Raw genomic sequence first — 72,089 nt, 5'->3', positions numbered from 1 at the left:
GTGAGTCAGCTCAGCAGGGGGCAAAGGGAAAGGCACACCTGGCAGCAAAGTTCTGGGGGACTCGGGTATGTGGTTGCTCCCCAAGTACGTGCTCTCAAAGCGGGGCCTGGCCAACAGTTTGTTTTGAGGGGATGAGCTGACATGCCGTTTGCTAAGGATGCAAGAAAGGAGTTAGGGAAGACAGTAGGTTTTATATCTGCTTATTTTGCCACCAATCCACAATGAAAACTCCATATCCCAGCCTTGTCTGCCCCTAGACTTGCTCCCCCAGATGGCTGAACGGGACTAGGTGTCCCTCCCCCACCTGTGTTCTAACATCCAGCAGAAGACCCCCACCTCACGGCGAGCTCCACAGCTGTACTTGGAAACTCAACTCCTCTGAGCCAAAGCTGAGCGTTTCCTCCTTGGCCTTGACACCCCACCCCCTGCAAGGACACTGCATCTGTCTCCATTTCTAAAACTCCTTGAATAGCAGTTTTAGAAATGGTGGCCCCCCTGTTGATCACCTAGTATGAGCTGGGGGTATCACGTGCATAACCTCAAATGTTCATAAACACAAAATCATTAGCTCCATTTTGCAGATGGCAAAAGTGAGGCACAGGATAATTAAGTGACTTGCCCAGGTCTGGGTGACTTGAAATTCTGCAACTATTTGGGTTGAAAGGGACAATCACAGTGAATAATAATAACAGTGGAACAGAACTCCTGAATATGAATCAGAGTTCTGGCTCTTCCTTGTTATCTGGGTGAGTTTAACCCCTTTATGCCTTAGTTTTTCTCTGTGTGAAATGGAGATAATCATAATTATTATCATATCTACTTCTTTGTATTTGTGGTAGGCAGATATTGGTCCCCCAAAGATGTTGACATGGAGAGATTATTCTCGATTGTCCAGGTGGGCTCAATACAATCATAAGGTCCTCATAGAAGGGAGGCAGGAGTGTTAGAGAGAGTGGGAGAACCCTCTCTAGAGAGAGAGAGAGAGATTTAAAGATGCTAAGGTACTGGTTTTGAACATGGAAGGGTCCACGAGCCAAGGAATGCAGGCAGTCTCTAGAAACTGGGAAAGACAAGGAAACAAGTTCTCTCCTAAAGCCTCCAGAAGGAATACAGCCCTGCTGACACCTTGATTTTAGTTCAGTGAAGCCTGTTTCCAACATCCAGAACTGTACTGTGCATTTTATTTTCTTTTAATTTTTAAATTTTTAAAAATATTTTTATTTATTTATCTGAGAGAGAGAGAGAGTGAGCATGAGCTCATGGGGAGAGGGGCAGGGGAGAGAATCTTCAAGCAGACTCCGCATTGAGCACAGAGCCCAACGTGGGGCTCGATCTCACAACCCATGAGATCATGACCTGAGCCGAAACCAAGAGTTAGAAGCTTGACAGACTGAGTCACCCATGCGCCCCTAGATTGTGTGTGTGTGTGTGTGTGTGTGTGTGTGTTTTAAGATTTTATTTATTTATTTGATAGACACAGATCACAAGTAGGCAGAGAGGCAGGCGCAGAGAGAGGGGGAAGCAGGCACCCTGCTGAGCAGAGAGCCCCCATGCATGGCTCTATTCCAGGACCCTGAGATCATGACCTGAGCCAAAGGCAGAGGCTTTAACCCACTGAGCCACCCAGGCGCCCCTAGATTGTGTGTTTTAAACCACCAAATTTGTAGTAGTTTGTTACCACAGCAACAGGAAACTAATACAGGGTTGTGACTTTAAAAAAATCAGTTAAAAAAAATTCGGTAAAACAGCGGGCACATGGAGTTGGTTATACAAAAGTTCACTATGAATGCTGCCTCCTGGTTTTACCACAAGGTACTTAATATCTTAGATATCTCTGTTTTCCAAACATAATTTGTTATAACACTTGGCACATAGTAGATGTTTTTAATATTTAGTGGATGAATGATAATTTCTTCACTAAAAAGGGGAGAGGAGGCAACCCTGGAAATGGTGGTTAAAATTAGAGGTGTGCATACAGAATAGAAGAGTTGATTTCATTTTCTTCTACTTAAGGCATTGATGGCTCTGGTTAAGACCTTAATGGTTTATACTCTGTATAGAGTGACATATTAAATAATTAACAGTCTTTACCAAGGACCTTACTAGGTATGCCTTAATACAGAAAAGAGTGCAGTCAAGGTTTACCTTCTATAGGAAGTCCTCTGTCCCCAGTCCAGTGCTTTGTGATGGATGTTTGTTGGAATTCTTGGTTATAGGTGGTAGCAGTCCAAGTCAAATGTATCTGAGAGATACATATGAAACTGACAAACTGTAGCTATAGGTCTAACTTCAGGTACTACTGGATCCAGGCATTTGAATGATGTCATCAGGATTTGCTCTCACCACCTCTTAGGTTTGCTTTCCTCTGTGTTGATGTCATTTTAAGGCAGGCTCTGCCCATGTGGTAGACCCCAGAAAATCTAGGCTTTCCTGTTACCAGCACAGCAATCTCTGGGAAAAGAGCATCTCTTTCTTAACAAGTGTAGCAAAAGTCTAGGGCTGGACTCTGATTGGTCCATCTTGAATCAGACGCCCGTTCCTGAACCAATCAATGAGGCCAGGGAATTGGAACACCCACCTCATGGTTGGACTTGGGTCATGGGCTGAACATGGAAGCGAGACAATCTCAGTAGAGCCGCACAGACTGAGAATAGGGGACAATGGAAATGGAGGAAGTGTTACCAGAGAGAGGGAGTTGGTGCTGGGCAGGCATAAACTACAGAATTTTCTTTCCCCAGATCACATAGAGAGTAAGATTTAGAAATACTACTAGAATTCAGCCTCTCGAATCACCCAAAAGTCTGGTTCTTTAGTCAAATTGGCTGGAGTGTGGGGGCTGGATCTGCAAGTAAAACTCTCAAGCCTCATGGGATTTCCTGGAAAAATAATGAGGCGTATGAGGGCGGAGGGCTGGCAGAAATAGACACTTCCTGTTCATACGAGAAACTCAGACTCTCGGAATTGGAAGGCCACCAAGTCTGACTTCTCCATTCCCTTTACAACATCCTCTCCAGGTGGCTGGCAGCCTCTGCGTGTGTTCTGCCAGGGACAGGAAACACACTCCTTTTCTGAGACAGTCATTTTTTGATACCTCTGACCATTAAAAATAAATATCCCTATTTTGAGTCCAAATCTGTCTTCCTGTAGCTTCCACCTCCTTGTCCTGGGAATCACAGAGAATAAGTTAAACTCCTTTGGAATGGCCCAGAATAAAAGTACACAGAGACTGAGAGTCAGAAGACTATGGTTCTGATGTAGGTCCTTTGCTAGGAGGGCAAGGAAAATGAGATGAAATGCAAACACGAATGTGAAAGTGCTTTGTATGTCACAGACCATCATCATCATCACCATCACCATCATCATCATCAGTTAGGCACTTAAATGTCAGACATTGTTTGAAATTATTATCTAAATTTTTTCTTTCTTTTTCCTTTCTTTCTTCTTTCTTCTTTTTCTCTTTCTTCTTTCTTTCAAGAGAGCATGAGCGCATGCACAAGTGAGGATGGAGAGGGGTAGAGAGAGAGGCAGAGAGAGAATCTTAAACAGGTTCCATGATCAGCGCAGAGCCTGGTGTGGGACTTGATCTCACGACCCTGAGATCATGACCTGAGCTGAAATCACCAGTCAGATGTTTAACCAACTGAACCACCGAGGTTCCTGCCTAAATTTATTCTTATCATAAGCATTTGAGATAAATTCCATTATTATTCCCATTACACAGATGAGAAAACTGATGGCACTAGAGCTTAAATCACATGGCTAATTTAAGTGGCAGAGTTGGGACTGGAACCCATCTGGCTTGATTACCACATGTGTGTCCTTATCCTACATAGAACCTATAAAAAAGATACAACAGTGGGCATTGCTTTGACTGGTTCAGCCTAATGGCCCTTGATTTGGTGGGGACATTTGGTTCTTCAATCTTTTCCAAGGTTGCTGAGTGGTTCTTGGCTTCCCTGATCTCTTTGTAGGACAGGGAGAGCAACGGAAGGTGCCAGAATCAGCCAGGAGTTGGCCCTCCAGCCAAGGGCAAGTTTCCTGCAGATGATTTTTTCCCAAACAAGTCCTTCCCTCTTCCCTGGTCCAGAGATTAAATAACCCACAGGCAGCTCTCCAGACAGAGAGAAAAATGAAAGAGAAGGCAGTGCGTATTACAAGAACATAAAAAGGACCAGGCTCTGTTTACTCAGATTGGGAAAAAGATTCCAGGAACAATGTGTCTGCTTCAGTGTAATTATCTTGAAAGTGGTCGGCATTTTACTCAGCTCTAAAACTCATAAAGAGGCTTCAAAGAGATGGGTACTCTGGGGACTGTTTTATCAAAAGGGACTTAAGAGGTAAGGTTTCTAGATCAAACTCAGCTCTTAATTGAATCAGCAAAACTGGAAAAAAGAATTAAAAAGGGAGTTTTATGAAACAGCAGGAAAACATTTTGGATATGCAGATTGAAAAGAACGGTAGCAACTGACCCAGATACCCAGCAGAATATCTCTGCACGGCCGGCTGGTGTTAGTGAGAGTGGAAAGAAAGGAAGCTATTGCGATCATAAACCCCTAGCTCGGAAGAAACATGGAGCGTCCATCTGTTCTATCTTTTTCGCTTAATTCACTCACATTTAAGTCAACTTATCCATTCATTCATTTATCAGTAAATAACAATTCTGCACCTACTGTGTGGCAGGGAGTGTTAAGGGCTGGAGATGCAACAGAGAACACACAGGGTCCTTCCTTCAAGTAGCTGACCATCCCCAAATATGTCCCAGGGCAGGAGGCTCAAGCCCCTGCAAACCCTGCTGAGCGGTATGTGTCTATTTCCCTAGCATCCTCCCGCCCCCGCCCCCCTAGCCCCGATACTGCCATTTGTTCTTCTGGGAAATCTCATGGGGCTTGATAGTTTGGGTAACAGTAAGTCTTCACATTCCAGTGTATTTGACTTTAGAACTGGATTACTTGAGGGTTCAGGAGGCTGGATTCTTGTTCTGTTTCTGCATCCTGTTCTGTATGTGATTTTTGGAAAGAAAAATCTTTTCATATGGGACGGGAAGAAAATTGAGCCTCCAGGAAGGCTTTTCCCATCCTGCTCCCCCAATCCCTACGTTCTGTTTAAATCTTGGCTCTCCCGCGCACAGACTCTGTGCCCGTGAGCAAGATGTCTAATCACGCTGTTCCTCAGCTTTTTTGTATGTAAAGTAGGATTGTGGAAGTTTTTGTTAAGAAAAATGTATGTGAGATTCTTGCAATTGTCCCCCTTATTTAATAAACACTCAATAGACCTTAACTATTATTATGCTTATTATCATTATTAATCAGAGCACTGATTAATAGTATTGATCACCGTTTGTTATTATATATTTAAGTGGCTATTAGATTTATGTCTGCCTTCCCCATTAGACTGTAAACTCCCTAAGGGCCGTTTTATCTACTGCTGTATTTCCAATGTCCACCCCAGCGACTGGCATATAGTAGAAGCTCAATAAATATTTGTTTAATGAGTTAATGAATGAATGAATTTCTCCCCAAATCCATCTCAGCTTGCAGAGTAAAAAAGAATCAGAGCTACTGGCAGAGCGTCTGTTCCCAGAGGTTTTCTCAAAGACGCTCCAACAGCTGTTTGTGCTAGAAGCCACCATAAAAAGCATTTTTAAAACAGAGAGGGAGAGAAGAGTGATAAAGAGGAGCCCTATGGCCCAGCTGGGATCCTGGACCTCTGGCTGCAGTGAGACTCAGGGGAAGGAAGGGGAGAAGCCCGGGAAGGAAGATTTGGGGCTGCAGAAAGGAAGACAGAGGCGTAATTTTAATCAGAGGCAGAGAGATACTCAGAGAGAAAGACACTCACTGAGGTAGAGACAGTCCTGGAGAAAGGTGCTCTGTGGTTGACAGAGACAAAGGCAGAGTGAGAGAAGGAAAGGAGGGAAGACAAGTGTTTGAACTGGCAACTAATTCCCCAAATCCTTGAGGGTTTTTGAGAGCTACAGAGTAATGCAGGCTTCAGCCTTGGCTGGTTGATTTATGACCAGTGAGAGTTGAACCACACTGGAGCTAAGCACATTAGGCAGCTGTGTGGCTTGGAGCTTCTCGAAGCCACGCCTGGGACTTCCCCGGAGAGCAGGATGGTGAGCAGATCAAAGGGTAGAGAGGCTGTCTGCTCTAATGGGATGTGAACTCCCAGTCAAGGAAATATGGTATGGCAGACTTAGAATGCTTTTGTCTTCTCTCTCACTTCTAATCAGGAACCACACAAGAAGTTTTGATTCAAGAGAGGGATCCTTCCTCCCTCCCACACCCCCGTCCTTCTTCCCCCACCTTCCCTCCTTCTCTCTCTCCCTCCCCCTCCTTCTCCACATTCCCTCCCTCCCTGCCTTTCCTCCCTTCCCTCCTGATTCATTGAGCATTCAGAACTCACTAGACCACCAGGATTAAGTAAGACATGATTCTCAACTTTTAAAGAGTGATATAGCCTAAAGAAAAGAAAAGCAGGGAATGGAATGATAGGTACAGTATGGTACCATTCATACATATTCAATGTTTAATTTTTATTTGTTCATAATACATGTACTTAACACATACTTATAGGTATAAATACAAAACGGGTTAGGCAGAAATAATCTAAATTTATGACCAGGGTGCTGGGGGATGAGGTGGGAAGGAAATGAAATCTAGAATGGCAAACCAAGGGGGTTTCGTCTCTGGATGAGCAACATGTTGCTTATTTTAGTTTTAAGAGACTGAAAACGTTTGACAAATGGTTTTTGAATGGTCATTTTTTTGATGGTGGATATTTGGCTATTGGATAGATGTTGTCTTTTTAAAATTTCCCAGAATTAAGAGAAAAGCTCAGGAAATTGAAAAAGTGATCATAATTCAGGGAGACAAGTCACTTTGATGCCTCTCTTTTTCCACATTAGCCCAGGAGATGGGAGCAGCAGGGATTCTAGGAGACATCCTCTCCCCCCTCCCCCAACCCCACCCAGTCCATTTATCCTGCAGTCCGTATTTGCAGGAATGAATTCCCCAGGATTGAATCAAATAAGCTACTGCATGCTAAGTACAATAAAATAATCCCCTTTCCACAAAATACATGCACCTTCCAGAGTGTTCCAAGAGTCTAGAACATGGTAGTTCAGGCAGGGTAGGTGCGACACTTGGGAGACAAAGTGAGCAGAATCCTTCGGGTATCTGTGGGAAAGAGGCACTGGCCATTGATGGTCTCTGTCTTCAAAGAAACCCTAATTTGTGGGTTAGAGCCCAGGCTTCGGAGCCAGACAGATCCAGGTTAGGGGCCCCTTGCAAGCTGTGTGACCTCAAGGGAATTATTAAGTCTCTGAGCTTGAGTTCCCTCATGTAACACAGAGGAGATAGTGCTGCCCAAGGCAGTTGTGATATTTAAATGACCTCATAGAAGTGAGGTGTCTAGCAAGCCCAGCACGGTACCTGGAAAACAATAGATTCTTTGTGCATATTAATCTTTTCTTTCTGTAGGGTGGGATTTCTTTAGTGTGATACCTGGAATATGGCTACAAGAGCCAACTTCATAAATGGCTGCAATTGCCAGGACTTCCTGTGTCTTAAAATCTTTCCTCACGGAGAAAACAGCATTGTAAGTGGAAAAGATGATGGAGACCCTGAGCCTAAAGGAGTCCTGGGCCCAGGAGGAGAGCAACAGAACTGGAAGGGACCTTGCTGGATCCCAGGCCACCAGTCCCCCCAAACTTACCTCCCATCTCCTGGGAAAGTGGTCAGTCACGCAGAGTCTCGAGTCTCAGTTCAGAATGGCTGAGATTGGGACCAGGAGTCTCTTTTTCTGAGAAAGCTCCCCACAAAATGCAAATTAAAACAATGCCATGCCATTTTTAATTCAACAGATGGCAAAACAAAGTTTGATGATGTGAAATGTCAGGGAGGGCGTGAGGAAGCGTGTGTTTTCAACCGCTGCTGGTGGGTGCAGCCACTTTGGAGAGCACTTAAAATTGTGTGGGTTCCCAGGGGTGGAGGAAGCACAGAGCAGGCTGACCGAGTGCCGGTCCCAATGGCACTTCCCAGTGACCTTGAAGATATTCTCTGAGCCTGAAGTTCTTCCCTTGTCAACTGGAGCTACTGTGACTTGCAAAGAGGCTATGAACTTGAAAGCTGACCTTTAAACTGCTCTGCAGGGGTAAGAGGAGTATATCTGAGATGTGTTTGAATGAACCTGCATATGTTGTGTGATACGGCTTGTATGTGTACGTAGATATGAATGTGTGTGTGTGTGTGTGTGTGTGTGTGTGTGTGTGTGTGTAGGAGGTAGATGTGTAGGGTGTGTGTGTTTATATACATATGTGTTATGACTGTTAGTTAATGTGTGTGAGGGGAGGTAGGACAAATGGAGGTAAGAAGGGAGGGAGGGAGGGACAAAGGAAGGAAGGAAGGATGGAAGGGAGGGAGGGGTGAAGGAAGGAAGGAAGGAAGGAAGGAGGGAAGGATAAGGAACTAATAAGAAAGGAAAGGCTGGAGGAAGGAAAGAGGGAAAGAGGGAAATGAGACAGCACTAGCCCAGATCTGGCTGTTCTTTCCAGAAGCCGCTGCCAGCTCCAGGAATGCAGACAGGAGTTGGTTCATAAACTTCAGGGACTCTCTCCGGAGGCAGTCCATCTGCTGGCCTCTCTGTCCCAGAATCCCCTCTCAGCACATGGGGACATTTTCCAGGAGGCTGGGACCAAGGACAGGTATGCTCAGAGTGGCCAGGTGTGTTTTATTGGCTGTCCCATGGGTAAGGGACTGCTTGGTCTCTGGGTGCTCCCCCTCTTCTGCACCTGAGCCCCTGAGCCACTGTCAGAGCCAGGCCCACCTCCACTTGCTCCCCCACAATTTCCACAGCAGCAGCCTCTTGCCACCTGTTTTCCTCCAGGCCCCCCTGCACACTGCCAGGCCTGTGTTCATGAGCTGTAGGGTGCCCATCGCCTCTGTCTGGAAGGTTGTACATGGCTCCAGGCATGGCTGGCCCCTCTGACTATTCAAGCTGGGCTCAGATATCCCCTCCCCAGAGAAGTCTCTTCTGGCCCTCCAATCCACAGCAACACTGTTCTCCTCCCCATATTGTTCCATTAACATTTTTACTTCGCTTTCAGTTGTGAAAAATAACACATGCTCAGCAAAGCACATAGAACAGGTGTGCAGCCAGGTGGGGGAGGATAAACCAAACAGCCACGTAGCCCCCACTCCACATTAAGAAATAAAATATTGCCTGCACCCTAGAAAGCGGCTCTCCTCCGTCCCTAAATGGTTCCCCCCAGTGCACCCCTCCCTTCGTCCTCAAGGCAAATTTGACCTTCAGTAATCACTTCACAAGCGAGGGTCATTCTGCCCTCACCTCACCTTGTTAACCTCTGCCAAGCCCGGGACCCTGCAAGCCCCTTTTATCTTCTAGAGCTAGCTTCCTCCTGGATGCTGCCCACAGGAGGCCCTGTGGGGAGACAGCAGAGCCCAGAAGAGGGAGAAATGACTCTCTTTGTCCTGTTAGCTTTCTGGACATGGCAGCTTCACGACAGCAAGGCACTGTACCTCCGGAGCAGCGGTAGATCCCGACTCAGTTTTCCGGGCTCTCACAGAAACAGTCGCATGGTGGCCCTTGAGAGACATTGGTGCCTGCCAGCCGGCCAGCCAACCCCCCCACAACCCCCACCCCTCCCCCCTCCCGCAGAGGAGTCAGTCCAGCTCTAAGACACAAAGTTTCCAGTCAGTCCTGCCTCCTTTCTCCATTGGCCCAGAGGCTTCTTCCCACAGTTCCCACCTCTGTGAACTACTTTTGCCCTTTCAGTTTTTGACTATGGATGATGCTTGACCTTCTCTCTGTTAAAATACATTGTGTGATGACATCTTTCTCATGAATGGACTGAGTGACACAATTTCTTTGCATTAAAATAAAGTACTTTTCCTACCTAAGGATGCATCCCTAAACACTAAAATGCATTTTGTCTAATACTAAACGTTGGCTACATGGGATGATTCCGTGCCCCTCATGGTTGGCCCACGTCTTCATTCCACACGGGGTGTGCTGCAACCTACCAGCTTCCATGGCTGTGTAATACTCCATCGTATGAACATGCCACAGCTTGCTTATCCACTCTTCTCTTGAGAGACGTTGGATTGTCTCTACACTTCTGGCTCTTATAAATAATAAATACTACAATAAACATGCTTGTTTAGATTTATTGGTGCAACTGCATACAAATTTCTATTGCACATATATTTGGGACAGAAACAGCCAGACTTGCATTTTCTGGTGAATAATGAAGGTGGAAAGTTTTCTTATGTTCCTTGGTCATTCTGATAATCTTTCTTGTGTGTGTGAGATTCCCATTCAAGTCTCAGGTCTTCTTTTCTACTGAGTTGTCTTTTATTTATTGATTGGTAGCATCTCTTTATATATTCAGATTATGACCCATTGGTCAGTTACAGTTTTTGAACATATCTTATCGTTTTATGCAGAGCTTGGTTTTTCACTTCCTTAAAGATATGATTATAATAAACAGAGATTCTAAATTTTAGTGTAGTCAAATTTGTACCTTTTTACCCCATTTACGATTAGTGCTTTTTGAATGCTATTAAAAAAAAAATTCTCCTTCACAGGAAAATGTATCTGTTATCTTTTCAAAGCTCTGTTGTTTTGTTTTTCAGATTCATGTCTATAACCCATCGGATACTGATTTTTATGTATAAGTGATTTATCAACAGATTCTCATGAATTCTTTCTCTGTATAATCAGATCAAGTATAAAATATGATAATTTTACTTTTTGCTGTCCAGTCCTTATGCCTTAAATTTTTTTGTTACCTTACCACCCTGGCCAAAATGTTCACTATAATGTTGAATAGAAGTGGGGATAGCACGCATCCTTGACACACTCCACATCTCCAAGAAAAGCTCTTAGCTTTTCAACATCACGTAGGATGTTTGCACTAAGATGTTTTTCAAGATACTTTTATTTAAATAAATTCCCTTTTTAGTACTGCTTTTCTAAAAGTTTTATGTCAGGACTAGATATTGAATTTTATTATACGCATTTTATGAACCTATTGAGATTATCATTTGATTTTTCTCCTTTTTTCAATTAACATAGTGAATTATATTGACTACTTTTTAAAAAACATATTTAAAAAACACAACCTTGCCTGTAGGAACAAACCTAATTTGGTTGGTAAGTATATCCTAATTATGTATTGCTAGAATCATTTTCCTAATATTTTAATGAGTGTTTTTGCATTTATGTTCATGAATGAGATTGGTCTGTAATTCTCCTTTCTTATATTATCCTTGTCAATGTTTGGTATCAAAAATTTTATATCATAAAATGAATTGAAAGGTATTTTATTTCAGAAAATTAGTTGAGAAGTATTTCCTTTCCTTTTTTTTCCATTTCCTAGAAGAGCTGGTATAATACATATAATAGCATTTCCCTATGCAGGCATCTATGCCTAAAATTTTCTTTGAGAGACAGTTTTATTTTATTTTATTTTATTTAAGATTTTATTTATTTATTTGACAGACAGAGATCACAAGTAGGCAGAGAGGCAGGCAGAGAGAGAGGAGGAACCAGGCTCCCTGCCGAGCAGAGAGACTGATGTGGGACTCAATCCCAGGACCCTGAGATCATGACCTGAGCTGAAGGCAGAGGCTTAACCCACTGAGCCACCCAGGTGCCCCTAAGAGACAGTTTTAAATATGAATTATAAGTAGCCCTATTCAGATTTTTTATTTCTTCTTGTGTCTATTTTAATAATTTGTGCTTTGCCAGAAATGCTCATTTTACTTAATTTATTTCAAATGTATTGGTGTAAAATAGTTTATACTATTTATACTATTTTATTATGTTTTAAATTCAGTAGAATATGTAGTGACAGCCCTCTTTTTGTTTTGTTTTCTTTTATTTTGATCAGACTTTCCAGCTCTTTATCAATGTTATTAGTCTCTTCACAGGACAAACTTCTGGCTTTATTGATCCTGCCTATTATATGGCTGTTTTCTTATTTTATTAATTTCTGTTCTTATTTTAATTTTTAAAAATTGATTTGGGATTTAGTCTGTTGGGGTTTTTTTTATTGTTTTGAGATGAATAATTAATTTTCAGCCTTTCCTATTTTCTAACATGTGTAGTTAAAGCTATATATTTCTAAATACATTTTAACTGTATCTCAATGTTCTAAACATGTCATTTTAATTAAAATTGCAGACAAAATATATCCTAATTTACATTGTTATTACTTTTTGTTTCTATAGAATATTTAACAATGTATTTGTTATTTTCAAAATATATGGAGATTCCTACTTATACATTTATTATTGATTTTCAGCTTAATTGCCATTTAAAAAAAAATATTTTTATTTATTTATTTGACAGACAGATCACAAGCAGGCAGAGAGGCAGGGAGAGAGAGAGGAGGAAGCAGGCTCCCTGCTGAGCAGAGAGCCCAATGCTCAATCCCAGGACCCTGGGATCAGGGCCTGAGCCGAAGGCAGAGGCTTTAACCCTTTGAGCCACCCAGGTGCCCCTTAATTGCCATTTTCACCAGAGAATATGCTCTATATAATTTCTTACCTTCAAGCCTAGCTGAGACTTGCCTTATAGCCCAAATATGGCCTATTTTTGTAATTGTGTGCTTGAAAAGAGGCTTGTTCTGTAGTTTTGAATTTTACCTCTAGATGGATATTGTTAATTGTCTTGTTAAGTCTTTTGTATGCATGCTTTTTTGGCCTGCTTTTTAAAAAATCATTTACTGATAAAATCTTCCACTATAATTACGGCTTGCCTAGTAAAAGAATAAATAATATATATATGTATATATATATATATATATATATATATATATATATATATATACATCTTAAATATATATATTTAAGGCCATGTAATCAGGTACATATGAATTTAAATTTATTATCCATTTCTCTGATTGTTTTATCATTAAGGAAAGTGGCTCTTTATCTCTATACTACTTTTTTAAAAAAGATTTTAGTTTTAAACCATCTCCACACCCACTGTGGGGCTCGAACCCACAACCCCAAGATCAAGAGCTTCACATTCCAGTGATGGAGCCAGCTCGGTGCCTCTACAGTGGTTTTTTTGTTTTGGAGTCTACTTGCTATTAACATGTTAAGTTATGCCAGCTTCCTTTTGATTAGTATTTGCATGGTATATCTTTACTAGTATTTTTCTATCCCTTTACTCTCAGCCTTTTTGTATTCTTAAGTTTTGGACATGTCTCTTCTAAACCTTTGTTGCTGGTTTTTCAACCCAGGCTGATAATCTTTGTTTTAACTGGAGCATTTAAACTATTTATATCTGATGCCTGTATCAATATCTCTATCTTTTTAAAAAAGATTTTATTATATTTATTTATTTGACAGAGAGAGAGATAGCAAGAGAGGGAACACAAGCAGGGGGAGTGGGAGAGGGAGAAGCAGGTTTTCTGCCAAGCAGGGACCCTGATGCAGGGCTCGATCCCAGGACCCTGGGATCATGACCTGAGCCAAAGGCAGATGTTCAACGACTGAGCCACCCAGGTACCCTTCAATATCTATATCAAAATTTATGACATGCTTATTCCTGATACTGCAAGAAGCTCGGGATGCTTTAACTCTTTCCAGTTTACATGTTATTACTCTCCTGTATTTTACTTCTAAGTGTATTTTAAACACCATAGGAATATCTCTGTTTTAAACAGCTGTATTAAGATATAATTCATAAACCATGTAATTTGCCCATTAAAGTGTACAATTCAATGGCTGTTACTACATTCAGGGATATGTACAACTCTCACCACAGCTAATTTTAGAACATGTCCATCGCTTAAAAAGACACCCCACACCCTGTAGCTGTTCCTGGTCTCTGTCCCGCGTCTCCACCCCCAGCCCTAAGAATCCATTAATCTCCTTTCCGTCTATAGATGTCCCTGTCGTGGACTTCCATATGCATGGAAGTCTCCTTTACCTTTGTAAAGTAATTAACCACTTAGATTTATTCACACATTTACCATGTTCTTCCCGTCTGACTTCTCTTCCTTTCTATGTGGAATATCTTCCTTCTGCCCAAGAAAACACCAGTTACTATTTCCTTTAGTGTGTAAGTCTGCCAGTGATAAGTTCTCTCAGACAAAATATAGTTTGTATGAAATGCCTTCATTTCATATTTATGTCTGAAGGATATTCTTGCTACATTTAGAATTTTACTGGAGGTGTTTTCTTTTGTTGGTTTAAAGATATTATCCCATTGTTTTTTGTCTTCCATTGTTTCTCTTGAGAAGTGAGCTGTTGGTCTAATTTCTGCTCCTTTGAAAGTAATGTGTCATTTAGGCTGCTGTTAGCTGGAGGGTTGGTTTGCTCTTGGTTTACCTTTATTTATACTGTAATATGGCTATTTTGAGTTTCTGCTCAGACACAGTGGGTCGTGGACATTAATTTTTGTCCTCTCAGCCCTGAGAGACTGTCAGAGGAGCACTTTTCAGACTCTAAGCTGACTCATTTGGATGAGCAGAGTCCTCCAGGACAAAATTCTGGACTCACATCTCTAATTCCTCCTGAGTTTTGGTTCAGTGATTCTTCACTGCCCTCATTAGTTCTATGATACACTCAAATCGATTTTTTAAAAATTGTCCACCTTTTCTCATTGTTCTCAGCTGGAGGGCTGGCGAGATTGTCTGAGTTACTTAGTTCAACATTACCAACTTTATCATATCACCTCAGTTTACTTTTTCAGAGCTTTGCACTGCCATTTGGAAAGCTCTTGTTTAATCATTTGTCTGTGTTCTAATTATCCTGCTAGGTTGTAAGCCCCATAAAAGCAGGGGCCTCATCTTAGCTTCTACCCCTGACCAAGCAGAGATCAGACTTTTCTCTTCATTGCCATCTGATACCGCATTCTTCTCTCCTGCTTCGCTTTTTGCCCTCAAGGTCTTTCTCTCACCCTTGTACTTTCCTCATACCTTCTCACCACAGGGCTTTTGCACATGCTGCACATGCTTGGAAAGTCCTTGCTTTCCTATTTTACCTAGTTAACTCCTCAACTCAAACATAATTTCTCAGGAATCCATCTTTAACTGCCTTTTCTTAGTCAATTTTCACTATTACATACTTTTATACTACTATATGCATACCATTCATGGCACTTTTTATAGTTTAAACATTACACATATTTGTGTAATAATTTCACTTGTAAGCTCCATGAAAGAAGATACTTGTCTGTTTTTTTCCACTATGGAGTCTCTAGCACTTAGAACAGTGTCTAGATCTCCATAAATATTTCCTGCATGATAAATGAATGTACCGATCCTTATACCTTGTATTATTCTTATCTTATAGATGAGGACATTGGAGAATTGGGGAGTTTTAAGTTAGATATAGACATACAGAGACCCCAAAGTGTCCTGACATGAAGCAAAGCTTTAACCCGAGGTCCAATTTCCTTGACTGTAAAACAGGAATGAGCTATTCTCTTTACTGTCATGAGTATTAAGTGAAATCATGTGCACAAGGAGCCTAGCACACTGTACATGGTAAGTGATCATTTCATGGGAACTCCTGTTACTTGTCCTGTTGTTGTGGGTTCTGCCCCACAGAAAAACTCCTTCAGCAGCAGCTGTCACAAGGAAGGAGCGCATCACTTGGACCCGTAGCCTCAGAGCACTGATGAATGGGTGGGTAGGGGCAATGATTGGTCTAAGCCATAATCAGATGCAGATGAGAATTAGGAAGAAGCAGAGTAAGAGGAAGACAGGCCCAGAAGCTCTCTCTGCCCCAGGCTCCACCACACACTACCTACCCAGCCCCAGCCACAAAAGTTCTCTAAGAAAGTCCCTCCACACTTTCCCTGAGACCCTCCAACACGCTTTCAGCAGGGTCCCTAGAGTCCTTTAGCTAACTCTCAAGGCCTAGTCACAATCAATGTACTAGAACTTTATCAGAGTACCAGCCAGCTGTGTTCTTGGTAAGCAGAAGCCAGTGAGGTCTTGCTTTGTGATCCTGTGTCACTCTCTATTGGTGACTCCAGGTGACCTTGGAACATCTGATAACATCATAGAGCCACTCCTGAGTCTGCAGAGTACCTGTCAAAACCCTGTGGAGACTGGCCAGAGCAGCATGAGAAGTTTCTGCTGTCGTTCAGACCACAAAAGAGCCACAGTAAATACCCAGGCAGGACTGAACCTTATGGCAGTCTGCTTTGATTGACTGACATGAGCATACCTAAAAGCCAAGACTGTGTGGGAGACTCCAGGTGTGGGCTGTGACTAAAGGCCAGTGTCACCCAAAGGCAACCCATGGTGATCAGTGGCATCCTCTGTGTCTTTGGAATGATTTTGGATCAATAAATCCATGATTATTCCCTCACCTGGATCACTGCACTGCATTTACTGGGTAGAGGAAATTGTCTATTAATAATGACAACAGTTTATACTCAGCAAACAGTTATTTAGCCACATGTTGATTTCATTAAGCTAAATCACAGTTATCATTATAATAACAGTGTGTACATCCCACTTTTCCTCCTAAGAGTGAACGGTTTGAGAGTACCATCCTTGCTTGATGGGCTGAGACTGACATTGAATTTTGAGCAATCAGCTTGTCCTTAGGAGAAAGAAAGGGAAAATAATTGGGCAAGTGTTGGATTCAAAGGACTTAATGTCATTATACTGATTAATTAATTAAATCATGTATTTGCCAAATACTTTTCAGCACCTCTGATGTGTCCTGTACTGTAGTAGATGCCAAGAATGAAATAAGCCAGTTTATTTATCTGTTGCCATGTAATAATATCACCACAAACTTAGCAGCTTATAACAAGACACAATTGTGATCTCAGAGTTTCTCTGGATCAGAATCCCAGGCACAGCTTAGCTGGGTCTTCTACAAGTTTGCAATCAAAGTGTCAGCCAGGGCTGGGTTCTCATCTGAAGGTTTGGTTGGGGAAAGACCCACTTCCCAGCTCATATAGTTGTTAGCAGGGCTCAGATGCTTGCAAGCTAAGACTAAGAGCCTTAATTCCCAGCTAGTTGTTGGCTGGAGGTCACCCTCAGTTCCTTGCCCTATGACCCTCCCCCAAACAGCGATTTGCTTCATCAAAGCCAGTAAGAGAAGGAGTTTCCTAGCACTATAGATATTACAATTTTATGTCACTTAATCAGAATTGACATCCCATCACCTTTGTCATATTGCCTGGATTAGAAGCAAGTCATGGTCCTTCCCACACTCAAGGTGGCAGGGGTGGGGAGGCGAACCACACGTGGGTGTTGATATAGGAGATGGAGGTAATTGGGGCAATCTTCGAGTCTGTGCACTATTTTAAGTCTCTGCTGTGACTCAGTTTACAGGGAAGATAGCCAGAAAATATAATTACCATGTCATGTGATTCAGGCTATGAAAAGTAAGAGCTCAAGTAATGTCTTCCTCTCTTAGTCTAATGAGGGTATATTTAAACTAGAACTTGAAGTATGAGAAGGAATTGCTCAGATCAGTTGTGGGGTAGGTGTGTGTGTGGAGGGCATGGGACTGTGTGAGGTACAGAGGGTTCCAAGTAGAGAAATTCTAAACTCATAAAGTGTTAGAGCAAAAGAGAGTCTTAGTGATTATCTACTCTACTGGTTCTCACTCCTGGATGCACATTGGAACCACCTGAAGAGTTTTATAAAACACTCATCCCAGGCTCACTCCCGGGGCTCTGATGAATTGGTGTCAGGTAAGCCTAAGACACTGGGATTTTGAAAAGCTCCCCAGATGTTTTGAGTGTGTGGTGAAGGTTGAGACCACTGCTCTAGACCAGCCTTTTCAATGATATTGAACAGGAATTTGAAGCTCAGAGAAAGAATGAATTTAGTCAATGTTACACAGCTACCAGCTGGCACAGCCAGGGTGATGAGTGGAAAGGGCACTGAGCTGGGAGGAAGGAGACCTGGGTCCCTTCTACTGACAGGTCTCTTTCCATGCCTCTCTCTAGTCCTCAGTTTCCCCTCTTTCGTGGGCCAGATGATCTCCAGAGCCCCTTCAAATGCCGATGATGCTGATTCTATCTGGCTAAGCATCAGCCCATATCAGCTGCTGGTTAGAGACCACATCCAGCTGTTTCCACTCTGAGCTATGTGTTTGGAAGCCTGGAGTCAGTGACATTGGGGGCCATGGCCAAGGCCCTTCTCTGAGTGAGGATGCCTGATGGACAGGATGTTCCCAAACAAGCCCTTTTGCTGGAGACAATTTTGTTTAGTGAAGCATGTGAGAAGTTCACCCAGCAGGAAGCTGCTCTGGCTGGGTTTAATCTATGGTGTGTTTATTAGGATTAGGGTTTTAATTAAATTTGGCATTTCCAAAGACTACTGTTGAGGGAGCACTGCTTTAATGAAAAGCACATCATGGTGGCATAGGTGACCCTCCCAGGATCCCAGGGGGTCATGCAGGTGTCTGTGGAATTCAGGTAGAAGCAGCAAGTTCTCTCCTCCTCTGCTACCTTACTCACTATCTGCTGGTGTTGGTGGCCCCATCCATGTTGAGTCATTGGTGATGGGGGCAACAGAGTGCTGGTCTGGCCTTCTAGGGACCAGACCTCCCCCTCCAGCTCTGGATGAGTGTGTTAACCCTTTGGGGCTTAGTTTCCTCATGTGTAAAGTAGGCTGCTTGATTATCTGCCTTTTCAGAAAAAATTTGCTGAGGGACGCCTGGGGGGCTCAGTGGGTTAAGCCTCTGCCTTTGGCTCAGGTCATGATCTCAAGGTCCTGGAATCGAGCCCCACATCAGGCTCTCTGCTCGGGGAGTCTGCTTCCCCCTCTCTCTCTGCCTGCCTCTCTGCCTACTTGTGATCTCTCTCTCTCTCTCTGTCAAATAAATAAATAAAATCTTTAAAAAAAATTTGCCGAACGCAAATATGAGTTAGCACAACTGCTGTTACTTCTTGAGGAATTCACAAGGTGAGGGAAGCAGAGGCAAGAAAATCAATGTAGGATAAGGCCCTCAGCTTTGGTGCCTGGCTCACAGGAAGGTCTTGCAATAATTCTTGTGTCCAGGTGCTGTGGGCTAGTTCTAGAAATCACATGGCAGGGAGAATAAGCCATGCTTCCAAGAAATATGATTATTAATTGATTCTCCAAATATTTATTGAGCATTGACAATATGCCAGCCACTGTCCTAGGTGATGAAGACAGAATGGTGAACAAGGCAGACAGTGACCTTGTCCTCACAGGGCTTACATTCTTATGGAGATTGTAATGACAATCAATAGCAATAATAGCAATGACTTCTATCTGAAGAGCACTTATTTTGGTACTTTATTTACACGTCTTGGTACTTTATTTACATGTCTTATTTCATTTAATCCTCACCAACAACCTTATCATGCAGGTACTATTATTTTCCCCTTTTCCAGATGAAGAACCTGAAACTCATGGAGGGTTGAGAATCTTTTCCAAGGTTGCTGGGGCAGAACTGGGATTCCTACCCTGGGGCCAGATCACTTAGGGCCTAAACTCTTCCCCACTATCTTATTCTGCTTTAGGATCAAGGTCATGCACAATTGGTGGAAGTTAACCAATTGAATGAATGTGTGTGTGTGTGTGTGTGTGTGTGTGTGTGTGTGTGTATGTGTATGTGTGAGACAGAGAGAGAGATTGTGAAAGAGAGAGAGAGAAATAAAGACAAGGAGGGAGAAAGTACACTGAGGAGTGACAGGGCTGTTCTTGACCTCCTCTCCCTCCCTGAAGCCCCAGAAGACATCTTCTTCTCACTTCACTTGCTCTCACTTCTCGTGGCTCTTGTTGGTGACATGAGGGAAGCAATCTCCTGAAACACTTGAAGGGAAAGCCACCATCTTCTCTTATTTGAGGAACCCCAAAAGTTAATGATAGCTTATTAAAGTGAAATCCAAAAACAGAGAGGGATTAAGAGGGTTCCTTTTTTTAAGTCCTTTCTCTGGAAATATTTATCCCCTTGGGTCCAGTGGTCAGCGTCACCATCCCCACTTAGCCTTGAGGTGGAAATGGGAAGAATCAGCCTTCAGCAGTTTCCTCCAGAGGGACCTTCCAGCCCTGGGGCAGAAGACCCTGTTCCATCTGTAGGCTGGATGAAAACTCCTGGATCACCAACACTGGTACCCAGAGTCCCCAACACTGGTACCCAGAGTCAAGAGACTCAGCCCAGGTGGGATTAGCAGCTGGACAGCCAGAGGTAGGACCCAGTCTTTAAGGGTGAGTCCAGTTACGCCAGCTTTGGGAACCGGTCCTCAGGTAAGTCTGGGAGGACATGTTATGACTCAGATAGTAGGCACGAAGAACAGAGATGAGAAGTTCCTGAAGTCCCACAGTCAAAGAATTCTGGAACTAGGATTCAAATCCAGAAACTAGTATGCCCAGGAAAATGAATAAAAACTCTCTGAGGTCAGAGAGGTTAAAGTTGTTCCAGGTCACACAGCTTTGGCATAGCTCCAGAGGTCATACTCTTTCTATGGTGCAAGACCCATGGAAAGTTCTAGAGGTTCTGTGGGACTGCTGATGGCAAAGGAAGGAAAGGGCTTGGAGCTCATCAAGAAGCCCAGAGTCTTGGTAGCCTTCCTCAGTCCTCAGTCACTTGTCTAGAAAAGAGGCAAAGCTGGATTGGGTGTGGCCTAGAGGAAGCCAAAGAGTTGGGCATCCACAGACTCATAGTCTGTGAGTGACAGAACTGGAGCCAAGGGCCACTCGATCCCCTAATCCAGAGTCAGGGATTTTCCCATAGTTCTAGGCTGCCATGTTCCCCTAGGGGGTGAGCATTTATCAGGACTATCAGGGGTCACCCAGTGAGACATTAGGGCTGATATCATTGAACTTTCCCCCAAACTTAATACAATAATTCACTCACTAAATGTTCATTGTTCATCAGACACTCTGCTAAGCTTTCTTCCTGACATTATTCATTCAGTTTACAGACAAGCCCCAGATGCAGCATGTACAGCCGAGTACAAGACAGACAAGGCCCTCACCACACAACCATCCCCACAGGGGGTTATGATTCTTCCCGTTTTGTAGGTGAGGAAACTGAGGCCCAGAAGGGGTAAGGAACTCCCCAGAGTCACAGAGCTGGTCTGCATTAGAGCTGACGTGTGAACCCAACTCCGTCTTCACCACATCAGTGTCTGGCCTCTCCCTGCAGCCTACTGAATTTATTCAGACAGTGGTTTGGTTTGGCTCTTTATTCCCCAAGCCAGACTCCCCAGTGGGCTCTGCCCATGTTTCCATTACCAGCCAAATGTCACCTCCCTGCCACCACTGCAGCCTCCAGGCAAATTTTCCAGATCTTCTTTTCCTCCTGCCAGAATATCTCTGCATTTCGCTCCAGTCGCTGTGAAAAAAAAAAAAAAAAGTGCCTTTTCACTGTTCCTGTTAACACCTGTTTCTCCTGCTGAAGTCCCCTTCCCTTCTTTTTCCGCAACTCAGAATGTCTGGTCATCCTTCAAAACCAGGGCAGCTGTCCCTCCTCTGCGAGGCCTCCTGCCCTGACCCCCTGAGGAGAGAATGTCCTCCCTGCTCCCCAACACCCACCCCCATCGGAGTGTTTTCGTGGGCGTCTTGTCTGTCTCTCCCACTGGCCTGTGAATTCTCTGGGGTCAGGACTACCCGTCTGGTTCCAGGAACCATTACTAACCATTCCTAAGCGCTCAGTAAATGTTTGTGAAATGAATGCCTGAGGACAGCATGGCCTCTGTCTCCTCCAGTCGGCATCTGAGCTACAGACTCCCTTCAGCCCAGCTCTGTCCTCATTCTTTATCCCAGCTGCTGACTGTGGGCTTAGGCCTTAGATGCTTCATTAACTAATAATAATGAGTCACTGTACTAGCCTCAGGAGCATTGTAAATGATACAGTGTCAGGAGAAGGCAGTGAGATGTGGAATTTCAATGAGGCTGGCATGGTTCTTGAAACAGAGAAAAGGCCACGTGCAATCTTTTCCTCCCTTACAGCTCCCATATGCCAGGCCTCACACACAAACTTAGAATTATTCCATTATTCCATTCCAGTTCTAATTCTAGGCTGACGGTAGGGACTGCAAATTAGTGCCAGGTGGCAGGTGGGGCAGGCAGAATAATGGGTCCCCAAAAGATAGCATGTCCTAATGCCCACAGCCAGTGGCTGTGTTTCCTTATATGGGACAAGGGACTCTGCAGATGCCAGTAAGCTAGGAATCTGGAGATGGAGGGCCAATCCTGGATTACCCGGGTGGTGGGCCTTAATGTCATCACAGGGGTCTTTATAAGAGGCAGACAGAGATTTAACTACGGGGAGAAGATGATTTGATGGTGGAGACAAAGTTTGGTGTAGTGTGCTTTGAAGATGGGGGAAGGGGCCACAGGCCAAGAAAAACACAGGTGGGCCACCGGAAGCTGAAAAAGGCAAGGGAAGAGATTCCCTTTTTGAAGACTCCATCAGGAACCAGCCCTTCCAATCCTTGAGGTCAACCCAGTGAAACTGATTTCAGACTTCTGACCTCAACTATGAGAGAATACATTTGTGTTGTTTTAAGCCATAAGGTGTAGGTCATTTGTTACAGCGGCAACAGAGCACTAATACTTGAGGCTACTCCTGTTTTGGGGGAATCTGATAGAATGCTGTCCTCTTTTCTAGCAGTAGCCTCAGAGTCCTTCGACCACCACTAACAACTGATGGGAGATGGAAAGGGGAGATGGAACCCACCTGTTATTTGTTACTTTGTATCTGAACTGGTCCAAATCCCTCCTTCCAAGGTGAGAGAAATGGAAGTCCAGAGAGATCACATCTTTTCCAGAGACATGCAGCCCATTAGCCACAGGACAATCTTCTGCACGCCAAGATTCTCTGCCCTATGTCAAGCCTGTAAGAGCCCAGCTTGGCAGCTAATATATCAAGGTGATAAAAAAAAACATTCTGGTTTGAACTGCGTGCTCCTGCGGGAGCTGGGGGCTTCCCCCCACAGCCAGGGCTGGGTAAAAAGATGGTCCTGGGGCGACGGGTGGGGGGGGGCGGGCTTTCTCTGGCTGCAAGCTAGGTCCATTCCTGGAAGGTCAGGCTCTGTGGCACAAACTGGGAGAGACCCCTGGAACCTTGTGACTGACAGGCTTTGCCAAGGACTGGTCTCTTAGCGCAGATTTATTAATCAAAGCCCTCCATAGAGATCTCAGCCACCCCACTAATGATTTACCCGTGGAATCTGTGCTTTGCTCAAAATCTGTCCTCAGGAAATCCGAGCCTGTGAAATGAGAGTCATTAGGGGAGGTAACTGTCACCAGAGAGGTAGAGCTGCTGGGACATTAGTCTCCCCAGCAGGTGGCTAAGGTTACAACCTCATAAGCAATGATCACTTCTCTGCCCAGGTTTATTAGCCAAATGTTCCCTATGGGCTCAGCTGCGGGCGAGTAGGCCCTCTACTGCTCAAAGACCCTTTGAGGCTCCCCACGTCTTTCAAAACAAAGTTTCCCTCACCCAGACATTCCCAACTCTCCTTGATTGGGCCGCACCCTTTCTTTCCAGCCTTATTTCCCACTATTCTTTCTCTAAAGCTGCAGTCAGATTCACTGTTCTCTACGGAGAGCAGTGGGGAAATGGCTTGCTTATTAGTGCAGGGCTGAGGCCAGAGTGTGAATGCCCATGTCCTCCCCCAGCTTTTTATCTTGTTCCCAAACACAACAGGACAGGAGACATAACGTTAATGACATACAAACCCCTCATCTCAAGATGTCATCTTGATTTTTAGGATTGTAAAATCCCATCCAAACAAGTCTCATTATTTGGCTTGGTATATAACATGGGCTAAATGCAGAGAAAAGATTTTGGATGTCAAGTTGAGAATCCTGGGTTTTGTTCCAGTCCCTGCTCTAAACGGACTGACCCTGGATAGTCTCCCTGACCCGTAACCCAGTTCACTTCAGTTCTGTACAATCCAAGGTCTGGACTACATGATCTTTAAGTCTCTTCTGGGGAGATATTTCTTTTTCCCCACCAAGAGCCTGGATAAACCGTGTGAGTTTGCAAGGAAGACGTTTCCCAGGCTCTGTAGAAACTGGCCTGTCCTGGTGAGGAAGAGTCAAATCCAGGAGCTTGGCTCAGCAGGAGGAAGGGATTGTTAATAGGGTTGCGGACGGGACTGGAAAGAGAAAGCAGAACAGTAGTAGGACCTGGTAGAATGTTAGTCAATTAAGAGAGCAGAGCATTCTCTCAAGTGTCACTGAGCCCTACTCTTGGGCTAGACTCAGTGAGGTGTGGGAGAAATGGAAAACATTCTTGCTCTTTTTTTTTTTTTTTTTTTTTTGAGAGAGGGAGGGAGAGACAGGGAGAAGGGGCAGAGGGAGAGGGAGATTCTTAAACAGGCTCCATGTCCAATGTGGAGCCTAATGTGGGGCTCAGTCTCATGACACTGAGGTCATGACCTGAGCCCAAATCAAGATTTGGATGCCCAACCAACTGAGCCACCAGGTACTCCAAAATGTTCTTGGTCTTAAATAAGATCTTTGAGTCGGCATGGGGGAGGAGGGGAGGCAGGCAGTCAAGCAGGCAATGACAACACAGAGTGATGGTGGGGTGGACGTCCAGAGCCACAGGAACAGAAGGAAGGCCCTGTCATGGTGCACGAAGGTTCAGAGAAGTACACCTGGAGGATGTACTTCTAGATATCTCACCGGAGATATCTAATCATTTACAAGCCAAGGAAGCGGGGTGTTCCAAGCAAAGGTTCAGTCTAGGCAGAAAAGGGGCAAGTCTTATTAGTCAGTGACTAACTAGACTGGTGGGTAGAGGAGACTGCAGTGAGGGCTGGAGCAGAGTCAACTGCTTTGTAGCCGCTGAGAGGGATGGAACAGGAGAAATGGGCATCCATGTCTGGCCCCTACACTTCCCTATTTAAATGTGAGTATAGGCTGCACTCTGCAGCCTGAGCAGAGGGCCTGAGGCTAGGATGCTCAAGGGACGAGACCCAGGCTGCTATTGCTTAAGAGCAGAGGGTTGAGAGAGAGGGAGACAGAGCCAGCAACAGAGGAGAGGGAGAAGGGACCATATGTCAAGGGAGGGAAGGGAATAAACCCTCATTGAAAACTTGCTTCGAAGCTTGGGGCTTGGCCTCAGTGTTTCTATCTGGCGGGGAGGGGAGGGGGTGGTGGAGGAGCTAGCAGGACTATGGTAAGGATTAAATAAGAAATGCATGTAAGTGTTTAGCATGCAGCCTGCCACATAGGCTGCTTAATAAAGCATAGCCACCATGATTACTACTACCCGTTGTTCATTCAACAGCTATTTACGGAGTGCCTACTTTGTGTCAGGCACTGTTTTAGGGGCTAGGATACATCCTTGAACAAAACAGACAGGAACCACGGTTCTCATGGGCTCACATTTGGGTGCTCACTCCTTTTGCGTTCACAGCCTACAAGGAGGGTCTGATTACCCTTATTCTATAGATGAGGACCGGATGCTGAGAGCTTAAGCAACTTGTTGAAGGCCATGAAGCTAGCAAGTGGCAGAGGCAAGATTTGAACCCAAGTCTGTGCGATGGCATGCCCAAGGCCCTCTCCACTGCCCCACTTCACCTCTCTATAAAAAGCAACACAGAGTTAACTATTGCTTGTGTGGTGTCAGTTGTCTTTTCAATGTGGATTTTCTGCGATGGTCCAGATTTTAAGCCCTCTGTCTCATCGTTCCTATAAATCATGAATACCCACCAGAGCATGTCTGGGGTTTGGGCTTGTGAAACTGTGATTGCTTTACTCATTGCAGCTGTAAGAGCTGCAGGGAGAAGAGAGGCCACCGTAGCCAGAGTAGTGGGGAAGGAGGAGGCTGGACCGGGAGCCACAAGGTCGGAAAAGGAAAGAGGAGGGAGTAGAAATGGGTAAACAATAATCCAGAAGAAAGGAATGCACAGTGTGTTTCTGTGTGGAGGAATCACATATACGTGTGCACGTACTGATGGCTTCAACAAATATTTATTGAACACCTAACATGTCAGGTGCCGCTCTAGGCACTGGATCCCAGCAAAGGAGGTGTGCTAGGTTCCTGCCCTCATTAGAGCTTGCAGTGTGTGTCGGTGCGTGCATACACACGCATGTGTGTGTATGGGTGTGTGCGTGTGTGTATGTGTGTGCATGTGTGCGCGTTGGGGAGGGTAAGGTCAAGGACAGGGATGGGAGGCACAGGGAGAAGGTACATGCAGTTAAGAGCATTCATCCCGATGGAGGCTCCTTCCCCTGAATTTTGCTCCCCTAGCTTTGCTTCTGAATTTGCCTGCTCCCTCCCACCCCACCCATACTTTTGCCGAGAGAGGGAAAAGCACAGACTCCTGGAAGCTGCTCAGGAGGCCCCGGATGCCAGAGTGGAGGCGGCTCTGAGAGTGTGGTGCGGTGGCTCCAACCTTGCCCGCTGATGTTCCCTTTGGTGTGGTTCTTTTATCTAGAAGCTCCAGGCAGACAATCGATGCTAATCCAATCTTCGGGGACCAAATGAAACAGCCGGCATTTAAAGGGCTCGAGCTCTCGTTATGATTACGGAGCGACCTACATAATCGCTCTCGCCCCAGCCTGCCTGGGAGGGCACTGCCATTGACAAAGCCCAAGCAGACACTCTTTCTGCTGGGAACTGACTATGATTTCTTTAGAGCTTGCCAAGCACAGAGGAGTCTGGGGTAGCAGGAGCCTGGCCAAGGGTCCCAGAGGCCTGGTTCCTGCCTTGGGTCTATAATTAACTCCTTGTGTGGCTCTGGGAATGTCTATTCCTGCCACCACAACCTCCTGGGCCTCAGTTTCCCCATTTGTAACATGAGGGAGCTAGCTAAACCAGACCATCTTGGAGGTCCCTCCTCACTCCAAGGTTCTAGGACATTCACGAGGCCAGGTCACACTACTCCAGTCTCCAGGACTTCTCTGGGACCCACATGGTGGGTATGAAGGTTAGTAACATAGGGATTTGTGTGTGTGTAGGTATATATACTGATTTGAACACGTCCAAGTCATATTAAGTGAAAAAAATTAAGTTGCAGAATGATTTCTATGAGGTGATACCACACACACATATTACTTATGTGTGTACAAGCACACACGTGCATAGAACATTCGAACAACTCTGGAAAGACACGTAACAAGAGCCCTATAATCTTGACGGAAGGGCAGTGGATATCTAGGAAGATTTAAATTTCTCCAGATCTTTTTGCACTTCCTGATTTTTTTTTAACCCTGCACATTGTCACTTTGAAATTAATAAACAATTTTTAAAATAGAGTGTGAACTTTGCCACTAATTCGTTTATTCACTCAACAGGTATTTACTGGGCATTGATTATGTGCCAGGTACTGATTTAGGAAATAGTGAGCAAGTCAGTGCCTACCTTCAGGAAGCCCACATTCTTGACTGATGATACCCAGATCGATCAGCATGTACTATAAGGCACGGTGGGGAGAAGGGGTGTGAAATACACGAGATACCCCTGAGGACAAGGCATGGCTTTCTGCCTGCAAACTGTTTGCTCCCGGGGAGGTCACCTCACCTTGCTGATCCTCGGGTCCCTCAACTATAAAATGGTGGTAACAGTACGTCCTGTCCCATGGGGTTCTTGTGAGAACTAATTGAAACGAGTACCGAGGATAATCATTGGATGAGTAACGGTACTTAGGACATAATAAGTGCTTCATACATGTTGATTATTATGGAAGGAGGGTCTAGAGGGGAGTGGGCATGGCCAAGCTCTGTAGGGACTGAGAAAGGTGGGGGTGGGGAGACACCTAGGAGGCAGAGCAGGTACAGGGGTAGGAAGGGGTGAATAAACTCAACTGGCTGTGGGTGGGGTTGGGTGAGACAGAAGGAGAGGAGGGGTGTGAGGGATCCAGCTTGGAGGATAGAAGTGGGTTTGGAGCCCTAGCAAGTAGGGAGTCCCCAGGATGCTTGGTCCAGCCAGGAAATGGAGTGCAGGTTGGGGAGGTAGGAAGCTCATTCATCCCATCCTCAGTGCCCAGGGACAGAGCCATCTCAGTGTTGGCTGGTCTGGGTCTAGGGTCTGCTTGTGGGCTATTGGGAAGGTCCATTCAAAGCTTCTATCCCATCCCTTGTGATGATGCCAGACTCTTTACTGTTAGAATCACTCTTCATGCGCACGGCAGGGGATAGTGTCTGGGTGATGCTGTGTCCAAAGGTCTTTGCCAAGAATTTAGGCTCAGTATAGGAACACAGGGAGAGAGAGAGGTCTTCCTCAGGAGTTTCCAAACTAGTTGACCTTCAGACTCTCCTGAGATTCCAGTACAGATCCTGGGGCCTTCATTGCTACGTGCTGGCCATGCCACCATGCCCAAGCCAATGACAGGTGCTTCTCAGGCAAATGGGGCTGGGAGCTTTTCCTTTGAATCCCAGCCAGACTCTAATACAGGCAGAGTCAAACTCCAGGGTCCATGTGTGTGAGAAACAACATAGTCATTTGTTCAGTGACTCAAAGCCTGCTGGGGGCGTGTGCATGTTTGTGTGTGTGCGTGCACACGTGTGTGTGTGTGTGTGCATGTGTGTGTGTGTGTGTGTCTGTGTCTGTATCTGTGTCTGTGTGACATGTAGGAATAAGGGAAAGGAAAGGAGTACAGGTCCAGTCGGGGGAGAAAGCCAGGGAAGTAAAATGTTTACTTCCTGAGAGAAAACGAAATCCAAAGGAGAAAAAAAAAAAAAATCATTGCCCTGGGGGACTCTGTGAATCTCACCTGCATTCAGTGAATCTCAGTGAATAATCTCATTCAGTGAAGCTTTTTATGCAAATCCACACAAACAAATTCTGGGCCCCTCAGAGTCCTGGGAGGGCTGACTCCATTTCAGGAGCTGTGACGGGGGAAGCGAATTTAGCAAGAGGCCCCTCCTGGAAGCTGAAGATAAGAGGCTGGCCATGGCCCACAGGGCTCATTTGACAGTTCCCGGTGATAGCTTCTTAGCCGCACACACAATATATATCTATGGCTTTCTGACACAAACTCAAAATATCCAATTTTTTCAAATTATTTTTGAGCAGCAAAATCGCCTTTGGGCCAAAGGAAGTTTTAAATGGAACTCTGACATAAAAAAGGAGAAGATGAGCTGCTCTGGTCCCAGTATGGAAATGAGGATAGGGCACAGTGCCCCACCCATTCAGGCTGTGCCCACCGCCCTTCACGCAGGCCTGGCCTCAGGCAACAAAGGTCTTAGCTCAGATTTAAAATGCTTATTCTGGGGCGCCTGGGTGGCTCAGTGTGTTAAAGCCTCTGCCTTCAGCTCAGGTCATGATCCCAGGGTCCTGGGATGGAGCCCCACATCGGGCTCTCTGCTCAGCAGGGGGCCTGCTTCCATCCCCCGCCTTTGCCTGCCTCTCTGCCTACTTGTGATCTCTGTCTGCCAAATAAATAAATAAAATCTTTAAAAAAAATAAAATAAAATGCTTATTCTCCGGGATACCTGGGTGGCTCAGTTGGTTAAGCACCTGCCTTCAGCTGGGTCAGGATCTCGGGATCCTGGGATGGAGTCCTGTGTCAGACTCCCTGCTCAGTGGGGAGTCTGCTGCTCCCCCTGCTTGTGCTCTCTCTCTCTCTCTGACAAATAATAAAATCTTCTTTAAAAATTTAAAAAAATAAAAAGTTTTGAGAAATAAAATAAAATAAAATAAAATGCTTATGTTCCTTCATCCGCTGCACTTCAGAGAAGAAGAATCCTCCCAGCACCCCGTTGCCATGCCTGTATCCACTGTACTCAACAGGGGCCACCTGGCCACCACCTGGGGCTCGCTGCTATGCTGGGCTGGAGGACCAGTTCTTTCTGGAAAAAGGAACCTTAAAGGGACCATGGCCAGAAGCTTGGGGGATGACTCAGTAGTTCCTGGTTCTGTGACTTTGCCCACTGAGGAGGGCTCAGACTCTGAAATCAAAGGTTCAAATCCTGATTCTGCCACGGAGTGTTGTGTGATCTCGGGCAAGTCTCTGAGCCTCTCTAAGCCTGTTTTCTCTACCGTAAAATGGATATGGCTCCTACGTGATAGGTTTGTGTAAGGAGTAAAGAAGCTGGTCACCTCAGGAGTAGCAAAGGAAAACAACAGAGGTGAGCGGTCGGTATGGTGACCAGCAGGAGGACACAGCCCCCCTGGGGGAAGCTGTTACTCAGTGCTGGCTGATAGTTCTCCTGTGGGAAGGCAGGCTCACAGAGGGCATTTTCCCAATTTTCCAAGAAAAAAAATAGAAATTTAGATTTTTATGTAAAACTCCCAAATTTAAGACCTTGGCAATGAATTCAGTTTTTAAACACTGCGAGTCAAATAAAACACATATAGAGGGCCAGGAGTTTGTAATTGCCCATAGATGCCAAGTGACAATGACTGGTACCTTGGGATTACTCACTAGGCTCCACAGGCATAGATGAGCTTGCCTCACCCACTTTCTCTCCTTTCCTCTCTGTCCCGACCATCCCTTTAGCAGGCGTGCTACGAGTTTCCTTCTGAGAGGATCAAGAAATCTTCACAAGCTCACCGAGCTGAGCCTGAATTTCAGGGTTGCAGGGGTCCTGCCCTGCTGCCTGTGCTCCGGTTTGTTGCCACTCTGACACTCCCCCCCTGCCCGAGGACGGTGCGGACGGGCTCCCCACAGGTGGTCATGGGCAGCTTGGCAGCCTCAGAGTGTGTGTGTGTCAAGGGAAGGGGAGCCCTTCAAAGGCACCATCTTGAATTCCTGCCTCTTAAATTCAAAGCCAGCTTCTGGAGGAGTGAAGGATCTTTGCTCTGGGTGCCGCACATTATAGCAGGATTAATCATCCTCCCTGAGAGGAACTCTCCAGGGTTCTGGTGCTGTCCTTGGAAGGTGCACATCTGGAGTTGGTCCTTCCGTTCTGGTATGGGTGTGTGTACGTGTTACCGGGTGGGAGGTTAGGGGCACGGAGGGGTTAGTCTTCATTTTGTTTTTCTCCTTTCTTTCCTTTCCTCTTCCTTCTCTTCATACCACCCCCCCCCTTTTTTTTTTTACAAAAGTAAGTAGGTTTTGTGAGCTTGTTTGGATGTTCTAGCAAGGGGGCGCGGCTACCTGTATACCCTTGACCAAAGAGCACTCTTCTCTATCGGGGAAGGTCGTCCTCTTCGACAGAGAGCGCAGGTTCTGGAGGGATGCACATGGAGTTGTGAGGGAGGAAGGGGACACCCGCTTAGCCATTTAGATCAGCCGAATCAACACTGGCGATCAATGGGGTGACAGATGTCGCAGCCAGATCGCCCTCACATCTGTAAGTAGGCTTTTGTATGAATGATACATACTTACTAAAAAATTTATAGCTCAGAAAAGTTCCAAGTACAAATTTGTATATATATATTTGTATATATACAAACAAAAACCAAATGCAAAATCTTGCTTCTCAGAAAAATCAGTGATAACTCAGTATCTCCCGAGAGGTCTCTTTATATGTAGATAAACTGATATAGAAATGAGTATTTAATGTTACATAGTTAGGCTCATAAAATATCTGTGCAGTTGTACAACTTGCTTTTTCCTCTGAAACAGCACGTCTGGGGATGTCTTCCCCTGCCAATGCATTCGGGTCTGCACCATGGCTGTAGCTGCAGAATGATTCAAGGATACGCCATAAATTATTCATCAGGTTCCCTGTTAGGAAGCTGCACAAACTCCCCTTGTCAAGGTCCCCAGAGCTTCTCCTCACCCACCATCCCATGCATGGACACAGGGGCAGCCTCCTAACTCACCCCCCTACTTCCGGGCCTTCCCTTGACAATCCATTCTCACAGGGCACCCTGAGCTGATTTGTAACCATGGCCAACATGTCATTTCACTCCTCTGTTTAGAACACTTGAATCTCTTCCCATCACAGAATAAATTCCAAACCTCTTACTATGGCCTAACAAGACTAACATTTTCAGGATCTGGCTCTGCCCACCTGGCTTTTGCTGGCCTACAAGATCATTCATTGTAATCTCAACCTCTGCCAGCAAGCCTTTCCCCTTACCCCCAAATCAAGGCTGATCTCCTTGTCCCTGTCAGTCATTGTCCGATTACTCTGCTTTTTATTGTCTTTACAACACTTGTCACTAAGTGGAATTATCTTACTGACTGGTCTCCGTGTTTACTCTTGGCCACCAAGGGCAGGGCACTTGATCCTATCAAGCAGAACCCTGCCAGGTACCCAGGGGTAAGTAAGATGGAGCAATCCTTTTTTGAATAAATGAGCCAACCACTCAGCTTCTACAAAACCCAACACTCTTAAATCCTAATTTCCACCTTTCTCAGATTTCCTCTATCTCTCCCTTAAAATAATTTTGCTTTTATTTATTTTGCTAATTTATTTTAGAAAGAGAGAGAGAGAGCCTACGAGCAAGCAGGGGGAGGGGCAGAGGGACGTGGGGCTCCATCCCAGGACTCCGAGATCATGACCTGAGCTTAAAATTAAGAGTTGGCCATTCAATGGACAGAGCCACCCAGGTGCCCCCAAATAATATTGCTTTAAAAAGTGAGCTTTGTGTCTCTATCTGCTCTTTGCATGCAGAACAGCTCAGTCCAGAAGCCAGCCCCAGCCCTTCTTAGCTCTAGCTCCCATACTCTCAGACCTTACTCTTTAGCCAAATGGGGTTCTTGACCTCCTTCATACATGCCTGCTTCTGCCAGGAAGTCTACTCATGCCTCTACTTTCTCTCTAGCTCTTGCCATCTGGCCTCTGGGGCTCAAACTTTCCCTCAGTCCAGCTAGAATGTCACCACTCCCGGGAGCTGGTCCTGTCTTTGGCAGCAAGAATGATCTTTTTCTGTCCTCCATACCCACGTGACACTTTTATCTTTTCCACCCTTGAGACATTAGCACTTTATGCCTTCCAATATTGCCATTTGTATCCCTAGCTTAATCTTTCCTACCAGACTGCGAGTTCCTTGCCAGGAGAGATTATGGCTTGTTCATTTCCAACAGTTAACATCGAGAAAATGAGTTGCATACATTAGTTCTTTTAATCCTTACCAGGACACTCTGAGTTGGGAACTGTAAGTAACATCATTTTACAGATGAGGAGGCTCTGAGAGTTTAAGAAACTTGCCAAAGTCCCCCCAGCTAGGATGTGCAGGAGTCAGGATTTGAACCCACAGCCTGAAGTTTTAACTGTGAAGCCAGAGCAGTTCATCTTGGTGCCGGCAGCAAAAGCCCCCTTTCCAGTTGTTTTTCTTCTCTCTGTGCAGTAGCTGCAGGCCCTCAGCTCAGGAACCCTCAGGCCTTTGAAGTGCAGGACCTGCGGTGATACCAAAAACAAATCAAAGGACTGAAGGGCTTGAATCAAAATCTGAGTGTCTGCCTGCGGGGGGCTGGCATTGTTGCTCACTGATGATTCAAGAGTCAGGCTGGAAGAACCAGGCAGGGATGGGTGATTTCCATGACATTGTTGCACTGAAGTGTTTCTCTAAATTATGGCCATGCCTCCATCTCTCTGTCCTTGTCCAGCTGGGAACGCACTGGGCGACTTCTGTTAGTTTCTGTGACTCTCCGCCTCTGCCCGCCTCACCGCACCCCCTCACCTTCTTCACCCCTATTTTCCTTGCTATTCCTTTTCTCTTCCGTTAGCCCTTCCCTCTTTCCCAAAGCTTCCTGTACAGTGATCTCTCAGTGAAAAATGTTCTTGACAAAATGTGTGACTTTGGGCAACCCCTTTGTCCTGCACCGCTAAGTAGCCATTTCTGCTTCTTCTGTAGATGACGTGGATGGGACACTGATGCGGAAGTGGTGGCCCAGAGAGGGGATGGAGTCTGCCTAAGGCCACACAGCAAGAGGACGGCCAGCACTGAATCTACACACAAAGTACAAAGAGTATCAATGAGCCCCAATGGACCCACCACCCAGCCTCAACAACTGTTAGCTCGTGGATGATCTCATTTCATTACTCTTAGCCACTTCCCCTCCCCCAGGTTACTTTGAAAAAATCTCAGAAATCCTGTATTGTTAACATATTGTTTAAAGGAGCCAAAGACAACCTCTGTGTATGCATTGTTTCTTTCTTCTCTGCAGGCTGAGACTCATTAGCTTAAAAGCCTGCAGGAGCCAAACTCAAATTTTTACACATCTCTTTGTTTTCAAAACATCCCAAACAAGCAGATTCTTAGCCAGTCAGAGTCAGTCTGCTTCACACACCTCTGATACTCAGCCGTTATCTGCGGACTGTTGATAAGATGGAGCCTCATGGTAATGAGGCCCCAAACTGCCTCTTTGACTTCTCTGACCCAGAGACTCCCACGGCACTGATGAGTGACCGATGTCATCTGGACACCTGCGCCTCTGCCTGATCTCCCACTCCCCAGAATATTCCCTTGCCTCCTCCCTGCCCTAAGCTCTGGATGGTGTTGTGCTGAGATGAACTTACCCCTCTTGCCAATAAGGTTTGTTGTATGTTGATGCTTCTCATGCTCATAAGCTTTTTCCTTGATCAGTCCTCAAATCCCTCAACTCCTCCACAATTATTTATTTCTCTCTCTCTCTCTGGCCTTGCCATTTGTTTGCTGAAGACACGAGCTGTCCTGCAGTTTCCCACAGATAGATGAAATTTACAGACTGTACCACCGTGGTGTTGTTTAACACGTTCCTCTGTCCTTTGAAGTTAGATCCAAAGGCTCGATCAGATTCAGTTTCAGTCTTTTTCAGCAAGCCTGTTTCATAGGGGTGCCTCCTTCTTCCACTAGGAGCTCCCTCACGTCTGATTGACTCACTCATGATGCTCCTGATGTTAACAGTTGTTGCCTATTTCCAGGCTCATTAATTCATTAGGGATTGCAAAGTGGTAACATTCTTCTCCATTTATGAGCTGGAATGTTTCTAGAAAGAGAAATTTCCCCTCATTTACTTATTAGGTTTTCAGGGATATCTTTTGAGTAGAGAAGGAGGATAAAGGCTTGACTCTTTCCACTTCTTTGCTAATTTTCAACTTTTATAAAAGTTGATTATCTTGCATCCTCCATGGTGTTCAAATAGCTTATTTTGTCCTCATGTCATAATGTATCCATGGATTTAAACATACTGAATGTGTTTTAATCTATTGTTGTTATTGTTCTTATTGATGCCCCAATTATCCCATATTTGGTCAGTGGGAACATCTTCATGTGGATCACTGGTCCTTTGGACATGTCTTTAGTAGGTGTTGATAGTCTTCTTATTATCAGGAATAAGACATTCAAGCTCATCTTGTACGTTATTTTTTAAATTATCCCTGACCTGAATCAAAAACTTCTCCAAGAATCCTTAGTCCTTTGGTGAGAAATGATATTTCAAGATCACACTATGGTTATTAAGGGAGCTCATTTGCACTGGTTGGCTGCGATTTTGGGGCTTTTTCAGTAGATAGAGCTTGAAAAACTTTTTAAAGATATAGTATTTCTTGTGTTCAATAGCAATCCTTTTTATTTAAATTCAGTGCTTTAGGATTTTTTTTACATAACCTTTTAAAAATTTTCCACCAGTGTATCCTTTCTCCTAACTTGAGAATCCAGGTCCTCAATGACAATGACAATGATAGCATCAGAAAATCACTTAACTACTCATTTTCTTTCTCCCATGGTACAGTCTGAAAATGACAATACCAACAGTACTACCGACAATGTCATCACTGGAGAAAGCTTAGATTTTTCTCTCGCAATTATTTTTGTCCTTGGCATGTATGCTATTAAGGATGTACAGTCAAATTATGGTATTTTAAAGTCACTTGGAATATTTTTCTATATATGGTTATGCCACCAAATACATATATAATTGATTTCATTTAAATTTTTTCTTTCTATTTTTTTAAATTGAGGTACAACTAACACAGCAAAATGTTCAGATCTTGAAGTTTTTACTTTGTAAATATTTTTATGTTTGATGACCCTTGACAAACGCATATATCTGCGTAACTTGTACCTCTAGCAAGATATAAATTGTCCACAGCTCAGAAAGTTCTTTTATAGCTGTGAAATAACAAATATATATATGCATGTCTCTGCCTCCAATTCCTGAGACAGAGCTATTAAAATCCTTCTAAATTGGGGTGCTAGGAGCACTTTTATTCTAATATTTGGTCTTCAACCCCAGTTTCTGACACAGAATTCCTAAATCTCTTGGGATTTCCTGGGTGGTAGGAGCAACTTTTGTTCTGAGGCAACTCTTGGTGGGCTCCTGGTTGGGGGCAGGTCACCAGAAAGACCAACCCATAATTAGAAGCTTGGGGCTTTCAGCCCCACTCCCCATTTTCCAGAGAGGGGAGGGACCTGGAAACTGAGTTAATAACTGATCATACCTATGCGACGAAGCTCCCATAAAAAATCCCAAAAGCATGGGGTTCAGAGAGTTTCCAGACTGATGAGGACTTCTATGACCCAGGAGGGGGATACACCCCAACTCCACAGAGACAGAAGCTTCTGGACCTTGCCCTGTGCATCTTCTCATCTGGGTACTCATCTATATCCTTTATAAGGAACTGGTAAGCATAGCTGTGGCTGTTTCCCCGAGTTCTTTGAGCCATTCTAGCAAATTGTTCAACCCAAAGAGAGGGCTGTGGAAACTTCAATCATAGCTGTTCTGTCAGAAGTACAGGGAACCACCTAGGACTTGTAATTGGCGTCTGAAGTGGAGGCAGTCTTATGGGATCAGCTGACTCTAAGTCCAGGTAGACAGTGCTGCAACTGAATTGAGTAGTAGGACATCCAGATAGTGTTGAAGAATTGGTCCACGTGAGGAAAACCCCACACATCTTGTGTCAGAAGTATTTTGTGAAAATAAAGGAAAACACTGTGTTTTTCCTAGCACTATCTGTCCTTCCACTACCCTACGCCCACCTTGAGGCAGCCATTCCTCAGATATCCTTCACCACAGAACAGTTGGCCTGTGAAATTTTACATACATGGATTCCTGTAGTATGAGCTCTTCTATGGTTGGCTCCTTTCACTCAGCATAAGGGTTTTGAAATTCATCCATGTCATAGGTTTCTGTAGTGTGTTCCTTTGTCTTACTGAATAGTATTCCATTTATGAGAATTCATCACTTGCTTATCCATACTCCTATTGATAGTTGAATCGCTTCCCAGTTTTGGTAATTATAAACAAAGCTGCTAGGACATTCTCATGCATAGTGTTTTTGTGAGTAAATATCTAGGATATTTACTAGGTAATATCTAGGTATAAAACTAGGTATAAAACTAGGTAAATATCTAAGGATAGAATTGGTGGGTAGCTATCTGTTCACCCTTATGAGAAACTGCCAGACCATTTTTCCAAGTGGGTGACTAATTTTCCAGGGTCGTCAGCAAAACATGGTGGTTCTAGCAACTCCCCATCCTTGCTAATATTTGAAGTTGCTGATCTTTTCAATTTTACCTGCTTGAAGGACTTATATCTCATTATGATTTAAATGTACATTTCCCTAATTAATAATAGAAACACTTTTTCAGTTGCTTCTCAGTCATTTGTGTATCTTCCCTTCGAAAGTGTCTGTCCCATTGTTTTTTGTGGTTTTTTTTTCAAGATTTTATTTATTTATTTGGCAGACAGAGATCACAAGTAGGCAGAGAGGCAGGCAGAGAGAGAGGAAGGGAAGCAGGCTCCCCGCTGAGCAGAGAGCCTGATGCGGGGCTCGATCCCAGGACCCCGGGACCATGACCTGAGCCGAAGGCAGAAGCTTTAACCCACTGAGCCACCCAGGCGCCCTGTCCCATTGTTTTGGCATTTAAGAAAAAAAAAATTGAATTATTCTGGCTGTTGGGTTTTAAGACCGCCTAATATATTCTAGATAAAAACCCTTTGTTAGACATTTGTATTGTGAACATTTTCTCCTAGTTGTGTTTTGCTTTTCCCTTCTCTTGATGGTGTCTTTTGATGAGCAGAAGTTTTTGATTTCGAGAAAGACAAATGTATCAATATTTTATGATGAGTGCTTCCTGTGTCCTGTCCAGGAAATCTTTGACTACCCGAGCTTATGTTTACTATTTGTATGGTGTGTCTTTTCAGATTTCTTTACTTTCAATCTTGTCTTTGCCTATTTATTTATTTATTTTTGCTTTTGTATTTAAAGAGCATTTCTTGACAGTATATAGCTGGGGCTTGCTTTTTTATCTGGTCTGAAAATTTCTGCCTTTGAATTGGAGTGTCCAGTCTTACCTAAATGTAATATAAAGTCATGCAATTATCGATCTGGTCACCTTAGAGTCTGTTGTCTTGCTATTTGCTTTTTATTTGTCTGTATGTCCTACCTTCCTTTTTTCCCCCTGCATTCTTTGTTTTCCCCCTGCATTCTTTTAAATTAATTATTTTTAGTATTCTCTCTTATCTCCTCTGTTGGCTTTCTAGCTAGACTTCTCTGTTTTATATTTAATGGTTGATTTACAAAAATAATATGCATCCTTCACCTATCATAGTTTACTTAAAGTTAAAATTTCATTAACTCCACCGGTAATATAAAAAATTTACAATAGTATATTTCCATTTACCCCTTACCCATCCTTTCTGGGATCATCAAACATTGTACTTCCATATATGTTATAAACTCCACAATACATTATGTCTTTTGCTTTAAACCACCCACTATATTTTTAAAAATTAAAAAACAAGGACATTTACTGTTTTCAGTTCCCTTGGTTTCTTCAGCTAGGTCCTGTTTCATGTGAAGAACCTCAGTATTTCTCCCACTGTAGATCTACTGATGACAAATCCTTTCAGATTTTGTTCTTCGGAAAATGCCTTTATTTCGCTTTCCTTTCTGAAGGTTATTTCCCTGAATATAGAATTCTGGAATAACAGAGTTGGTTTTTTCTCCTTTTTCTCAGCACTTTCAATATGTCATTACATTTTTTCCCCCTGACTTACATTGTTTTTAGTAAAAAGTGGGTGGCTTTCCATTTTTATCCAGTGTATAATGTATCTTTTGGCCTTGGCTGCATTTGAGATGTTCTTTGTATCTTTGGTTTAAGCAGTTTGATTTATAATATACCTATATGCTCACTGTTTGTATCCTGCTTGAGGTTCATTGAGCTTTCTGAAGGAAACTGATACTTGACAAACTTTGGGAAAAATAAATTGGCCTTTCTTTCTTTCTTTCTTTAGATCTTATTTATTTTTTTGACAGAGAGAGAGAGAGACACAGTGATAGAGGGAACAGAAACAGGGGGAGTGGAAGAGGGAGAAACAGCCTTCCCACTGAGCAGGGAGCCCAATGCGGGGCTCGATGCTAGGACCCTGGGATCATGACCTGAGCCGAAGGCAGACACTTAACGACTGTGCCACCCATTATGGCAGACACTTAACAACGGGCCCCGGCCATTATTTCTTCAAATATTTTTTCTTTCTTAATTTCTCTCTCCTCTACTCCTGAAGCTCTAATTACATGTATGTTAGAATGTTTGATATTATCCCAATAGTCACCGAGACTCTGCTCCTTCTTCTTCTTCTTTTTTTAGCCCTTTAGCTTTAATTTGGATTGATTCTATTGTAATAAATTCAAGTCCATTGACCTTTTCTCCTGCATTGTTCAATGTAGTTTATCCAAGTAAATTTTTTAAATTTCAGATATTTTACTTTTTGGTTCTAGAATTTCCATTTTTTATAGTTCCCATTTCTATACTGATACTCCTCCATAGGTTTACCCATTCTGTCTATATTTTCCTTGAAATTAAAAAAACATGTTTATAATTATTTGTCTACTAATTACAACATTTTTATCATCTCTGGACCTGTTTCTCTTGATGATTATTCATTATTTTTCCTAGTTATAGTCTTCTTGTTTTTTCACCTGTTTAACTTTTGATTGTACGATGGATATTGTAGATGCTATGATGTTGAATCTGGGATTTGGTGTATTCATTTAAACAGTTTGGATTTTTTTTCTGGAAGGCAGTTCATTTACTAGTGGATCACTTTGATCATTTTGTAAAGGTATGTCTAGAGTAGTCCTTACTCGGGAGCTACAGTAGCTCCATACTCTAGGGGGTGGTTTGGCCAGTATCTCCATTGAATGCCGAGAGTGTTCGGGAGGTCTCTCTGTTCTGGATGATTACACCTCATATGCCTCCCAGAGCTATGACTTTTGGAATTTACGTTCAGATCACTGTTTCTTTGTAGCTGTTTCTCTGCCAGGCTTTCTGGAATCTAGACATGTATATTTACTCTTCGTATTTAGCTAGGACTTAAGGGGACTCCTGTGTAGATGTCAAAGCTCTTTCTTGTTCTTCTTCTTTTTTTTAAGATTGTATTTTTATTTACTTATTTGAGAGAGAGAGAGTGTGTGTGCTGGGGGTGGGGGGAGAAGCAAAGAGAAAGGGACAAGCAGATTCTGCGCTGAGCCTAGAGCCTGACATGGGGCTCAAGCCCATGACCCTGAGTTCATGACCGGAGCTGAAACCAAGAGTCGGATGCTTAACCGACTGAGCCACCCTGGTGCCCCTCAAAGCCCTTTCTATGCACAAGTCCCTCCTGTCTGTTACCCAATCCTGCAACTCCAAGTGGCTCAGTAGCCAGAATTCTATCCACCCCCTCCTCTCATCAAAACAGCTTTGCTGCTTGGAGTCCACTTCCCTGTGCTTCAAGGTCCAGGGCAGTACCCCCAAGGAGAGAGCCCGGGTAGTTTCTCTAAGGGATCACGGTCCTCAACCACCTGTCCCACGACATCTAAAAACAGTTACTTTATATGCGTTCCCACGGTGGAAGGGCTGGTCTAGTCTCAGTTACTCTGTCACTGCATGAAACAGAAGTCATTTAAAACAATTTTTTTGGAGTTTCTTTTTATAATTCAATATCTCTTATAGTTACGTAGGATATTTGCATGATTACAAATCAAATATAAAAATTATTACAATTATTCATAGAAATCTAGCTGGTATTTCTGTACCTTCTTCCCTATTTCCTTCATTCTAATGGTAGCTAACAATTAAAAATAATATGGTTTATTATTATTATTACTATTATTTATAGTATGGTTTCTTTTCTTTTTTTTCTTTTGATAACATCAGCAAGTGTGTGTGTGTGTGTGTGTGTGAGTTTGTGTATGTGTTTTGTCTTCACCCCTTATTTAGATAAATAGTAGTATACACTACATACTTGCCTCCACTTTGCTTTTTTTCATGTAACTATGCATTCTGGTGGCCACTCCATACTAGTATCAAAAGATACTAGTATCAAAAAGATATAATAGTATCCTTCATTACGGTTGCACAGTTCTCAATTTTAAGAGTGACTAACTTGTCCCTCTTTGCCCAGGACTTTCCAGGTCTTAGCACTGAAATTTCCATGTGTCCCAAGCCAGGATGATCGGTTGTCCGGTTGTTGTATGAGTATTCTGTAGTTTTTTCAACCAGTATTGGATGGCTATGTGAGTTGTTTCCAATCTTTTACTACTACAAATAGTTCTCAATGAGTAGCCTTGAGCATAAATCTCTTCATGTTTCTTGCTAGGGTATATTTGAGTTTTATTTTTAGAAATGGGCTTGCTGGTCAAAGGTAAATGTGTATGTAATTTTTGCAGGTATTCTGAAATTCTCCCCCATAGGGATTGTACAATATGACTTTCTACCAGTGAAGCCTGAGATCATGTTTCTCCAGAGATTCTCCAACAGAGAATTTGTCAAACTTTAATTTTTCCGATTGAATAGGTGAGAAATTATACCTCAGTCATGTTTTAATTTACATTTCTCTTATAATGAACACATTTGAGCACCTTTTAAAAGGTTAAGAGCCACTTGCATTTCTTTCTCGTGGACTATTGGTATAATTCTGTAGCTTATTTTTCTACAGCTTTGCTGGTCTTTCCTCTCATTTTAGAAGCTCGTGTGCATATAGGTATATGAACTCTTTGTGATGTAAGTTGCAATTACCATTCCCATTTTGTTGTTTATCTCTTCACTTTGTTCCTAACAACTTTTGCCATGGAAAGAAAATTTCTTAATGTAATCAATAGATCTATATTTTCCCTATTGCTTATGGATTTTGAGTCATAGCTAGGAATGATTTCCCCTTCCCGGGGCTACAGAGGAATTCAACAATTTTTTTCTTAAGTGCTTGTATGGTTTCCTTTTTCACATTTACATTTCTGATCCATTTGGGATTTATCCTGATGTATGACATGAGTAATGAATCCAGCGATATCTTCTTTCTATATGGTGCTTTAATTATCTGGATATAATTTCAAAGTCAATGATTTTTCCTCTAATTTGAGTTGTTGTCTTTATTGCATATTAAATTTGTTATGAATGGGTCTTTTCTGGAATTTCCTGTTCTGTTTTATTTCAAACATAGAGGCTTCCCAGCATGGTTTAGTATCTAGGAGAGCTTAATCCCCATTCTTTGTTCTTTCTCAGGATTTTCCTCACTATTCTCATTTGTTTTCCTTCCAAATGAAGGAATCAACTTATTATCAACTGGCTTAGCTGAAGAAAAAAAAAATCTGAAGATATTTTTATTGGGACTACCCAGTTTTATAAATTAGGGAGAATTGTTGTCTTCATGACATTGGGACTTTCTATCCAGAAACACAGTATCAGAGGATGTTTCTTTTCTTTTTCTTTCTTTCTTTCTTTTTTTTTTTTTTTTTAAGATTTATTTATTTGAGAGAGAAAGAAAGAGCATGCATGTGGGAGGAGGGGCAGAGAGAAAGAGAGAGAATTCCAAGCAGACTCCCCACTAAGCATGGAGCCAGGCATGGGTCTTGATCCTATGACCATGAGATCACAATCTGAGCCAGAACCAACAGTCTGATGCTCAACTGATGGTACCACCCAGGTGCCTTGAGGATGTTTCTGATCACTTCCTCAGATTAGGGAGTTGGAGAGATGCTCTGTGTGGTTATGTGGCTGAGGACTACAGGGTCTCACAAGTTTTCTTCAGCCCAGCCCACGCCACCTCTTCCAGGAAGCCTGCCTTCTTTTCTAGGGAAATGATCTCTCCATCTTCTGCAGCTATCTTGTGGTTCACATTAAAACTTTTGAATACAGGTTCTACCCATACATCTGTGTACCTTCTTTCAGCTTCTGGGCTAAGAGCTTTCTGGAGCTAGGTATGTATTACAAATCACAGTAATACTGATAAAAGATAAACTAGAAGTAGACACTCTGAACTGGGCCCCTCCTATCAGCTATGCCATAGCTTTTCCTTGGGGTCACCAGCTTTCCTCTGGCAAGCCAAAGCTTGCCCATGTGTTGGACCTGCATGGGAATTTTTAAAATTTTGCATTAGTTGCCAACATCTAAAAATGATAAGATACTGAATAAAAATATCGGTTTTCAGATTCTCTAGAATAATAGAAGCCCTGGCCCTGCTGGGCCACATTCCAGAGGACAACGGCCAGTGAGAATAGAGCAGCTGCTGCCCCCTTCCCACCAGGCATGGACACTGCAGTGTTCCCCCTCCCTCTTATTTTTGTTACCAGCCTGGGGCCTGGAAGCTTCTGAATCAGTATTTCTTCCCAAAACCACTGGCAAAGGAAGGAATGCAATCTCCGGCCCTGGCACATAGTGGGAACTCTGCAAATATTTATGGAACGAACGACTCCGAATCCCCATGTCTTGATCCCATGCTGAAAGCTGAGCTGACTTAGTAAAGGTCTCCTGGCCAGTGGGTAGCACAGGAAGGACTCTGCCTTGCTGTGTAGCCCAGCAGTGTTTGACAGCCGTCCAAGTGCTGGCCCACGCATTATTTCTCACCTATTAGCTGGTTAATGGCCATGGACTTGGTCTCAAGCCCTTAACTATCTTGGCTGTTCTCAGATGGAATGTTAGTAACCGGTCCATTAACACAGATCCTAGGGAGGGAGGCTTTGGACCTTCAGGGAGAAATGGGCCCTGGTAACTTTATAGCTTCATAGAATTGGGTTTGAGTCTCTTCTGCTTTTTATTCCTCTTTTCTCCTAGCTCTCCCAGGCCTCGTGAAATCTACTGGGAGATGGCATCCTGGGGGAGGGCTGTGGGAAGCAGAGTGAGGTTTGCCTGGGGCTAGGGGAGTCTGCACCCTCTGTTAGGGGTTGCTTTGCCTCTTCAGGGCGAAGAGCAGAGGGCCCCAAGATCCCCAGGTGCCAGAGCTTCATCAGACAGTGGCCTTTAAAAAGAACAGCTAAATTGGGGTTTTCCCCATTCAACGAACAGGTATTGGGCACCTCTTCTGTACCAACCACTGTGCCACTGGTGAAGGCCTTGGGGTAGGGGGTAGGGGATCGCTCAATAGACACATGCCTGCTTTATAGTGGGAGAAGCAGAAAAATAAGCTTAGGAGCAAGGGCGGTGCCCTGGGAACCTGGGTGTGGGTGCCTGACTAACGCAGGGATGGTCAGCAAGGACGTCGCTGACACCTTCCAGCTGAGGCCTGGGTGGCCACGAGGAGTGTGGTAGGGGAGGAGGAGTTTGGGGAGGGACTCCCTGGGGTGAGGGGATGGAGAGTGAAGAGACCCAAGGGGCAGATTTGGGAAACTGAAAGAAGCTCAGCTGGAGCGTGGTGGGCGTGGGGCAGGCGGGAGCTGAGGCAAGCAGCCAACAGGTACACTAGGTGACCACTGACCATCTGCCAGGTTTGAAAGTTAAGGTTAACTTAACCTTCGGGGGATGTTAGAGGAATTGAAATTTTATCCCAGGACAGACGCTTAAGGCCCAGAGCAGAGGATCCAACAGAGGCACTTTCTCCTATTCTGAGGAGGACAACCCCCCCTTCCCCCCGCCTGGAGAAGGCAGCAGATTGGTCCTGCCACCCCCACGCCAGCCCCCAATGCCCCTTCTGGTGTGTAATTGAACTAGTGTTGAAAGAGTGTTCTAGTGAGGGTTTTCTTCCCCCACCAAAACCGGCCTCCAAGGGAAGGCCCTGCACAAAGGACCAGCCGGGCGTTTCTGAATGGCAGAGCCCGAAGGCCCAGTCTGGGTTGCCCTGGGGACTGAGGGTGCTGAGCAAGGGGTGGGTGTGCTCAGCCCAGGTCCCTTGAGTTTGGGCGCCGACATGAACATGGAGCGCATAGAGACTGGTGCTGAGGAAGGCAGTGGGGACAGATGGAGCTGCCCAGGCCAGCTGGGTGTTGATGGGGTTTAGGACACGCTACCCCCAAATATGGCACCCTGGCATATTAAATATTTTAAGCTGAAGGGGTCTGAGAAAGCAGCAGGAGTGGGAAGGTCACTCTCACTGCCATCCCTTACCTTGAGGCAGGTCATAAAACCCTCCTGGGAGAGTCCTCTCAGGGGCACTGGGCTCGCCTGCCAGCTGCAGCCCCATTTGGAAGTGCTTGCTATAATTCACAACTTAGAAGGTAGTCAGTGCTTGCTACGGTTTAGCTGGGAGCTGTCTGACCTGGCCTCCGCCTGCCTGTGCCTGGACAGAAGGAGCATTCTCATCTCTGAAGACAAAGGGACCTAGAGAGCAATCCGTGCAAACAGGCCTTGCTGAGTTTCCCCAGGGAACTCACTTCCTCTGTGCTCCTTGGCCTATTATAGTCCATTGTGACTGTCCACTAGTCATCAAAGCTGGCATCAAAGTATTCAAGTTTAGTCATTTCTTCATTTCCTTATGAAGGCCTGCATGTTATGTAAAGCATATTAAATACATTTGTATGCTTTCTGCTGTTAATCTCTGTCACTTTAACGTTCAGACCCAGCCAGGGACCCTAAGAGGGACAGTGTGTCCTCCCCTACAGTGAGTAGGGAGCTGGTATGTGGTGTGCACCTTGAGACCCAAAGGACTGGGTGGTCAAGGGCTCCTGTAGCTCCATGCAAAGGAGCCCAGAGGCTTCCGAAAGGGACTGCAGCTGGCAAGAGAGGAGAAGGGCCATCGTGGCCTCCAGATAGGCTGAAGGATGAGAGGGCTGCCCCTCTCTGAGAGCTGCCGTTGAACTATGTTAATGAGACCCCCCCCCTCCCGCCCCGCAAGAAGCAGCCATAGCAGGGATGCAAAAACCACCGGAGCAGCAGAGACCACCTGTACCTCTTGGAAAGTCACTGACCCTCTACGAGGCAAGGAACGCCTCCCCCCACAAGCCCGACCTCCTGGAGCTCAGAGGGGTAACACATCAGCTCCTTGTCTTGGACACTGGATGTCAGAGGAGGAAGGAGAGGCCTAGAATCAGAGAGGGTTGGAGGTGGATATCGTTCTGAGGGGCAGGGAAGAAGGGGTGTAAATGAGCAGGCCGAGCCCCTCCCCCACTTCCAGTTCCGTTTCTTGAGCTATCAGTCCAACCCGCACAAGGAAGAGGGGAGAAATGAGACTTAAACTGGGCTGGACTTTCAGTGGCCAGAATGTTTTGGCGTCTGCTGAAGCGATCATTACCAAATGGGTAAGGTGGTGGATTTGGCTACGTACAACCAGAGGCAGAAATAGGAAAACAAGCCATTTCATGTCAGTGGCTCAGTAAATCACTTATTTGCCTATTATATTACTGAATTCCCCAAACAACCATATAAGGCAGGTAGTGTTACGATTTCAACCTAAGAGATAAGGGAACCAGGATCCAAGAGGTGAACAAACATAAAACCACACAGCTAATGAGCAGCTGAGCTGGGAGCTGGAGTCTCATGATTGGCTTCTGAGGTTCAATCTCTGAACAGCACCGCCTCCCCCGAGGGCAGCCGGCTATCAGCATAAACCGCGTGATGGAGAGCTCACCACCTGTCCGGAAATCGTACTGCATTTTCAGACGGCTGTTGAAATAACTTACATTTTTACCAGGCTTCGTGTTTAGCACAAATGACAGTCATTCAGGATGGATTTATGAGGAACCAACTACCATGCTGAGCACCTCCCAGATTTTCTGAGAGGAGGGCCCGGAGGGCGGTCCTCTCCCATGTCTCCTGCATCTGAGGGAAGGAAGACACAGACTGCGTGACTTGCCTAAGGTCGTTCAGAGCTGGGACCACTGTAACCAATGAACACTTTTTTTTTTTTTAACGATTTTATTTATTTGAGAGAGAGAATGAGCAAGAGAAAGAGAGAGAGCGAGAGAAGGAGCAGGGGGAAGGGCAGAGGGAGAGGGAGAAGCAGACTCTCCACTGAGCAGGGAGCCTAACTCTGGGATTATGACCTGAGCTGAAAGCAGACGCTTAGCCGATGGAGCCACCCAGGAGCCCCCCATCAAACATTTCTTGAGTGCCCTCTATGTGCCAGGCACTGTGTTAAGTGCTCTATACAGTGCTCTGCGGCTTGGAAACTCCTGTCCAGTACCCCTTCTGCGGCCCCAGCTGGCTTTCCCAAACTCCTGCTCCCACTCCCCACTTATCTGCCGTGAAGCTGGTGTTTCTCTGGCCAAAGAATTGATTTTCAGACGTAGAGAAGACCCAGTGCCGGGGAGCCTGGGAGCCTTAGAAGCAGAGAGTCTGACTGCCTCCCCCAGCGCCAGCTCGTCACACCTGCTGACCTGCTGCTGTAGGAGAAGGTGCCGACAGTTCAAAGGATAGGCCCTTGATTAATATCTCATTCTCTATAAATAAGTGAATAAAGGCACACTCTGCTTACACCGCCTTGCTGCCTCCTTTGCGCCTTCATTGCTCTCCGTGTCTTGTTACCACGCTGGCCTGGGGATATCAGACTTCAAACTCGCAGTCTGACTCTGTGGGACTCCTTAGCTTGGCAGTGGCACCCGCCCCCCAGCCTGGACTTGGATCCTGATGAGCCGTCTTCTGTCGGGACTCCCCAGGTGCCTGCACAGCCCTGCCTTCCAGTCCATCAGATAACAAAGAGGCTAAGTGCCCAGGCTTGTGCGTGTTCAAATCCCAGCTCTGTCCCTTCTTGGCTTTGTGATGGTGGGCAAGTTCCCTAACTTCTCCAATCCTCATTTTCTTGATATACAGAGTGGGGGTGATGAAAATAGTGTCTATCTGTAGTTAGTGTCCCAAGTAGGTAAGCAGTCACACATATGGGAACCTCGGTCCAGTGATTGAGAGTGGCCAAGGACAGCTGCTCTGAGGAAGTGACATTCGAGCTAAGACATTAATGATGAGAAAGAGCTGATTTGAGGAGAATCTAAGGGCATTTGGCTCCGGCAGGGAAGGAACAGGGAGTGAGACTCTGGCCAAGCTCTCTGAGGAGGGCCCGGTGAGGGGGTAGGTGGTTCATTGGCTGCTTGGGGATGGTGGGAAGGCTGGCCAGGCCCCTCACAAGGGGTATATTGAGGGAAGATGGGGTGTGAAAGGCCAGGTTGACAATAAGAAGTGGCTAAAGTCCTGGGGTCAGAGAAGAAAGAGAAGTTGGTGGGGGACTCTGATGCTGCCATGAGGCCCACAGGGGGTCGCCCTTTGCAGCAGCTCTGGCCTTCTGGGTCGACTCCAGAGTGGAGGTGGCACGTCCTGCTTTCCTCCCACAGGGTCCCTTGTCTTTCCTAAAGTAAAACACTCTCCAGAAAAGGTCTGACTTCAACTATCTGTACAGTGGCATGCTGGTACGTGTTTAACCACTGGCTGTCCAAACAAGTTAACAAAGTCACTCATTTGTAGTTTTGGACAATTGTGGTGGTGGGAATATTCCCACCAAGACAGATTTGAAGCTACCAGCTTAACGGCTCTGATTGTGGAGCCGGGAGGAAATGGTGCACATTGGCTCCAGCACACTGCTCTGCCTACACATGAGTAACAGTGACTGGTACTTACTTTGGAAGAGCTTATGTGCGTCAGGCACAGGGGTGAACTCTTTAGAAGTAAGAGCTCTTCTGTCTTCGGCCCAGGTCATGATCTCAGGGTCCTGGGATTGAGCCCTGCATTGGGTTCTCTGCTCACCGGGCAGCCTGCTTCCCCTTCCCTCTCTGCCTGCGGCTCTGCCTGCTTATGATCTCTTTCCCTCTGTCAAATAAATAAATAAAATATTAAAAAAAAAAAGAAGTAGGAGCTGTTAATAGCCCCATTACACAGGTGAGAAATGCAGACTCAGATAAATTCAGGAAGTTGCCCAAGGTCATATACAGAAAATGACAAAGCTGAGGTTAAACCGCAGTGTATTTCATAGGAAAATGAACAAATCCTAAACGTAACACACCGTGGATTTTTCCTTACGTATGCCATGCGTAACCAAATAATGGCATGGAACACTGCCAGCCCTGGCTGGCTCTTTTGTCCCCTCTCCTTTTAAAAGATTTTTTATTATTTCTATTTTTTTTATTGACATATCATGTATTATTTGCCCCAGGGGCACAGGTCTGTGAATCATCAGGCTTACACATTTCCCAGCACTCACCATAGCACATACCCTCCCCGATGTCTATCACCCAGCCACCCTATCCCTCCCCCTCACCCCCCAACAACCCTCAGTTTGTTTCCTGAGATTAAGTATCTCTTACGGTTTGTATCCCTCCCTGGTCCCATCTTGTTTCATTTTTTCCCTCCCTACCCCCCATGACCTCCCACCCTGCCTCTCAAATTCCTCATATCAGAGTGATCATATGATCGATACTCTTCCTACAAGGTAACCATCCTTCTGATTTTCATCACCACGGATTAGCTTTATCTGTGTGTGAATTTGAAGCAGCTGGAATCATTCAGAACTTAATCTTTTGTGTCTTGGCTTCTTTCTCTCCAATCTCATGTCTTGAGCAATCCATCCATGTCCTTACATGTTTTAGAAGTTTGTTCTGTGAGGGGTGCCTGGGGGACACAGTCGGCTAAGCAACTGACTCTTGACTTCCGCTTAGGTCATGATCTCAAGATTGTGAGATCGAGCCCTGCTTCGGGCTCTGAATTCAGTGGGGTCTTGGTTTGAGATTCTCTCTCTTTCTCTCTAAAAGAAATAGGTAACTCTTTAAAAAAACAGTCTGGGGGCTCCTGGGTGGCTCAGTGGGTTAAAGCCTCTGCCTTCGGCTCAGGGCATGATCTCAGAGTCCTGGGATCGAGCCCTGCATCGGGCTCTCTGCTGAAGCAGGGAGCCTGCTTCCTCCTCTCTCTCTGCTTACCTCTCTACCTACTTGTGATCTCTGTCTGTCAAATAAATAAATAAATAAATAAATAAATAAATAAATAAACAGTCTGTTCTGTTTAATGGTCATTTGCTGTTCCACAGCTTGTGAGTGTACCGCAGTGTCTATCCACTCTCTTGTGGATGGTCTTCGGGGTTTTTCCATGGAGTGTGTTCGTAATCACTGTGATATGCTGTCACTCAAGTGTGGATGGGAATCCCTAAGCCTTCTCATCTCCAGGGAATTTGCATCGTTAGCCTGTGGGTTGAGTGGTATCACAGGATATATTTGTGTCTGATTGCTGCTATAACAAATTACCACAAACTTAGTGGCTTAAAGCAGCACAGATTTATCACTTTGTAGTTCGGGAGGTCAGATGTCTAAAGTAGGTTGGCAAGGATGTGGTCCTTCTGAAGACTCCCGGGGAAAGTCTCTTTCCTTGTTTTCCAACTTCCAGAGGCCGCCTGAGTCACCCTCTGCTCCTGTCATCACGTTTGCTTCCCTGACTTGGACACTTGCAATTACACTGGGCCCATCCAGGTAATTCAGGATAATCTCCCCATTGAAAGCCTTAACTTAATCACATCTGCAAAGTTCTTTTTACCATGTAAGGTAACATTTATAGGTTCTGGGGATTAGGACATGGACATCTCTGGGGTCGTTGTTCTGTCTATCACACTGGACTATCTACTGTGTAAGGAATCTTGATGTAATGGAAAGAGCTCTGGGGTAGGACCCAGAAAACCAAGTTTCCAATCTGCCCCATATATTTACTCACTATGGGACTGTGGGCCCGTCCTTGCTTTCCTGGGCTTTGGGTAGATATAAAATGCAGAGCTAGGCCAGATGATCCATCTCACAGGGACCTTCCTGCCTCCATACATTTCTGTGATTCCATACATAAGTTTTAGGCTTGGGTTCTATCCAGCCACTCTTTTTATCTGCATGTGCCCATTTCCTCCCCTGTAGGATAAAGGGAACAGGCATTCTGAGAAGATCCGGAAGCCTGAAGCAGATCCCCCAGTGTCCACTCCCTTTCTCTTCTATCATTTGGCCTCCGGGCCTTTCATCCAGAATGACTTTGAAACCCTGCTATTGATTTTCTTGTCACCTCAGGTCATACCCTCCCACGCTCCATTTTCCTTTAAGTGGTGGTTTGAAAAATCCAATTTGGGGGGGAGGGGGAGTTGCCCGCGTGATTTCAGGGGCTGGGCTGAAAGAGTAGCTTTTCTAGGAGGCTGAGTGTGAAGTGCTTGGAAGGAAGCAATAAGGATGCTCTTATATACCCTCTCCTGATAAGAGCTGGTCTGTTCTTTCTTTGGTGGTTGATGGCTGTTCCAGCCATGGACTCCCAGCAGTTACTGGAAAGAGGAAGTAGGAACCAAGTAATTTTCTTTTTGGCCAAACAGGAAGCCCACTTTGTTGAAAGTGAACCAGCTGCCTATTGGGACTGGATGTAATCTGTTAGCCAAGCATTTGGTCTTTCCTAGCTGGTATCTCGTGGCTGATCACCTCCTCCATCTATTCTCTCATTGATGTAATCATTTATTGGCACCTGCTTTTCCTACTGTGCATAGCAGTTTGTGCATGTGCTTGGAAGTCAGATGTTTATTCAGTCAATAAATGCCTACTTTCTATTGGGCACTTGGCTAGACACTGGGGACAAAATGACAAGCAAAACAGATAAGGGGCCTGTCCTCAAGGAGCCGGTAATTATGAAGAAGGAGACAGATGGTAATCATATAAGCCCACAAAATATGGAACTAACATATGTTTTTATTATAATATGTCATTTATGCAATATAGAAACACAAGCAAGCAAAACTCATTTTTTAAACTTTTTTTTACAGTATTTATTTGAGAGAGTGAGCAAGAGAGAGGAAAACAATTTTTTATTCATGTTCATGAGCTCTGATATATGGGTGCTCATTAATCTCACTCAGTTTTTAAAGTTTTGTTTATTTATTTATTTATTTATTTATTTATTTATTTATTTAATTTATTCTGGGGCGCCTGGGTGGCTCAGTGGGTTAAAGCCTCTGCCTTCGGCTCAGGTCATGATCTCAGGGTCCTGGGATGGAGCCCCGCATCAGGCTCTCTGCTCAGCAGTGAGCCTGCTTCCCCCTCGCTCTCTCTGCCTGCCTCTCTGCCTACTTGTGATCTCTCTCTGTCAAATGAATAAATAAAATCTTTTTTTTTTAAAGATTTTATTTATTCATTTGACAGAGAGAGATCACAAGTAGGCAGAGAAAGAGGGGGAAGCAGACTCCCTGCTGAGCAGAGAGCCCAATGTGGGGCTCAATCCCAGGACCCCGAGATCATGACCTGAGCCGAAGGCAGAGGCTTAACCCACTGTGCCACCCAGGAGCCCTTGTTTATTTATTTTGAGAGAGAGAGTGTGTGAGAGAGTTGGGGGGGCAGAGGGAGAGGGAGAGAGAGTCTTCAGCAGCCTTCATGTTGAGCAGAGAGCCCAACGCAGGGCTTGATCTTATGACCCTGAGATCATGACCTGAGCTGAAACCAAGAGTTGGACGCTTAGCTGACTGCGCCCCCCAGGTGCCCCAACAAACAAAACTCATTTTACAAGGCTGTAGGCATGCATACTTGAGGACCTGCTTCAAATATGCTACAGAGCAGGCCCATGACTAAGGCTGACCACAGGAAAGGGTGCAGGCAGCAGGTTTGAAGGACAAAGGGGAAAAGTAAATGTAACAAGAAATAGCACCTAGAGGAGCCTTGTCTGGCCCAACAAGAGTGTGCTGTGTACTGAAGGACATTGTATATCTGAGATCCCCTAAAAAATTAGAAGTCAACCCTAAGAGTCCGGGCAGACCCACAGTTCACTAGGCATCATGCAATCCATCTCTCATAGTTGGGGCGGGTGACAAGGGGATTGATTAGCACTGGAAGATAAATGCCATGAACAAAAAGTTGGGGAGGCTCTGAGAGCTAATTACAAGAGGGCATGGCCTTGTTCGGGGGTTTGGAGAGGCCATCTTGGAGAAAATCTTTGAGCCAAGAACTAACTGTGTGAAGGAGAGGATGTGATGCAGAGCGAGAAATCTGCTCAGATAAAGCTTGAGGCAGGAGGAAGCTGGGTGAGTCTGAGAGCCTTGGAGATATGTGGAGGGTGAAGGAAGGGGGAAAGAGAAGCAATCCATGGGGAATTTTGAATTTACTAGTGCTGCAATAGAAACTGTGAAGAAGTTAACTTCCAGTGTCCCCATCCATAAAGTGGGCATAGTAATACTTTCCTTGCATTAGGATTCCCTGAGATAAAGTATGCCAAGGGCTTAGCCCAGACCGTGGTCTATTATAATCCCAGAATAAATGGTAGCAACTATTTTTAATGACTGTAAGGTGCACCGCTGCTGGGAGAAGGCAGGGAAAAGAATGAGATTTGGTCCCTGCCTTGGAGCAGCTTCTCAGTTGAGGAGATCAGCAATGGCTAGTCTGCAGGTGTGTCACAGAGTCCCTCCACTGACATTCCTGAGGGCATAAGCCCAGAGGTGGCAGCACTGACTCTGGCAGGGAGTCAAGGAAGACTGCTTGGAGGGGGAGGCATCTGCGCACACAATCAATGTGAAGCACACATAATTCTAATCAAGTGGGAAAGCAAGGAATGTCTCCACTTCCCTCGGAGCATCTGGGATGCAGAGAGAGAAACAGCTGTGTTTCTCACCCTCCTGCTGAAAAGAAGGAACTTGAAGGTGTTGCTTCTCTTATTAATCTAGCTGCGAGTGTTTTTTTAGACCAGCTGTCCTCCCCAGCCTGAGACCCTGAGGAATGAGGCAGGGAGCCTCTGAATAACATCATTAAAATACTTCCCAGGAAGAGAAGAGACTCGAGCTGAGCTGGTGAGAAGCTCATAGAAGCATGGGTACCAAGGGGTGTGAGCTCAGAATGTGGGGCAGGAATGGCTCCTGCCTAGCTCTGCAACGGTTTTTGGAACAGCCTGGGACAGGTCCCCACATCTGGGGGCCTTGGCTTCCTCACCTGTGAAATGAGAGGATTGGTCTAGACAACCTCTTGATGACATTTGTACTTCTGACAGTCTCTGTTTCCAAAAGGAAATGATGTGAAATGCTACATGACTCCCTTGTCAAGATTTTGGGGACAATTTCTATCAAGAGCAGAGGAGGAAATGGATGCAATCCCCAGGTCATTCTGACTGCCTCTCAAAACTTTGGTACTTGTCCCATCCACACATTTTTAGCTCAAGTGAGTTTGGGAGTCCAAATATCTCTCTGACAGGTTAATTAACATCTATACCTCACTTTCCTAATCTTGCCCTAACATTGATATTTCTAAGAAATATAGGACTACAGGAAAGTTACTTAACCTTTCCAAGTCTGTCTGTTTCCCTTCCTTCAAATGAAGACATCTGACAGAATAATTTCTTCGGGTCCCATCAGCAATATTTTCCCTGCTCTTTTTATTTATGGCTTTGATCCCTGTGCAGGTCACTTATCTGCGGCAACAAGCGAGATGTGGAAAAGAAACCCAGATGGGCTACTGTCTCCCTGAAACCCAGTGTTGTGATCTGAATACACCGACATGTTTAATGGTGCCTTTTGTAGGCCAGAAGAATAGCACGGTGCTTATAAGCATGGGCTATGAGCTGGGCAGCTCCGGATCAGACCTGGTCTCTTGTCACTAGTTTTGTGACCTTAAGCAAGTGGTGATTGAATTAAAGCGTACACGATCCTGTTTAGGCAGAAAAGCAAAAGGACTCAGTTTCCTTATCAGTAAAATGGGATTGAATATACTGTATTACTGCTCAGAGTTGTTACAGGATAACATATATAGTGCTTTCCAAGTTTCTGTCTACGCTAGGGTAAAACAGAGTTTCTCTAATAGGCAGCTGACTCTTGGCCCTAGGGTTGGGCAAATGGGGTGGTGGGAATTAAGGCCAAGTAGAGAGTGTGTATTGTCTCTAAATGGAGCAGATTGCTCCAGCTGATTGTAATGTTGGTGGTTTCAGTGGTGTTAGATCACATTGTTTTTCAAGAGAAAGCAGAAACCTGGATTTTTATATGAAATGGTTTGGTCTTAAAATCCTGGCTCACAATTATTTCATAGCACTATGCACATAAGACACGGGTGTAGCATGTGGCCCACACTTTGCCAGGGCGCAACCTCCATTAAGTGCTCAGTGAACGATAGAAGACAACCCCATTTCACAGATATGGAAACTGAGGCCAAGCCTCAGAAAGGTGAACGGATGTCCCCATGTTGCATGGCTGCATTGTTGGAGCCAGGGCTCTAACACAGGCCTTTTGACTCCTAGTTTGGCACCCCTTTGCCAGACTGCTGGAATCCTTCTAGAACCTCATAGTCTCCATGTGAAGCTGCCTGAGGATAACTGAAAGTCCCCTTGGGAGCTCAGAGACTGGAGATACTGTTCTTCTTGCTTCTCTCGCATATCCTTTCCTGCAGTGGTTGCAGATAACAGTGACTTGAGATCATGACTAGAACCTCAGCCAACAAACGGGCCTGCATGTACCATCGGCAGCCCAACAGTGGCTCAAGTTGGGAGGCACTGGTGTAGTGTAGGTAGTGGTGACTTGGAGCTTCTAGGTACCAGAATGGTCTCAGAGGCTCTCCTCACTCCAGGCCTTCCAGTTTATCCACTTTTCCTGAGATCAGAGATACAAAGTGTCTTTTAGTTGCTAGGTTTCTTTTTAAAAAGTTTACAGATCAAAATAATCCTCAGTGCAAAATAATTATAAGATATAATCTTCTTTGTGGTTAAATACTTGAGCTTCAGGAAGTTTTAAGCTAAAATGGATGGTTTAGTTTTAATAAAGATTAGCGAACAAAAATCTACCATAATTCTTATTGGAAAGATCTAAAGCATTTCTGCCTCTAATTGAGCTTTCAGATGCCCTCCCCCACCCTGCTTTCCCGGGGGCATTCTCCCCTTTCGGGAGACTCATGGATGTACTATATTGCCATCTAATATCTCCCACTTGGGTCCCAATTCTCAGCCTTCATCTCCTTCTCTTTAAATTCTAGTGCAAACCAGCTCAGCCCTCCCGTCAGCATCCTGGGCTCTTACAGTCTCCCTGCCCATCAGGAAGTCCGCTCTGCTCTAAGAACCTTGTTAGGGGTGACTGGGATGTGTGTCGTTGGCAAATCGCTTCTGGAAACAAGTTTCCCACTTTGGCAGGAGATGGAGCAGAGACTGTCCTGCTGAGGGACCAGCATGGCTTATCAGCCTTCGTCCCAACTCTGTTCTCTCTACTGGGGTTTTCATAATTTCTTTTCCCTCAATTGCTTCCTCTCCAAGGTATTTGCATTTAAACAAGAGTTGGCTCCCCTGCTGATTATTTTCCCCCTCTTTGATTCCATTGCACAGCGCAGCCCAGCCCGAGTGCCTGGAATGTTGGTGTCTGGATGAGCTCCATGGCAACAGCTGGGAGTTGAATGGTGTGATCTTCACCTCTTTCCCTTTGCAGATATGGTTGGCAGAGTAGGCACACTTAGGAGAAATTTCAAGGAAGTGAAAACGGAACTATTTGTCACCTCTGGGTCTCCTGGGCCTGCTTTGAAAACCTCTGGTTAGATTGCAATGGTAAGATTTCTCAGGGAGGAGGAACCCTCTTGGGTGATGTTTTCAAGTCAGGAGCACATGTTATTATGTAGGGTGAATGGTGCAAGGAGCAGGAAGAACAAGGCTCCAGGTGTCTTTCCTGATACTCATCTGGGGCCTGACCTTGAGCAGACAGGAGATCTCTAGTTAACTTAGGTGCTTTGCACACTACTGGGTGGGTGAGCAGCCCCTGAAGCTGAACTCCAGTTCCCTGTGCCCCGGGGGGTGCTTAGCCCACCTTGCACTCTAGCAGAGGAGTTCATCGTAATAACATACAACTTTGCTTTCAGGCAAAGCTGGGTCCAAAACCCAGCTGCATCCCATACAAGGCTGTGACTTTTAGACAAACAGCTTAACTCTTTGAAGCCTCAGCTTCCCCATGGGATAAAATGAGATTGTTTGTGAATGAGACTGCTGTTCTCAATTCTTCACAACCTCCTTCTTCCATGTGACCTTACAGTGCACATGTGTGTGTAGGAGTGTGTTTTCTCACTCTATGGATGTCGACTTGGCCATGTGACTTGCTTGGGCCAATGGAATGTTATGTGTTCGATGTGAGCAGAGGCCATAAATGTGCTTCTAAGATTTGGTTTTGTTCTCACAAATATGATCCACCATCAGAAGAACATGTACTGTATAGTGTCTGGTCCAAAAAGAATGCAGACATACATGGAACAGACTGGAACTCAATCATGAGCCTGGAGACCAGCTAAGGTTTAAAGCTGAGCCGCTCCCCAACCGATCTATAGACCCATGAACTAGAAAATGAAACTCGTTGTATATTATAAGCTACTGAATTTGGGGGGAGTTTGTTACACAGCTCTGTGGACAGAGCTGTCTAATATAAAGAAGTCACAAGAGTGAGGATTTAATGATAATTCTGTGTACCTTACCTGGATGATGGTGCCTTGGTGTGTCAGTCTGCACCAGCCCCAGGGCAGGATTGACTTTATCGACTCTGTCTACCCTGGCTTATCACCACCACCCAAATCAGTCCATGACCTCAAGAAACAGCATACATTTTACTAACATCTGCTTATCGCTATCTATCTGTGTGCTCTCTCTGTGCTCTGTGTGCTCTCTGAGACCTTCCTTATTACCTTTTATTTTCCAGACAGTTAGCTCTAGCCTGCCTCCCTCAGTCTTGTACCCTATGCCCATCACTTGATGTTGTCTTCAGCTACACCCAAGACTATTAGTAAGCGAGACTTAGTCAGGTTCCATCCTCTTGGACAGTGTGGCAGACACCATCATTGCTCTGCCTATGGCTCCTTGGCACTCATCAATCCCAGACCGCCACCTCATGTGCTTCCTCATGTGCATCTGTCTGCTTTAGCTGGGGGCACATGTGGCATTGTCCCCCAGCAATCTTCTTGGTAGACTCTTCTTGCTGGTTCTTGGAACACCTGCACTCATGGATACCTGCTTTACTTGTAGCCCCTGGTCTGGCCTTAACAGGGATAATAACACATAACCTCTAAAGAGCATTTTAAGGTTCGTAAAATGATTTAATATCCACTCCATCACCGGTCATTCATTGAACCATTATTTTTTGAGGTGCTTACTGTATGTCAGACATTACCCCAAAGGCTGAGAAAATAGCAGGGATCAAGATCGGTGAAGCCCATGTCCTCATGGGACTTATGTTCTAGAGCAAGAGAACCATACAACTTAACATTGGATTTAATGAATTACTCTTCTAAACTAATATTTAAAAATATATCTTTTACAAACAAATAATTAAGCAAGAGCTCAATTAGACAGACTGTGATGAATGATACATAGAAAAAGGAATAGATCATGTAATAGGGAGGGATTGAGGGTGCTTTGTAAATAGATGATGGTGACCAGTGACTGCAGAGAGAAGAGGTATCCAGGAGTTCCAGTGTTTAGCTAGAGTATGGAGATGATATGGTTCATTGTGGAATCTTAAAATAACCTTGCTAGGTACCTATTGTTATTCCCCTCATCCCTCCCACTCTTTTCCCAATGAGGGTATTTTGGCTCAGAAATCAGGTAACTTGTGCTATGTTACAGAGGAAGGAATTGGAACTTGAAACTAATCATTTGGAAGTTACTCAGACCTCGACTGAGCAGCGGAAGATCTCAAATGAGGAAGTTAGGAATCCAGATGGTCACCCCACCCCACTACAACCCCCAACTCCCATGTTGGGAATATGATTAAGCCAAGTGCCACTGATGACCCCCTCCCCACCTGCTCAGTGTTACCAGCCAATACACCCAGCAGGAGAAAGACTATCCTCACCGGTCCTTCTCCAACAGAGCCAGCTGGGTGCCCGGAGCAACAGACGTTGCTTGGCCTACAGTGGCAACCTAAGATGCCAGCTGCCACCTGGCAGCCTTTGGATGACGCAGTGATTGAGGGAAGTGCCTTTGCTAACTCAGTCACACCTCCCTGCTGCATGCAGCAGCCCAGTACTACTGCATAAACACTTTGACTTCTAGACACATTAACATCCATGCGCTAGGGCTGGGCTGGCTGGTTCCCACACGGAGATTCAGATGCATGCCTTCCCACTCCTTGGGTTCTGAGCTCAGGGTTCCTTGGATACAACTTTTCTGAATTTGTCACTGTGCAAAGCTAGCCAATGGTGCCTGCCGTCCAAAGATTCCCTTTATGGGGAAACAGAGGCACAGACCAGGCAATGGCTTGTTTATAGTCATGGCAATTATGAGCTTGGGCTAGAATCTAAGGCCCCTTCTAAGTTTTGGCCTTCAACCAAGTGTTGAGTATCTGCTATGTGCCAGGCATTGTGCTAGGTGCTGATAAGTTCACTTCTACTGAGGAAGAGAGAAACACAATCAGTTATGAGCATTATGTGTGATAGGAACACATGTGGGTCATCTCCAGGGGGGGACCCCAAAGTAGGGAATCAACACTTCTTCACTGATGAAGAGGGCAGGCGGGACACGTAGGGTCTTGAGGGTCTAATACAAAGGTGATGTTTGAGCTTTCTCCTGCTCTTTCCAGTAAGATTTATTTGAGTTTTCCATGTGTCATAGCTCAATAAAATATTTAAGATAAAAAACATTCAAGTATTTACTTTCTGCTTCAGTTTTGTTTAAAGTTGAGCATTTAATCATGAAGGAAGGAAGCATTATTATTAAGGTCGGTGAGTTTTACAGACCCTTAAACCTCTCCCTCAGTTTCTTCCAAGGGGGCTCAGGAAGACTGAGTTAAAATACGTAAAGTGCTTAGAACAGGGCCCTGCCTTCTGCTGTAATTCTTGCTTTCCATCCCAGAGGACACTATTAGATGGAAATTGGGTATGAATGAGAGACACTTGTAGCAATTTAGACACCTGCAATTTCCAGATCCTGCCCCCAGGAGCTGCAGGAGCACTGTCCAGCCTCAGGGAGTCGGGGTCTGTGGGTAAAGCCTACACCACGTTAATGTGCAAAGCTCCTGTGAGGATCACTGCGGGATATTCTTTTGGGGTATGAACACTATGCTTATTGTTTCTCAAAAGAGAACCATGTGGCCTGTGGCTTTGTTGTTGCTTGCCACAGGCCAACACTTGTCTTGTTTGCTAAAACATACATACAAATAAGCCCCCCAAAAGTCCACATTGCGAAGCTTTGCTATTGGGAGGCAGGAGACGTGTTTAGGTAAATCAGGGGATTGTAATAATCCATCACAGTCATTTTCAAAGCCTGCTGAGCTGCGGCTGGGTTTGGAGAGGTTCTGCATGGAAATGTCACCCCTCAGTGGGCCTCGGATCTTTGGTGTTTGCTGGATGGTAAAGACCAGGACAGGTCAGCTCTGAGTGGAAGTTTGTATTTCAGAGCAGTAGCTGGAAGCTTAGAGCCTAAATCTCACTCCCAGGGCAGCTTTGGCTCATTAAAGACCCACCAAGAAACATCTGGGGGTGGGAGGCCCGACAGCCAGCTGGTCCCAGGTATCGGAAGTGGCCATTGCAAGCTAATGAGAAAAACAAGTAGCATTTGTTTTCTGTTTGGGATCCAGAACATCTCCAAGTTCTCACAGCCTAGGGGGATGGGAAGAAACTCAGTATCTGGGATAGGCCAAGGCAAAAATGGGTTCAAAACTCAGTTTCGGTGCCCATTGGAGCCCAGTAGACTCTAGACTCTGCAGCTGCTCTGTCTCTGTGCCTTCAAGGATGTCATTGTCCCTCCTTCCTCTGAGGATCTTGTCCTTCAGAGAAGTCTACCATCCTACAGCTACATTTCAAAATCCTGCTTGGGATTAGCAAAGCATATCACTGTTGATGCATATCACTGTTCAAAAGCCTTCAACAACTCCCCAGTGCATACAGAATAGAAGTCCATATCCTAAGCTATACGGTCCCTGTGTCCCACTACTTCCGTTAGGCCTTTATTAACCACAGCATATGAATTCACCACTGATAAAACCATATTTACTATCTTGGGGCCTTTGCCAACAGTGTTTCTTCTGCCTGAATCCTTCCCTGCTCTTCCCTTGTCCTAACCTTGTTGTTCATCTGAAAAACTTTTATTTGACCGGTGTGTTTACTATGTGCTAGGTGCTGTTCTGGTGCTGTATGGAATGGCTGTAGTGGCAGATTTCAAGAAGGGCCACAGATTCTTGCCTTATTTCAATCCATGCCTCCTTGCTGCATAACTTTGAGTAGCCTCACATGGTGTCGCTGGCCTTAGTCATGTGATCATTTTGGCCTGTGGGATGTTAACAAATGCAAACTGAGGCCTAAAAAGTGCTTGAACTCTTTATGTTTCCCTTGGAGATCTTCTGCCACCCTGCGAATGAGCCTGGGCTAGGCTCCTGGTGGCTGAGAAACCTTGAGAAACAGGGATGATGGCTCAGCTGAGGCCAGTCAGCCTCAGTGGACCCACAGCTGTTCCCAGATGCATGAACAAGCCCAAACTGGCAACCATGGAATCTGGTGCTAAATAAATAGTGGTTGTGTAAGCTGCACTTTGTGGATGGATTCTTAAGCACCATGATACCTAATGTAGCCATCAACTGTTCTTGTCAATGGAGTTCTCTTCCCCTTTCTGTTGGTAAGAGCCACCTGATTTTATGTTGATAAATGACACCCTCCTCCCTGTTCAGTCTATGCTACGTGTTTCTGGTGAAACGAATCCACCTGCTCTTCTGACTCCAGGGATGTTCAGTGTATTTTTGGCCACACAAGTGGGCACATGGCTCAAATGGTCCAATAAAACTCAGATCTGGGATTTTTGTTGAAATTCTCAGAATAGTAGTTCTCTCTTCCCAGAAGCATAGCTAAGTTAGGAAAATGTCATACTCTGCTCACACAGAAGCCCATATCGCTCACACAGAAGAGAGAACAGAGACAGTGAGTGAGTCTTGCAGGAATCATTAGTGCCCCTGAATCAGTCTGGGCCCACAATTCCATCTCTCCCTGAGTTTTTCAGTTACATAAAACAAACAAAAAATCTGTTTCTGTTTAAGCCAGCATGAATGGGATCTCTGTCATTTACATCCAAAAGTCTCTGACTTATATACCACTCAAATGCTTCCTTCTCAAGGAAACTTTACCTTATATCCCAGCAAGAATGGCGGTTCCTCAAAGGAAACAGTCAACAAAACAAAGAGGCAACCCACAGAATGGGAGAAGATATTCACAAATGACACTGCAGACAAAGGGCTGATATCCAAGATCTATAAAGAACTCCTCAAACTCAACACCCAAAAAACAGATAATCACATCAAAAAACGGGCAGAAGACATGAACAGACACTTCTCCAAAGAAGACATACAAATGGCTAACAGACACATGAAAAAATTCTCATCATCACTAGTCATCAGGGAGATTCAAATCAAAACCACACTGAGATACCATCTTACACCAGTTAGAATGGTCAAAATCAACAAGACAGTAAACAACAAGTATTGGAGAGGATGTGGAGAAAGGGGAACCCTCTCACACTGTTTGTGGGAATGCAAATTGGTGCAGCCACTTTGGAAAACAGTGTAGAGATTCCTTAAAAATAGAGCTACCCTATGACCCTGCAATTGCACTACTGGGTATTTACCCCAAAGATACAGATGTAGTGAAAAGAAGGGCCATCTGTACCCCTATGTTCATAGCAGCAATGGCCAGCAATGGCCAAACTGTGGAAAGAGCCAAGATGCCCTTCAACAGATGAATAGGTAAAGAAGATATGGTCCATGAGGCACCTGGGTGGCTCAGTGGGTTAAGCCTCTGCCTTCGGCTCAGGTCATGATCTCACAGTCTTGGAATCGAGCCCCACATCGGGCTCTCTGCTCGACAGGGAGCCTGCTTCCTCCTCTCTCTCTGCCTGCCTCTCTGCCTGCTTGTGATCTTTGTCTGTCAAATAAATAAAAAATCTTAAAAAAAAAAAAGAAGAAAATATGGTCTATATATACAATGGAGTATTATGCCTCTATCGGAAAGGGTGAAAACCCAACTTTTGTATCAACATGGACGGAACTGAAGAGATTATGCTGAATGAAATAAGTCAAGCAGAGAGAGTCAATTATCATATGGTTTCACTTACTTGTGGAGCATAAGGAATAACATGGAAGACATTGGGAGGTGGAGAGGAGAAGTGAGTTGGGGGAAATCAGAGGGAGAGACAAACCATGAGAGACTGTGGACTCTGAGAATCAAACTGAGGGTTTTAGAGGGGAGGGGGGTGGGAGGTTGGGTGAGCCTGGTGGTGGGTATTATGGAGGGCATGTATTGCATGGAGCACGGGATGTGGTACATAAACAATGAATTTTGGAACACTGAAAAAAATATAATTAAATTTAAAAAAAAGAATGGATGTTCCTACAGATTTTGCATAGCATCAAGAACACTAATTTCATTTTTTTAAAGAACACTAGTTTCATTTTTTAAAAGATTTTATTTATTTATTTGAGAGAGAGAGGGAGAGCATGAGAGGGGGAGGGTCAGAGGGAGAAGCAGACTCCCTGCTGAGCAGGGATCCTGATAGGACTCGATCTTGGGACTCCGGGATCATGACGTGAGCTGAAGGCAGTTACTTAACCAACTGAGCCACCTGGGTGCCCAAGAACATTAATTTCAAATCAGAGAGAACTGCCCTCAAATCCTGGGTTTTCCACTTGCTAGCTATAGGTATGAGGCAAGACACTTAATATCTCCAAGTCTGGCTCAAATGGCTACTTTAATGTTATATACCTCGCAGGACTGTTGTGAAGAGTGAATGAAACTATCTACACAAATCAGTTGGTTCATGTTTAACAATTGGTACCTTTTTAAAAGAAAGTACCTGTACTCTCCTAATGGCAAGAAAATGGCTTAATTAGCCCTTTATACCTTATTTATCATGTCTTATTTTTCTTTTTTTCCTCATTCTATTGTATAGGCTTTAAACATAGTAGATGTACATATTCATATATATATAGGTTCTTATATATATAGGCAAGATGATAAGGAATCTGTCCTTCCATCCAGACAACCCTGTGGTTTTCTTCCTGGTCATCCAATCAATCCAAGGTAGGAAAATGGCTGATTTTGAGAAGGTGTCAGGTTAGAGTCTCAATTACCTAGCATAATTTTCTGGTCTTCTCCTTTGGAACCCCATGAGAACACGAGATATTATCTTTGCTAGTAGTGTAGCTTGGTTCTAGAGCAGCAGTCTGATAAAGTATGTGTTGTATGCCAGGTCGTATGCTAAGTGATTTACATATATGATAGCGGGAAGAATGTGGCCACTTGTCAGCAGTGTGATTATAATGGACATTGATCTTTGTTGCCTACCTGTATCCTTCCCTCCCTCAATCATCCCTGCTCTGTGATATCAGAGGGGCAGGATCTCCTCAAGCTCCGGCTGTGGGCCATTGAATCAGGCCTGGCCAACTAGGGCGCTCACATCACAAGGCATGTGACCCTTGCTTGGTCAGTGGGGGTCAGTTCTGGGACTTTTGCTGGAATTCTAAAGGAAAAGAAGCTCATTCTGTACTGGAGTGGCTAGGCTAGAAGGATGAGGCCAGGAGGTGTTTGTGACCTCCATCTTGTGAACAAGAAGAAAAGTCTGTCTGGGGTGATGATAATACAAAGGAAAGCCAAGTCAAGGGATAGATATGTTTAAGTCTTTCTATCTAGCTGAACTGGAAGACCATCTTACGCCCCAACATTTCAGTCACTTGAGCCAATATTTTCCCTTTTTAGCTTAAGCCTGTCAGAGTTGTGTTTCTATCACTGAAAGAGTCCTAAAAAACCTCTCTCAGCTTCAGGTTCATCTTCTGCATGGGGTTTAATAATACCTCTCCCACACATATAGGTTATCTAGCACTGTGTTGGCACATACTGGGATCTCCACAACTAGTAATAATGCTTATTCCTCTGAACTATGGAAGTGAGGGTGGCCATCCCCCTCTCTTTCAAGGCAGCAGCTCCTCCTCTGTTGGCCAGCTGGCTGGAAATTGCCCAGAAGGTCAAAGAGGGGCCAGCAGTCTTTTTTTTTACTTGATGTAAATAGCATCATTTTATCCGGACGGATGGAGGAGCTCAGTGGAATGTATATTTGTCCCTGGGCTCTGGTTTCTGATTGCCACCCAGGATGTACCCAGCAGGCAGCCTGCTGTATTCTATGCACCACAGCCAGATGACAAACCTTTGATTTTTGCTCTTCTCTGCTTCTTGGGAATAATGGGTCCATAATGAATTACATCCCCAAGAATAGCTGTAATTGTAACAATGCCACAGAGAGGGAGCTGGCAAATCAACCAGTCCCATGATATGTCCCTACTTTGTTCCAATCACTCTCTTTGGAATGGGTACCAACTTTGTTTTTTCCATTCCCAAACTTTTAATAAGTAGTGGGCTTTCTGTGGGAAGTAGAGAATGAAAGCCTTATATCTGGGAGGTTTTGTTCTTCGTTTGCTTGCTTTATTCCCTTTTCTGTATAATTTTCCTTGGAATTTGGTCTAAGGGAAGGAAGACTTCTGAATCTCTTCTTCCCAAATACCTTAGCTGTCACCTGGCATTATGGCAAGGAATTAATACCTCCCTGATAGCTGAAGATGAAGAATCATTCGCATGCTGTCCAAGGTGCTGATAAATGATATTCTTATGGAAATCTCAAGGGAGACATCTTGGCCCAACTCAAAGACGGCATTGTGCACAAAGAGATGAGTGGTTGAGGCTGGGAAAGGGTGCTGCAAATGTTGGCAAAAGGGAAGGTCTTTGGCCACCCTGAGTCATTTCCTGTCAGCATATCTTCTTGGAAGTCCATTGCTATCTTGGCTGTCGGTGAGACCCTGGGATTTACACAGAACCACATTATGAGCAGTCAAGAGTCAGTATGGTAAATATGGCTCTGTAATATTCAACTGACATTGTAGGTAAACATAAGAAGAGTCAGTATTCATTATATTTACCAGCTACAATATTCCATACTTGCTATGTGCCAGGCATAGTACAAAGTACTTGGTATCCATTTTCTCATTTAAAAAAAAAAAGTTTTTATTTTTAAGTAATCTCTATACCCAACGTGGGGCTCTAACTCACAACCCAACATCAAGAGTCACCTATTCTTTTAACTGAGCCATCCAGGCTCCCATGTTTTCATTTAATCCTTACAACAACCCAGTATTTAGGGACTATCATTGTCCTTATTTTTTAAGTCAAGAAAACTGGAACTTAAAAGAAAGATGGCTTGACCCATGGTTTGGCCCCAGAACCCATCCTTTTAACCACCATGTTATGTCTGATGAACATGCCCAAGACTGGGTTCTGTAAGACCCAGGAAAGGCAGCCTCCAGCTCACTAGGTGACTTAGAGCAAGCCAGTCGTCTTATCCGGCCTTTAATTCTGCATCTGAATTAGTGGGTTAGTTCTAAAATTTCCCCATAGACCCACATAGCCCTGGCTTAGTGCTAAAATCCTTGTCATTGGAGGTAAGCTTCAGTCATAGCTAGGGAAGTACATGATAGCAGATTCGTTCACTGAGTGGCAATAAGTCCCCATGACCTTTACAGTTCTTTTTCTATAAGAGCTTGATGCCAGTATGTTTTTTCACCTATTTTCAAATCCAGTGGTCCAACATTTGTGCTCCCTGGGGCCTGGTCTTGCTGATCGCAAGCTAACTCTAGCTGCCTGCTGAAATTTGCTACGGTGACTCAGCAGGAGGTGGGGAGGAGGCACCCATCTGTTCAGTCTTGCTCCTGAAGGCCTTGCTTGGCTGAGCACAGGGGCACTGGGTGGGAGGGCCTCATGATAATTGCTCAAAATATATTTGTTGCTGATGGTCCCTTTGTTTTCTGCGGGCTCCACATTTCCCCACCCCTGGCAGGGTTCTCACTTCATCGGATACTGAACGCACATCAGGGAAACTTGTCACTTTCTTATTTGTGGGAAATGTCTGACATGAAGGGGCAGGTACCACTTAAAACATCAAGGCAGCAGTGCAGCTGGCAGGTAAATTTCTGTATTAAAATCCACTTTCTGCTTTGGAGCAGGGAAATGATGTAAGATCCTGATTGCCATCGGACATGAAGGCTGCCCTCAGTCAGGGAGGAAGAGGAGAGCCATCTCAGTAGTCCCCCAGTTCTTTGACCCATTTAAGATTCCAGTGCTGACTCCCTCACACTCACATTTCCAGTTTTTCCAACAGGGCACTCAGTTCCCCTCTCAAGGATCCTCTCTCTACTCCCCATTGATGTACTCCTCCTCCATCATTACCTGTCCGCCCTCTTTGCCATGGCTTGGTGGAACAACATCCTGACTTATCTTCCTGCCTCTAACTTCTCTGTATGACAATCTGTTCTGCACGTAGCTGCTACTTGATGACTATTGAAGGGGAATTGTGAGGAGCAGATTCCCAGCATGTAACATTTTGCTGGTTTCTTAAGTATTTACAGAGAACACCCCAAGCCCCTGATGCCCAAGCTTAACACTTCCTGAATGCTTGCTACATGATGCCAGGACAACACTAGGCACTTTGTGCATTAACATGTTCGCCACAACAGCTCTCCGAGGTGGGTGTTACTAGCCTCATATTACAGCTGAGTAAACTTAGGCTAAGAAATTAAGTAACCTGCCTAAGAGCTCTCAATTTTTAAGTGCCTGAGCCAGATTTAAACCAAGTGGTCCGCATTTTTTCTCTTTTATTATTACTATGAATAAACTTTATTTTTAAGAGTATCTTAGGTTTATAGAAAAACCGAATGAAAAGTATAGAGAGTTCCCATTTATCACCTTATCTACACCCCTGCCCCAACAAGTTTCTCCTGTTATTAACGTCCTGGATTAGTGTGGTACATTTAATGAGCCAATACTGATACAATGTTATTAACCACAGTCCGTTGTTTACATTACGGTCCACTCTTAGTGTTGTACGTTCTGGTTCTGTGGGTTTTCACAAATCTGTAATGACATGTTTCCACTATTACAGTATCAAACAGGATAGTTTCGTTGCCTGAAAAATCCCCTGTGCTCCACCCATTCCTCCCTCCCTCCCAACTCTCAGCAACCATTGATCTTTTTATTGTCTCCCAACTTTAGACCCAACTGTCTATAGACCCTCAGTAGTTTCCAGCTTCTTCCACTCCCTGTAAGAATAACACAGGGCAGGATCCAGCAAAGTCAGACCCTCTAGCACCACCACTGTGTAGGAAGAAGCTTCTTCAAACCACTCAGCCCGGTTCTGATTGGGCTTGTGAGTGCCTAAAAACTCTTCATCTGTTTGCCCGGACCCACACAACTGGCTGGTGGCTGGGAGTGAGAAGCATCTTCGACATGCAGAGAATTCAGTGCAGGAAGCTGAATCAGGTGATGGGCTGAGGCAGTAAAGGGCTGTTGGGTCAGGGGCTCACTTGGGTTGTGATAAGGTAGCCCATGCTTATTGCACCTGCCTGTGGCAAGCAAACCTGTAGCACGCTTTTCTGAAGAGTGTCCCCCCACCCCCGCCCCCAACCAGATATGCACATCAGCATTTCTGATGCTTGAATATGCATGTGGATTTCCTGGGCACCTTGTTAAAGTGCAGATTCTAATTCAGTAGGTCTGGGGTGAGGCCCGATATTCTGCATTTCTAATAAGCTCCCAGGTTATGCTGAGAGAAGCAAGGATGTAGGAAACAGGAAATGAATTTATCTTGGCTGTTTTGCCTGTTTTGTCATTGGGCTTGCTGCCTAATTTCCTTAAAAGCTCTGATTGTTTTTTATGCTTCAAAGAAATACTTGCACCTGGCTGAGTTCAGTTCTAAATTCTACCATTAAATAGGGACATTTTCAACCGGCGGTGTGCTCAGATGAAGGCACCTGGGATGGAAAATGAGGCCAATTATTCAATAACCAATTTTGTCTTTCAATAAATATCTGCTGAGCTCCTACAGCATACCAGACACTGTTCTCCTGGGATTCCCAGTCTAGCAGCCGAAGGGACCCAAACTAAGCAAGCAATCAAAATAATTTTAAGTTGCACTAAGTGCATGGAAGGATACTCATAAAGGGTTAAGCTGGAAACTAATGGGGGAAGGGAGTATTTTAGAATAAGTGGTTGTGTTGTATTCCTACTGCTGCTGTAATAAATCAGTACAAACTTAGTAGCGGAAAACACAAATGTTTCTCTTTTAGTCACAGAGGTTAAGAAGCTCAGAATCAGTCTCACTGAGCTAAGGTCAAGGTGTCTTAGGGCAGCTTTCCTTCTAGAGATTCTAGAGAAGGATCTGTTCCCTTGCCTTTGTCAGCTTCTAGAGGTCACCCACATTCCTTGGCTTATGACCCCTGCCTTGAATCATGCCAACTATGTTGTCACATCTCCTCTTTGACTCTGACCCTCCCACCTTCCTCTTATAGGGACCACTGTGATGACATCAGGCTCACCAGGATCATCTCTCCATCTCCGGATCCTTAATCACACCTGCAAAGTGTGATTTTTGCCATGTGAGCTACCATATTCATAGGCTTCAGGGATTAAGATATGAACGGCTTTGGTGGGGGAGGGGTGGGGGAGTAGATATTATTCTTCCTACCCCAGAGATCAAGAAGGCCTGTCTGAGGAAGTCATATTTAAGCTAAAGACTAAGTACAAATCAGATATGAAGAGAGGAGAAGAATCAGCTTTCTCAGGAGGGGAAGCAGCAAGGGCAAAGATCTTGAGAAGGAAAGAGCGTTGAAGCCCCAGCCCGGGAGAGAACCCCGGTGTGGTGGAGCATAGGGGACAGAGAAGATGGGCTGCAGCAGACGGAGGACCAGGTGTGTGGGCCCTGTGGGCTGTGGTAAGGACTTTGGAGTTTAACCCACGTGTTATTAGCAGCCATTGGAAAGCTGAACAGGTTCCTGATGTGATCTGATTTGTGCCAGGAGGAGCACCTGCCGCTCAGCTCCCACTTACACTTGCCTTGAGGAACTGTGCACAAGGCCCAGGGGGCCCAGGTCTTCTGACTTCTTGGGAAAACATGGAAGTCGGGATATTTAAAATGTCAAGCTCCCAATTTTAAATTACTAACAACATATTGGAAAATACAAAAGCACACATTAAGTAAGGTTTGGCCGGGAGCTGCCAGACTAGCATCTCGGAAGCACCTACTTACTGTATGACCTGGAGTGAGTGATGGAAGGTTCTGGGCCTCAGGTTCCCGGTCTGTATGGCAAAGAGAATAATGTTGGGTACTGGGGAGGGTTGTTGGGAGGATACGGTCTGTTAATGAGAGAATCTGGAGAAAATACTTAGCACAGTGCCTAGAAGCATTCAGTGGGCACATATCCGTGTATATATGATTTTTAATTTGAGGGGATTAGATGAAGCTTTGAAATAGATGACCTTTAAAATTGCTTTTGGCTCTGAGATTCTAAGATAAAAGATTCCTCATTAATCAGACCATATATTTAATAGCAGGAGACCTGAGTTGTCTTTCCTTGCTTGAATTTAATTTCCTTACCCAGTATGCATCACGCAGAATGCATGTTTGGTAAGATGACAACAGGCTCCAAGACAACTCTGCTGGATGGCCGAAACCATTGTGGTAAGGAACAAGGCTCCCTGTAGCTGACCATGTACAACATCAAGGAGTTACAGCCCTAGTAGAACTTTGAGATTAACACCTCTGGAGCTCCTAAAAATCTGGCACTGTGGTTCCTTCCTTCTCTCTACCCAGGGGAGTAAAATCTGGGGAGGAGGTGAGTGTGTAGAGTTCATGGCCTCTAGGTAGGTGTGCCAGAAGATTAAAGGCTGCCGGGGCCATGCTAGCTACTTCTCCACCCCCAGGACCCTACTCAGAAAGCACAGAGTAGAGTCACAGCAAGCCTGATTCCAGGCAAAGCGCCAGGGATGCTAGGTTGTCACCAGGATCTGCAGGATGCGGTGCGTTTGAATTTTATCAACAAGAGCGATGCTTGCAAATGACAATGACAAACAAGTTGCACGGCTTCTTGGAATATCATCCAAGGACACTTGGCATTCGTACACACTCACGTGCACACAGAACTTTGATTTCTTTATTAAGCTTCAGAAGCAGCTTGGAGCTAGGAAGATAAAAAACCATCTCCGATCACCAACCTCTCTCTCTAACTGAGCATCCCCAACAAGAGACTGAGGTGACAGTGGTGGGCTGGGAGGTCCCAGTTCTCTAGATTGCAACTTTCAGGATCTCGAGGGTGAGTAAACAGCCCCAACTGTGCTGCTTTCTGGGAATGTGTGCGGAATGGCCCCGCACTGTGCAAACAGAAGGCATGGGGTCTGACGCTCCTCGTGCCCTGGGCTGCTGCTTCTGCCTCAGCCTGGTGCTCACAGCTCTCTTACGGTTTCTCTGTTGACAAGCCACCAGACTGACTCCGGCTAACTCAAGCCCAAAGGGGGCGCTAGTGCAAGGCTGTGAGGCTGACAGAAGCAAAGGAAAGGCTGAGGCCTTGCACAGGGACGGCAGAAGGAGCTCCAGGATCCAGGGCAGAGATGGGCTCACCCCTCAGGGACTCCATCCGGTGAGTTGGTATCGTGGATTTCAGTCTCTATGTCTTTCTGCTCACGATTTTAAATCCCAAAAGATTCTGATGGTATGGATTAGCTGTCTCCTGGCTCGTGTGTGGTCGGTCCCCCGGAGTGCATGCTATGGGGATGCAGATATCCCCAAAGAAATAGTGATGTACAGCTAGCCACCCCAAACCCAAAGAAAGGAAGAAGGCAGGCAGCGGAAACTGCGGTCATCTACCACAGAGGCCCTGCATGGTGACCCGCATGAAGATTTTCCAGCCACCCCTCCTGGCCCATTTCCCATGACTCCCAATGTAAACTGTCCCTCTGCTTCACCGTATTCTCCATTTTTTCCACTTTATGCCCTGCTAACTCTGGGATGCTCCTCCTGCCTGTTTCTGCATGTTCCCATGCCCACGCCGTGGGGGGTGGGCCTCTTCCTGGTCTCTGCCTGTCATGCATCAGGGTTTGGGTTGAATGACACAGGGGTTAGGGAATAGGCTTTACTGGGGAAAGGGAAAACTCATGAAGCTGGGGCGTCCACACCCCATAGAGGGAAGCCTGCTGGCCTCACAGTGAAGGTCTGACTTCCAGCAGGGACCACCTTGTCCCTGCACTTCTCCTAGTTATGGGGCAACAGTAAAAAAACAACCCTGGAAGAGGGACACAGAGGATACTTGGTGCTATTAGTTCAGATTTAGGGTACCAACTGCTTATAGCTGCCCCAAACTTGAACTTGAGATCCATAGAAAGAATCTTCCCTGGGTACCTGTGTGGCTCAGTCAGTTAAGCTGGCTGCCTTCAGTTCA

This window comes from Lontra canadensis, unplaced genomic scaffold (assembly GCF_010015895.1).
Source record: "Lontra canadensis isolate GAN:19392208 unplaced genomic scaffold, GSC_riverotter_1.0 scaffold5, whole genome shotgun sequence".
Lineage (NCBI taxonomy): Eukaryota > Metazoa > Chordata > Mammalia > Carnivora > Mustelidae > Lontra > Lontra canadensis.
This window is presented reverse-complemented; position numbering follows the sequence as displayed.